Source organism: Gracilinanus agilis, chromosome 3, assembly GCF_016433145.1.
Source record: "Gracilinanus agilis isolate LMUSP501 chromosome 3, AgileGrace, whole genome shotgun sequence".
NCBI lineage: Eukaryota > Metazoa > Chordata > Mammalia > Didelphimorphia > Didelphidae > Gracilinanus > Gracilinanus agilis.
The window spans coordinates 148,800,367-148,872,455 of record NC_058132.1 but is presented as its reverse complement, the minus strand read 5'-3'; positions in this window follow the sequence as shown (position 1 = coordinate 148,872,455).

The following is a 72,089-nucleotide window of genomic DNA, read 5'->3' as shown; positions in this document are numbered from 1 at the left end:
GAAAGAAAACTATTAAATTTTGATTTTGCATTTGTACTCTTTGTCAATGCACATGATTTTCAAATTGTAAAGAATAGAAGGAAAATTGGAATTCAAATTCAAGGAAAGACTAAGTAAGGCATCCCTTAAATTCCATAAATGAGGTCAGATTACTAAATCTAGATAAATAAACCACAGGAACTAAAGAAAAAAAAAGAAAACAAAACCACTTGCAGATTAGATTGATAAATTATGGAGAATGGCTCAGAAGATGAGGGAGTCAAAAGTTGTTTCAGTTTTCTGAAAGGAGGGAAAAGGACTCCAGAATTTCCAAAAAGGTACATTTAATGATGATCCCCAGAAAAATCTGTATCTTATAGAAAGAACTTTGCAAAATGAGTTGATCATTGTCATTCTGGAGAGTGTTTTGTGCTAGAACCCTGGGCTCTAGGGTTCTACTTGTGGTCCTGTCTTAGTTAGCATATTTTAGCCATGGTTTCAACCAAGGCATAAAAGGTATGCTCTACATCCTTACACACATTTTCTTCCTCAATATAAGCTCCTCAGCAATAGGGACTGTTTTCATTTTTGTCTTTGTTTCTTTGCACCCTGGAAGATACAGAGGGAGTAGTAGGCACTTAATAACCACTTGTTGAATTTACCCACCCATACAGGTTTCTGATGTTTGTAACATGAAGACTTATTTTCTAATTCAATTGAAAAAAAAAAGTTGGCTTAATGTATTTAAACCAATGTAAGTACTCTCTTGTGGAATGATTATGTGTGCATCAAGGAGGTTCTGTAATATCTCTGGGCTTGATACAAGCAGAAAATTGTCATCCTTAATTCAGAAAGGTCTTCCTGTTCCCTTAGATTCATTGATAAAAAGATTTTGGTCTAATAATGCACATAAAGAACACAATGGATAAAAAATACTTGCTGTTCACATTATGATATACAATTGGATGGACATATACTGCAGAGACAAGCAGAGCAGGACAACTAACTGAACCCAGAACTGAATAGAAAAACTTCTGATTTGCCCTTGGAAAAATGTATTGCACTTTTAATGAATGTCTCCCTGAACCAAAACCCATCTGAAAGGATAGTATTCAAATGATGGGTTTTATATATGTAGTGGGAAATCTTGGTTCAAGTGCTTCCCTCTGACAAATACCAGCTGAAGGACCCTGGGCAAGACACTTAATATGACATTGCTTTAGGCAACTCCGATTTATATCAGAAGGGGATCTCTTTAAATTATCCCTGATGAGAAGTCATCCAACTTCTCCTAGGAGATCTCCAGGGAAAGGGGAACCCATGACCATTCCAAACAGCACATTCTACTCTTAGACAGCTCAAACTTTTCTTCTTCTTTCCCTCTTCCTTCCTTCTCCCCTTCTTGCTTTTTTTTTTTTTTCTCGCCATATTACAGTGCTGGAGGCCCAGAAAAAAGCCTAGAAAGGAAAATGGAGCCCTTCTCCTGCCAAGGTTTCTCTTTAGCTCTTTCACTCCTTTTTGAGTGGGGAGAGGCCCAAAGCAAGCTGCTCTTAGCTCAAGCTGGGGACCCATCTTTCCCCACCATCTCCAGATGCCTAATGGTGAGCTGGTTCTTGAAAAGATAAATATGTGATCAGCTACCAGGACTTTCTTTAAGCATTTTTCAGCTTGGTAAGACCTCCAAGGAGTTTGCACTCAGTTTGTCAGAGCCAAGAGTCCATTCTTTGACATGATGAATCATAGGAATATGATGTCAGAAAGTTTTGTACATGAAAGTTCCACTGTATCATTATAATTTTAAGGAATTTTACAGAGACATATCAGACATGACTATTTAATTTTTAGATGGACAATTCATAACAATGACATGTCTGTCTTCCCTGCATTTGTCTAAATAATAAGTATGTTCTATGTGCCAGCCAGTCAATAAGTATTTCTAGCTTGTCTCTATAATAATAATAATAGCTATCATTTATATAGTGCCTACTATGTGGCAGGGTCTGTGCTAAGTACTTCATAAATATCTCATTTGAACTTCACAATAACCCTATGTGCTATTATTATCCTCATTTTATCATTGAGTAAACTGAGATAAACACAGGTTAAGTGACTCACCCAAGGTTACATTGGCTGGTAAGTGTCTGACTTTACATTTAAAATCTGGTCTTCCTGACTACAAAGCCCAAGTACTGGCTGTCCCCTGAATTCTTCCTGCCATAAGTAATGGAGAAGTATGTAATGAGGGCTAATAATAAATGTAAACAAGTTTTAATAATAAGGGCGGGAAGATCTTTGGTGCTCTTTTCTCCTACTGAAATATGAAAAGGTTAGAATAATACCTTAATGTCTCTTAAAATGTTAATCTAACAGTGTAGTATGGTAGATAAAGGGCCATCCTAAAAGTAAGAAGACATGAGTTCAAGTCCTACCTCTGACACATATTAGCGGTATGATCACAGGCAGGTCCTTGAATCTCTTGCTGGCCCAGGCAATCTTTAAGACTAGCTAAATTGTAAAACTATGTCTGTGGAGGGAGTTCTCTACCCCAGAGGTGTCAAACACTGCTTTGTGATCCAACCATTTGCCTGAGTATAAGTGGAACCAGATGAAACTGTAAACTTGGAAATATGTAACAAAATAAAAATACAATAGGACAACGAAAATGTTAATATGTGGTTTTCTAAGTCAATATGTAGCCTCCAGAGATTAGGGTCAGCTCTATTTCTGTCTGAGTTTAAAGCCACTGATCTATAGTAAACAAAATCTCAAGTCTGGAAGGGTAGGGATTGGGAAGAAAACATATGAAGTTGACTTTAATTACTTTAATGTACTATAACTCTAAAATGCTCAGAAGGCATTGTGGCATTCTTGTAACTTATAATCAAATTGCAAATCATGAGGAGGAAAGAATAAAGGAAATAATCCAAACATGTAGCTACTCTATTCTTTCTCTTTCAAATTAATATAATTCATTTAGGAAGATTCTTTGTAAATATTGCAGGTATAGAAGATTTAGGATATAGAAGGTCAAACATACTTTATGAATTGCCCTATGCTTTTTCTTTAATAAAGACATTTCCAATTTCAACAAATAAAATGCTTCTTTCTTTTTCTGCCTCAAGAGAGCTGTGGGCCTCATGGGAGGAACTACTGCTGTAAAAAGTAAAATATTAACTTTGTCTATTTAAACAAAACTTCATTTTAACTGAAGACTTTCTGCTTATCTCTTTTTTTTAGGGAAAAAACCATGCTGCTTAGCTTCAGTATAATTCATTTTAAGAAAACTTAAATTTGAGAGATTGGTAGGATTTTTAAAAATGTGAAATGCATAATTAACTTGAGTAATTCAGCATCATATCCATATTGGAAAAGCCATAGCCACAGTACTAAACACATAACTAAAAAAGAAAATCTGTAACTCCAATGGTGATTGTGAATAAGAAGATCGTCCTTTTCTCTCCCTCCCCCTACCCCAAATTAACTTGCTTTGGGATACCGGATATACCATAACTTAACCAAAATAGTATAATATTAATGGGTATATTTATTCACTCGTAACTAGTACATTCATTGAGTGCCTACTATGTGCTAAGCCCTGTGTTAGGTACTAAGAGAAATCTCAATTCCAACTTTTTTTTTCTACAATAGTATAATAGTAACTTGTAGACTCAATAGTATTTTAGTTTCAGTGAAAGGCACACGAGTGTATACACACACTCACAAAGAACTTTGCAAGCCATCTCAAAATATTTCATCAACTCTCAGCAGAACCCTCTGTGTTAGAAAGTATCCTTTTTGTTCTGGCTAATATTATTCCCCTTTAAAAATAGATAAACTAAGTTAAAGACTTGAAGTGACCTCTTTAAGGTCACTTAGTGAATAATTAATATACTAGAGACTGATCTATAAGCTTCTTAATTCCCATTTTGTTTAAAGCTGGGTGCCTATATTAGTAAAAGGAAGAAAAACAAAACATCCCCTATTCCCAACCTTTTTTGTCCAAACTTTATTCCAAAAGTACTCACAATGATTTTGGTGAAGAGAAGATAATCAGATCAAGGTCTCTGTCCTTAAGAAGTGGGAACCTTAATCTTCTGTACCAATGGATTGCCCAGAAGTCCCAAGATGCATCATAATGCAACACTTTACTCTGTTTTCAGGTTTTCGGAGTTATTGCCACCTGTTAAAAAACAAAACAAAACAGTAATTGTTTTAAAATTGCTCTCAGGCTTTAAAAATGAATTTCTATGCTGTTTTCAGAACTAACACTTTATCTACAGAGCTTTAGGAAAAGTAAGGTTAGTAAAAAAATCAGAACCTCTCCCAAGTTAGTAAATTTTGGGTTGCTGAAAACTGTTATTAGTAAAAAATAAACAAAAGTTTTCTCCAAACAAAATTTAGAAATTAAAATCCCTGTCCCTTCTCAAATCACCCAGAAAAAACCTCTGCCCTTTTCTTTGTCTCTTAAGAAATTAAGTTTCATGAATTTTTAAGTTTACATAGACTTTACAACAAAACCTCACTGTGTCCTTATTTATTGTAACTGATATTGATTATGCACATCAATAGACTTACATGTTCTTCCCTGTTTACTAAAACTCAGAATTCTCATGGAGATGTGACATTTAAGATGTGCATTATTATCTAAGTTTTTGTGCCTTTCAATAATCTAAATAGATGAAATTTTTTTATTCTCTTTTAATTTCTTCTTGTTGACTTACATAAAATTAAGTCCTGACTCTAATGCTTGCTAGCAAAGTCTCTGTTCATTCAGGCAAAACTGTTTCCTTTCCAACTATTTTAGTATAATCAGGTTGAAATGACCTTGAGAATAAAGAATAAGAAGTCTTTCAGTGTACCTAATTCTGTCCTCCAGAAGAGGTAATGGGAGTCATTTAAAAAGACTCAGAGCTCATGAACTAGAAAAGCTGACTGAAAACTTCTTTTCTGACCCAATTCTAGCTAGTATTTGCTTTTTTAAATGACTAATTTAGAAGAATCAGTTTGAGCTTGTGAAATATGTAGGTTCAACCAATGAAAGTGAAAAACTTGATGAGGTATCACAATTTAGTGAAAAATTTTGCAGTATAAAGATAAGGCTAGAAGGATGGAAACTTTTCCCCCTTTACATTAACACAATTTAGTAAGTATTTATTAAAGGTCTACTATATAGTCTAGGCACTGTACTAAGTGCTTAACAATATCTCATTGAATGGAGAAAATATTTAGCTAGCCTCCATGTGTCACCTTCTTGACAGCCTCCACCCCCAATTTTGGGTTTACTTAAGTGGAAAAGACATGAAAAACAAATAGAAATGAACTTATTTTCATATATATAGCCCTAGAAGCTGCTAAAAATCAGCAATGTAGTTTAATTTTGAAGTAATTCAGGTTAAAAAAAAACTCACAACCTTTTACAGCTGTAAAATGGGAAGGGAGTCAGTGATTTTAGATGCCACCAAGGTAAATTAGACTAGAAGTGCTGAAATTGCCAGTAACTTATGGACTTGGCTAACTTTCCAGCTCTCAGCGCCTCTTTGGTCTTTCTCTTTCTTGGCAGAATTGAAATAACTCCCCAAAACTGTGCCTGATCCAAACAACAAAGATCTGTACAAGAACAGTTTTGAGCCCCATCCCAAAGATCAGAAAGTCTAAGGGAAGTGCATTCAATGGGAGCAGAACATTTTCTTCTAGAACATAGGCTATATGAAAACTGGGGCAGTGAAACTACTTTTTACTAGAACACAAGTTCAACTAAAGGAAATAAAGCAGTGGTCCTGGGTTCCACAATCAAATCAATTGTGTATTAGGTAGACTATTGGATTCTATCTATTCACGGAAATAAGGCAGGGAGAATAGATTTTTTTGGAGTCCAAAGCTTCATTGGCTGTATGAGGCTGGCCAGCTCTTCTGGCTCAACTTGACCCTCCCAAAGTGAGATTGTGACAAGCATGTACTCACCTCACTCATTCTATGATGTACTCCATCTATGCTCTTCGAGGAAGGGAGGTTACATGACACATTGTGACACTTTGGGATGGGTCTCCTTTTCTGGACAGGGAAATGTCCTTACTCAGTAGCCTCCATTATTCAGGTGTGTCACCAATTACCCTTAATTATTGTTATCCGCAACTCTAGACACCAGGGTTTGACAAGTCTCGGAAGCTGCATGCCATGAAGGCAAGTTGGTTAGAAGTATCTGGGAGTTACTACTGGTCCAACATCTTCTAAAGATTTCGTATCTTTCCCCGTAAATACCACGATCACACAAACACAAAAGAAGGACAATCAGGATGAACAAGAAGGGGTTGGTGGCAGGGAAAAGGTCAGACACTATATCTTTGCCTACATATACACAATATGGTTATAAAACCTGCTGTGCAAGGCAATTAGGAGGCAGCCTGGGTTAAAAGTCAAACCAGGCACATCATCTTGACTAAGAATGGGGGGGGGGGGGTCACTTAAGTAAGAAAACACGCAGGGTTCTTTCCCCTGAGTCCTACTGGTACAGACTCGATCTCACAAGCACCTGGTGAAGGATGCAGATCGCAAGACAAGATACCAGAACCCCTGTTCCAACGCGCATCTTCAGCTATGCGCTTAGCGAACCCCATTTCCCCTTCCCGACTATCCCCCAAAAGCAGGCCCCACGGGGGCAGCTAAATTTCCAAGAGTGCAAAGGGCCTCTCCTCCTCCTCTTTCAGCAGCCGCTAATGGACTCTCTACTAGCACATAACTCCACAGGGAGGAACTGATCACTGCAATTCGGGGGGCTTCCCATCTTAGGGTATAGATGAGGAGGGAAGACCGGAAGGAGAGGAACTGCCCACCCTACAAACACTGAGCTTCCTTAAGGGTTGTGGATACGGGCGGAATACGTAGGTTCCCAGTTCCTGACAGAAACCCGACCCCGAACTCCAGCCCCTAAACCCCTCAACTTTACAGCCGGCTCGGGCAGAGGGAGTGGGCGCAGGGCTTACCTGTGTTAGTGGCGTTTGGCGGTCGTGTGGGCGATCCGTGAGTGATGGAGGGGGAAGACGGGGAGGAGATGATGAGGGAAGGGGAACGAGGGAGGGGGGTCAACTGGGCAGCATGTGAAGGGGCCAGGAGTGCGCGCCCTCCAGCACCCGGCTTGCTCCCGCAGTCGGACGCCTGGGTCGCTGCCTCCGCGGGGGTGGGCGACCACTTGGCGCCTTGCTTTGTAGCGGCTGCGTCCCCGGGTCCGGCCCAGGCCCTTGCCTGAGTGTAGGAAGTTCAGGGGTTTCCTGTGGAGTTTAGGTTAGGGCACTCGCTTTCCACCTGCAGCTCCTTTTTAACCGCACCCCCACCCCGCCTCTTCCCTGACGCGGCTCGGGCGGACTCCAGTCCCGTTGCCCTCCAGCCCTGCGGAGCGCAGCGGGTGCGACGGCTGTGGAGCAGCGAGTGGAGGACAGTGCCCCGGGCAATCGAGAGCCCACCGCGCGGGAAGGGCGGCACCCAGCGCACTCCATCCACGCCTCCGCTCGCTGCCCTGCCAGGGTCAGTTGCCAGGAGGGCCAGTGCGGCAAGCCCAGTAGGACACGGCTTGCTGTACTTTGGGTCCCAATGCTCTCCTCTCCTTTCAAGCTCCCTGGACTAGGGGTCTACGGAAATATCTTTAGGAGAGGACCCTGTCGAGGGATGGTTTGCCCCACCACTGGCCATCAGGGCAAAATAAGCTCACGCCTCCCTCCCATCAAGAGATTTCTACACAGTCCGGGACGTGTGTGCGTTTCACAATGGAGGACCCCTCTGCCTTTTGGTTAAGACCTCTCCTCATCTCTTTTTTCGGATACGCTCAGTATAAATAACCACAGCTAACATGTATATAGCTCTTTAAGTTTTGGAAAGCACTTTGAGTTTCACAACAACCCTTTGAGGTAGGTGCTAATCACATCAATTTTACTAAGGAGGAAACTGAGGCTGGAAGATCAACTAGTAAAGCAACTGAGTCAGGATTCAAACTGAGGTTTTCGGAACTCCAAATCCAGGATCTCATCCATGACTAGGCTATCCTGTCCACCTGTATAATTCACAATCAACCTTCCTAGAGAGCCGCCTACAGACACAAAGATCATTGTTGTTACTATTTATTAATGATAGCTTGTGGTGCTTATATACGTTTTCATTTGTTTAATGATCATTTAAATTAGGTACCTTCATTCTCCTCTGACTCTTTCTAGGAGAAACAGTTGCCTTGAAGGTTTTTATTCCCTTTTACAGAGATCAGACAACAATTAATAACAAAAGAGGGGTGATGTACTCGTGTTAAGTGAGGAAGTTAGACAACAGAATTCTTGAAGGCCCTTTAGGGACCAGGTCCTACAGGTTCTAACCTGATCTAAGTCAGACAGATGTATGACTTGCTTATTTTAAAACAATACTAAGATCAAACAGTATTTAAGTGACCCACTAAGTATTGCCCAAATGTTTGATTGGATTGTCTGATGCAGTCAAGTTTAGTGGCAAGTTTTTAAGCATCTCTTCAGAGATTTAGAAGTTCAAGTGTATGTGTGTGTGGGTATATTCTGTCCTCAGATATTCTTTTGGGAATAAGAACTAAAATGCCTCTTCTCTCTTTTCCATCTGTCCAAATCCATCCCTTCAGACCGCAGTGCAAGTCTCTTCACTTTGAACCTTTCTCTGCACATTTGAACAAAGTGATCTCTTCTTCCTTCAAATAAGATTTGTATATGCCAATCATGTATTGCCTTTTGTAATCATATATCTGTCTTTCTGTGCCTTGGGCAAGTCACTTAATCTCCTTAATTTCTCACTATGCTGGGCAATTCTTAAGATTAAAAATTGAAGAGGAATTGGTATAGTGTCTTCATTCAGTTGTATACTAGTGATATCCTCAAACTATTGAGTTAACATGATCAATAAAAGTTACATGGAACCCAGAGGACAGTGGAAAGATTCATGATAGGAAGATGTTAGCCAGGGCTAATCAGTTACCAGTAATGTTACTAGTAATGACGTGTTAGGAGATGTCATTAAGGACAACATTTAACTGGAAAAGGGGATGGTCTAATCATGTTGGAAATGAGATTCAGTAGATGTACAGATATACTGGTACTATAGCAACCCTGAGATAAAACAAAGGAATGAAGATTTCTCCAGTACTTTTGTAGACTTATGGGAAAAAGTGTATAGCTATGCAGGCTAAGAAGGCATGGAGAGCCTATGATCTCATGTCCTCTTTCTCTTCATCTTTGCTTCCTGGTTTCCCTGACTTCTTTTAGTCCCAACTAAAATCCCATCTTCCACAGAAAGCTTTTCCCAATCCCTCTTAATTCTAGTTCCTTCTCTTTCAAAATTATTTCCTCTTTATTCTGTATATAGTTTGCACATATTTGTTGGCTTTTTTGTCTCCCTCATTAGATTGTAAACTCTTTGTGGACAGGGACTATCTTTTGCTTCTTTTTGTATCCCCAATGCTTAGCAAATGCCTGGTATATAGCAATTAATTAATTAATGTTTATTGACTGATTTAACATTAGGAATAAACCAGAACCATAAAACCACAGACCTTTTACAACATTCAGTTAGTTAACCAATCAGTTAATCAACTGGCATTTATTAAGTATTCCTTTTGTGCCAGCATCTTGTCCACATACTAGGAACACAAAGTCAAGAATGAAGTAGCCCCAACCACACATATACTGTTGGTGGAACTGTGAATTGATGCAACCATTCTGGAGAGCAATCTGGAAGGATGCCCAAAGGGCCATAAAACTGTGAATATCCTTTGATCCAGCAATACCACTACCATGTCTGTATCCCAAAGAGATAAAAGGAAGAGGAAAATGACCTATATATACAAAAATATTTATAGTAGCACTTTTTGTAGTGGCAAAGAATTAGAAATTGAGGGGATGCCCATCAATTGGGGAATATTTGAACAAGTTGTAGTGTATGGAATACTGTACCACAAGGAATGACAAAACAGGATGAGTTCAGAAAAACCTGGAAAGACTTATAAGAACTGATGCAAAGTGAAATGAGCATAACCGGTAGAACACTGTATATGTTAACAGAAATATTGTACAATATCCAACTGTGAAGGAACAGTAACACAAGTTTCCAAGATAATAGCAATGACTGATGATGAAAAATACTATCCACAGCCATAAAAGGAAATGTCAGCATCTGAATGCAGATCAAAACACACAATTTTTCACTTTATTTCCTCCATGAGTTTTTTTTTAATTGTATATGTGATATGTGTCTTTTTTCACAGCACGAGGAATATGGAAATATAACGAATCAGACACTGTTTAAAGGAGTGAGGACGGAAGGGAGAGAGGGAGAGTATCTGAATTACAGAATATCAGATAACAATTGTTTAAAATTGTTTTTACATGTAATTGAAAAAAGAAAAGAAAAGAAGAGAAATAGCCCATGCTCTCAAGGAGCTTACAATCTATTGTTGGGAGGTAGGTAAGGGAAGAACACTATAGATTCATAGTGGGATTTACAAAATATACAGTAGTACAAGGTAGTTTGGGATGATGGAGGGGCGGGGAGGCAATAGCTGTTAGATAAAAATGGGCCTTTTGTAGGAACTTTGGTTGAACTGAGCTTTGAAGGAAGCTAGGGATTCTAATGCTCAGAAGTGTGGAGAACATCTTATGCAAGGATATGGAGACAGGAAATGAATTGTTATTTATGAGTAAGATCAAGAAAGCCAGTTCAGTTGGCGTTATAGAGTTTAGGAAGTGAAGTAATGTATCTGAAACCTAGATTAGCTGACTGAAGCCAGATTGTCAAGGACTCAGTGAATGTTTTCAGAATAAATGGAATAATAAATACAAGAAAAAGAGCTCAGAAATTCCTATATTTTAGTGAAGGAAGAGTTGAGTAAAAAACTGCTAGGTGTTTAGTCCTGTGGAAGTAGAGAACAATAACAAACATTTATTAAGCACCTACTGAGTGTAAAGTATAGTACCAAGGAATGGGGGAGCCATGGACTGACAAAATTCTTGTCCTCATCAAGATTACAAACAGTGGGATCAGACACCAAAATAGATAGCTATAATGCATATTATTACATAGTGAGTGCCTTAGAAATATATAAAACAATTTTCTATGTGAGGGCAGAGACAGAAGAACATTTTCAACTGGAAGGAATCAGGAAAGACTTCCTGGAGCAAATTTTATTTGAAATGGACTTTAGAGATTGGTCATTCAGTTGTTTCAGTCATATTTGATTCTTTGTGACCCCCTGTTGAGGCTTTCTTTTTGACAGAAGATACTGGAGTGGTTAGCCATTTCCTTCCCCAAGTTATTTGGCTGATGAGGAAATAGAGGCCAACAGGTTTAAGTGACTTGCCCAGGGTCACACAATTAGTAAGTTTCTGAGACCAGATTTGAAATCAGGAAGAGAATGTTTCATGACTCCAGATCCAGAATTCTATTCATTTTGCCACTTTGCCTTTAGAGAATGGGATCATCCTTTAAAATTCAACAGGTGAAGATAAGGAAGCATGCAAGGGGGTAACAAAGGCACAAATAAAAATCTGTGTTTGGGAACAGAAATAATATTTGTAAAGCACCTGTCACACAGAAGGCACTGGACACATGATAGCTATTATTATTGTTGTTGTTGGGGCATGATGGATTTAGAAAAGTTTTGAACTTAATTTGATTGGAAATAGGGAGCCATTGAAATTTTTGAGAAGAAAAATAACATGATCATATCTAATTATCAATAAAATAATGTGCTTTGCAACTCTTAAAACAATATAAAATATGGTTATTATCATACTCAGCAGCAGCAGCAGCTAAATCTATACATGAGAAAGGTTATTTTGGCTACAGTAAATCAAATGAATTGGAAAGGGAGAGTGTACAGAGAGGAAGTCTTCTAAGGAAACAAATACAACTGGTCCCAGCGAATGATGGTGTACAATGTACACCTGTACAATGATGGTGGTGATAGAAGGCGGATAGAATCAGTATGATTTGGAATCTGAATCAATATATGAGATAAAGGAGATGGAAGAGTCAAAGATAATCCCAAAATTTCAAGTATAGAAATAGTAAATTCAGGAGGAGGAGCAGATCTATAAGGAAAGATAAAGAGATCCAGTTCCAGACTTGCTTATGAACAGAGACATCTAGATGTAGATTCTGTCAGCAGCTGGAGCTTTAAAGAAAGATCAGGACTAAGGCATGTAGATTTGTTTAGTGTTCAGCATAGAGGTTGAAGCAGTGTGTGTGTGTGTGTGTGTGTGTGTGTGTGTGTGTGTGTGTGTGTGTGTGTGTGTGNGTGTGTGTGTGTGTGTGTGTGTGTGTGTGTGTGTGTGTGTGTGTGTGTTTATGTGTGTGTGTGTGTGTGTGATAGAAGGCTTGGAGGAGAACCAGAGGAGTTTAGTGAATATAAATTAAGAATGATAAATCTTTTTTGACCATTTTAGCTGGGTATAATTATTTCAATCTCTTTTGAATAGGAAAAAAGTAATTATTTCCTCTTATAAGGTCATTGTAAGTCTTACTTTATTATTTTTATATTAGAGTCAAATACTGTGTATAATAAACTTTAATTTGATGATATCTATTTCTATTTCCATTTCTATTTCTATTTATTTATTTTTAAACCCTTACTTGCTATCTTGGAATCAATACTCTATATTGGTTCCAGGGCAGAAGAGAGGTAAGGGCTAGGCAATGGTGTTCAAGTGACTTGCCCAGGGTCACACAGCTAGGAAGTATCTGAGGCCAAATTTGAACCTAGGACCTCCCATCTCTAGTCCTGGGTCTCAGTTCACTAAGCCTCCCAGCTGCCCTCCCCCCCACAAAGGTTATTTCTTATCAAAACCATGGTAATGTTAAAATGTTTGTGCATCTATTTTTCTAAACATTAATTTATAAACTCAAAATATCTCTGAAGGTGGGGAAATTGATATGTTCAGGAGTAAGGAAAGATGAATAATATAAAAAGCTTCAGTGGGGATAGAAAATAAAGGTTATTGGATTTGATTATTAGGCATATAAGACATGGTTCCTGCTTTCTGAGAGCTTGCAATTGAGATAAGAGAGTTATAAAGCAACTATTGCATAACATAAGGTAGGATATAATTATATACTAAATTGTGAGGCACAATGGATAAGTGCAATAAGATTTCAGAGAAAGGGAAGATCAGTGAGAGGGTAGCTAGGGAAAATGTTAAGGAGCTGATCCTTGAAAATAGAGAATATCTGTGGAAGTAGAAGACAAAGGATAATAAATTCCAGGTCACTACATCAAGCATATGTGATTTCATCTGAATGCAGATTACAACCATTGATAATTCAAAAGATAAATCCAAGAGTTGCCTGAGGCCCAAAGGCCTTTAAAAATTGGCCCAAATTGAGTAAGTAAGCATTCAATAGTTGCCTGAGGCTCAGAGAAGCTATTGAAATACTGCTAGCCAGTGTGGGAAACAGAACTGGCTCTGGACTCAGAAGACCTGGGTTCAAATCCCACCTTGGTAAGAACTTAAGTAAATGATTTCAACCTCCTTGAGTTCTATTCTTTCCAGCTTTCTGTCTAGTCTATATTTCTAAAAACCAATGTGGGGTTTTGAATCTAGACCTTCCTGAATTCCCAGAACTCTATCCATAATACCAAGTCAAGTGTTATAATCAATTAAAATTTTTTTTATTAAGCACCTATTGTGTGCCAGGCACTACTCTAACAAGCAAAAGACTGTCCCCACCCCTCAAGGAGCTCACAATTGGATGGGTGATAATCTAAAAGCATTTATTAAGTACCTACTGTATGCTAGTAGGCACTGTTAAAATGTTGCTACAAAACCCTCAAGGAACTCACAATCTATTATTAAGGAGACAACATATAAACAAGCTATATGTGGGATAAATAGAAAAATAATCTTGAAAGGAAGATATTAGCATTAAGGCGGCTTAAGAAAGGTCTACAGAATGTAGGATTTTAGCTGGAATACCTTGATGCTTCATTTATTGTAAGTAAGTAGATCAAAATGGTTGAAGAAACAGCATGAGAATGAATGATATATTCTATTCAATTCGAACCTTAAATTTAAATATTAATCAACCAGTTTAATAAGTAAAATAAACTATGATTGCAATTAAAATCATCTTGAGAGACTGATTTTTGGGTAAGAATGTCAGTTTATTGATTATATGCTTAAGGGTTAGGCCAGCATTATAATAAAATAAAATAACATATAGGTCAATGGCCCTCTCAAATGATCAGAGACTCTGAACCTTGGTCTGGCAGCTTAATAAATAGAATTTTAGGAGCTCATTCAGCCCCTCCCTTGAACATCCCAAGACATTTCTAATTCCTAATACTTAATTAGGAGGTGGTCCATCAAATTATCAGCCCTTCTCCACACCCACAGTTGAACTGGTGAAGGTTTGCACGTACAGAAAAGAATCCTTGCCCCCTTCATTTATTAACCAAATTTTGTTGAAAAGAAAGGCATTCTTTGGAATTTCTAAGGGCAAAGAAAATTCAAAAAGCAGGAGTCTGGATGGAATCTCTGAGACAGATCCCAGACACAATAATACTCAGTAATTCTCCCTAATATGGAAGAACAGAGGCCTTTCTGTTCCAGGGCCCTGATATAAGAATTAATACAGCATATGAAAAATAAATTCTACTATTATTAAACACTTAGAACCTAAGGCAAGGTACCTAGGAGATTGGTCTAGCTAGAGTGAACCATGTATGTTAAACCAACTATGAAAAATGAAGTGGAATAGGTAGAAGGGGCCTAGGTTATAAAGTAATTTCAAAGCAATGCAGAGAAATGCAAATATGGCATGCTGGGGAAGAGGAAGTCACTGAAGATTTTTTGGCAAAGTAGAGATATTTAAGGATAGTTAGTCTTCAACAATGTAAATAAAAACAAAAAGTGAAACTGCCACCAAATAATTGTAATGTCTGCACTTGGGTCTAGAAAGGAGTTGGGAAAATACAATTCCTTCTTTTGGGAGGTGAGGAGGGACTATGGTTATGGAGTGTCACATGTTCTATGTGAGGGTGAGACTGGCTTGGTTTGTCTAGACCAAGATATCTTGGTCTGTCTGCTGAATGGTTTTTTTTTTCTCTTTTATTCTTTGTTACAAGGGTTGAATTGTTAGATGAGAAAGAAGGGAAGATACATTTAGATGAAGTTAAGTAAAAATAAAAGATCAATAATTGTAAAAGGGAAATTAGGGTAGAATACATACTATATAAAAAGATAGTTTGAGGGGAGGAGAGACCAATAAACTGTCCAGGTGTGAACTGATTGGAAATTAGATGAGCATACTTACAATCATGGGAGATAAAAGTAGGGAATATGAGAGACATTGCAAGGAAGATTCACAGGATTTATTTGGTATATTGAATATGAAGGATGTACCAACTCTGAAACGCACACTTCCTCATTACTTCCCATATCCTCTGCTATTTAAAGAGGGTACCTGCTATGTTGCCTCATCATTTAGCACATCATTGCACTGCTGGACTTCAGATTTAAAAAAAACTCATCATCCTGCAAGATGAGATCAACTGAAATTCATACGTCTGGACTTCTTGCCCCTGGGGGCCTCCCTCCCTCTGACTTTAGAGTTTGAAGAGTGGACATTGGAAAATGTCATCTATTTCCTATACCATTTAAGGAGAGTGTCTAGGACAGTCATCTCATCATTTCTTATTCCATCTGCAGGACTTCATCATGTCTCCTTGCTGAGTACTCCCCCACCCCACCTCTTAGCTTCTTTTTATGTGTTTCTCTCCTAATCCCTACCAATAGATTGTAAATTCCTTGAGAGCAGAGACTTTCATACCTTTTTTTTTTTTGTATCTCTGGCATTTAACACAATGGCTGGCACATAGTAGTTGTTTAATAAATGCTCACTGACTCTCTCTGTTGATGAATGAAAATTTAGAACTCTTAACTGAGAAATGGCTGCATAAGCTGTGGTATATGATTGTAATGGAATACTATTGTGCTATAAGAAATGACAACAGGATGGTTTCAGAAAAACCTAGAAAAACTTACATGAACTGATGCAAAGTGAAGCGAACAGAACCAGAAAAAAATTATACACAGTAATAATAATAACCATTAATGACCTAGTTATTCTTGGTAATACAGTGATACAAGAGAATCCCAGAAACTTATGATGAAAAATGCTATTCACTTCTAGAGAAAGAGCTATTGGAGTCTGAATGCAGGCTGAAACATAATATAGTTCATTTTCTCTCTTCTTTTTTTTTGTTTGAGACCTTTTCCACAAAATGATTAATATGAAAAAATGTTTTACATGATTATACATGTAAAATCTCTTCAATTGCTTAACACTTCAGGGAGAGGTGAGAGAGAGAGTGAGGAAGTGAGGGAGAGAATTTGGAACTCAAAATATAAAAGAGTTTAATTGTTTTGAAATGTGATTTGGGGAAAAAAGAAAATTATTATTGAAAAAAGAAAATTTAGAATTCAAGTTGACTAGGAGAATGATTATACTATTAATTTCTATTAATGTTTGAAGAGCTCCAGTCTCATACCTCCAATTACCAATGGATGCCTTCTCCTGCATGTACTACTTTCACCTCAAATTTAAAGTTTATCTGATCATATTCTCCCTACCCCCAAACCTACCCCTATCCTAATTTTTTGTGGTTTTGTGAGCCACTGGTCAATCAGGTTCAAAACCTTGGAGTCACTGCCAAGTGTTGTCCATTCTGCCTCTGAGATATCTCTTTCAACCATTGCCCCTCTTCATCTCCCTTGGCCATCACTCTCACACCCTTATCTCTTCTTGTCCTACATTATGGTAATAGCTTCCTTACTGATTTTTTTGACTCCAGTGTCTACCCTTTCCGATCCATTTTTCACATAACTGCCAAAGTAATGTTGCTTATGCCTGTCTGATCACCTCAACCTTCTACTGAAAAATTTTTGTTATCAAGTTTCCCTATTTCCTACCAAGTAAAATTCATTTATGGTGTCTTTCTGGTATGACTTCTTTCTACTTTCCTTTAAACACCATACATCAGAACTGCCAAACATGTGGTTCATGGGGTTGCATTGCTGCCTTTTAACACTACTGAGTTTGGCCCAAACCAGATTAAATGTAATATTTAACAAAATAAATTAAAACACAGTAGAACACAGATAATATTAACATGTGGTTTTCTAAGTCATTATGTAGGTTCCAGGGATCCATATATACAAAATAATCATGGTTTTTATTTGAGTTTGACCTCATTGTGGTACATTTCATTAAGACTGAACTACTCATTGACCTCTTTTCCTCCTACCCTCCCTCTGGTATTACCATCTCTTTGCTCAAGGCACCATTCTTGCTCCTCTTCCTCATCAAATCTCTATCTATTAAAATTCATGTCCTTCCTTTTAGAACCAATGCCGGCTACCAATATTTCATGAAGCTTTCCTGTTTCTCTCCCCCTACCACTCCATGCACATGCAGGAACAATTGAAAGTGAGCTCTCCTCTTCCTAATGGCTTCTAGGATCCTGGAGGTGAAGTTAGAGGGAGACATAAAAGAAATAAACATTAGAAGGAAGAAGACTAGTAAAAGGTTGTTGGCTTTGATATTAAAAGGTCACTGGTAGGGGGCAGCTGGGTAGCTCAGTGGATTGAGAGCCAGACCTAGAGACGGAGGTCCTAGGTTCAAATCTGGCCTTAGACACTTCCCAGCTGTGTGACCCTGGGCAAGTCACTTAACCCCCATTGCCTACCCTTACCACTCTTCTGCCTTGGAGCCAATACATAGTATTGGCTCCAAGACAGAAGGTAAGGGTTTAAAAAAAAAAAAAAGGTCACTGGTAGCTTTGGGGGCAGCTAGATGGTATAGTGGATAGACTACTAGGTCTGGGGTCCTTGAATTCAAATCTAGCCTCAGGCACTTACTAGCTGTGTGACCCTGGGTAAGTCACTTAACCCAGTTTGCCTCAGTTTTCTCATCTGTAAAATGAGTTGGAGAAGGAAATGGCAAACTACTCCAGTGTCTTTGCTAAAAAAATCCCCAAATAGGGTGAAGAAGAGTCAGAAACGAGTTACCAACTTTTGAGTTACCAACTTCTCCATAAAGCCTTCTTTGGATGCTGACAGTTGTCACTGCTCTCTCTCATGAAATTAATGTGTTCTTACTTATCTGTATACTTGCTACATTGCTTCCCCCATCCCCAACACCCTTTAGCTATGAGTAGGATAAAAGTTTAGAGACAATTCATTTTTGCTATTATATCTAAAGTACTTAACAGTGCCTTGAACACAGTGGGCAGTAATAAATGTTTGAATCCAGTTTGAGATTACACATTTTCATTATCTTTTCCAATTTGCCTTCTGAATACCAGTGCAATCCAGAGGAGTTAAATTGGAGATGCATAGAATAGTCCTTTGAAAAGACCAGATTAGCTAACCTACTTCCTATTGGATACAAGCAACCTCCTCATTCTGCAGACACTGTTTAATTTGTTTACTTTTTCCTTAATTATTGCACAAAATGCCTAAATGATAGGACAGGTTTGCTATGGAATCATTTAAACCTTATAAGCATGCTAATAATCTACAGTCTTTGAGATTACACCTAGGATGAATGCAGTTTACTCCAGTTTAGATTGACAGGTCAACAGTGAGTAGGGATGATGGGTGGAGAGATAAGCATTAAGGCAGTGAACACAAGGACTACTGGGACATACTAGGAATCAGAGAAAGTCAGCAGAAACACTAAAAATAGAAAAAAGATCACCTTTTTATGTCTTCTCAGGTTAGGCCTCTCTCTGTTGGTTTCCATGTAAACTTTGCTAATATCTTCTGCCCATTCTTTCTAAAATATAGGTCATATGCAGGCATATTTTATTTTAAGAAAATTTCATTTTTTTAAAATTCTCATGACTTTCCTTCCTTTTGTCTTGGCATCGGGATGTGAGAGAGAACGAGAGCATGAAAGCGAGAGCCAGAGGGAGGGGGAGAGAAAGCAAGAGAGAAGAGAGAAGAGAGAGAGAGAGAGAGAGAGAAAGGGTGGTATTTCTATTTGTTTTCTCTGACTATTTTCTGTACACTTTGAGTCCTGAAGACTCTGTGCTTTGGGAATTAGAATTTACTTCAAGCAAATCAGGTCCCCGATAATAGGTAACAGGTTATGAATAATTAGAAGGCAGGGTAGCATAGTGGAATGAATTGCTTTTGGGAGTCAGAGGATATGGGAAAAGCCACAGTTTTCATGGACTTCAGTTTTCTTATCTGTAAAATGAAGAGGTTGGACCAGTTGGCCTCTAAGGCCCCTTCCAGATTCAGATCCATGAACCATAGGATTTTAGAGCCAGAAGAGAATTTGAATATATTTAGTTTAACCTCCTTATCTTACAGATAAAGAAATAGGCCTAGAGAGACCAAGTGACCTTCCTATGATCTCACAGGAAGTAACAGAATTGGTATTTGAATGTAGGCCTTCTGAGCTTAAAGTCCATCACTCTGAAGCTTCAATTGTTGTTTCATTCTTTTTCAATTGAGCCTGACTCTTTGTGACCCCATTTAGGATTTTCTCAGCAAAGATAATTGAGTGATTTGCCATTTCCTTCTTCAGCTCTTTTTACAAATGAGGAAACTGGGACAAACAGGGTTGAATGACTTGCTTAAGGTCATACAGCTAGTTAGTGTCTGAGGCAAGATTTGAAATCAGGAAAATGACCCTTCCTGACTCCAAAACCAGCACTCTATCCACTGAGCCATCTAGCCACCCGAAGCAGCTCTCCTCAAAGTTACCAAGGATCTCTTAATTGCCAAATGTAATGGTCTTTTCTCAATCCTCATCCTTCTTGGACACTCTACAGTCTTTCATCCTCTCAAATTACTCTCCTCTCATCTGTAACCCAGTGGAATTGCTTGTCAGTTCTCGGAGCAAGGAGGGAAGATGGGAGAGAATGTGAATCATAGGAAAAATATTTTAAAATAAATGTAATTTAAAAAATTTCTCTCTTAAAACTCTGGGTTTGGGGGATACCATTCTCTCTTTGTTTTTCCTACCTTTAAAATCCCTCAATTTTCCTTTGCCAGGTCATACCCACTAATCCTAGGCATCCCATGGATACCCAGTCTTAGGCTCTCTTCTTTTCCTCCTCTTGGTGATCATCAGCTCTCATGGATTCAAAAATCATCTGTATGCTCAAATCTACTTATCCAGCCCTAATCTCTGCTGACCTTTAATCTCACATCTCCAACTATCAAATATCTCATATCTCCAATTACCTATTAGACAGCTTGAACTTTAAAATGGGGAGATGGGGCTAAAAGATGTTGAAGATACCTCTCTAAATCTATGGCCTTATAGATCCTATCTGTTCAGCATACTTTGAACAGGGTCTCTATTTTCATGATGCAGCATATCTCCACTCCTGGCTGTCTGCCCAGCCACTTCCTGAAAATAATTCTCTCTCTTGGATTTGTACATACCAGTTCTAGGATCAGAGTGATCCCAGATATAGCTTATATCTGTTCCTGATGAGATTTGTACCCTAAGGCAGATTGTGCTCAAATGTAATATCTATGCTGCCTTGAGTGTGATTCTGTAGCCTGGAGGGATATTTAACAGTCTGCTCTTTGAGAGGAGAGGGAACAATGCAAGATGTAGTTTAAATTTAAACTTCATTATTAATATTTTTCTTCATCATTTTATTAAGTCTAGATTATCAATAAAACAATAAATCAAACCAATTTGTAGTACTGGTATAACTGATTTCTGAAGTTTAAATGTCCACCATGAAAATTTAAGAATTAGCTCATAGAGCTGGTCCCAGCATACCCTGCAACTTTATTCTATTGTATACGGAAGTGTAACCCTATAAGAACAAAGTGGCATTTGAGAGATCCCACTAGAGAATTCCATAATGCTTTCCTGTGACTAGGATGCCACTCAATGCTTTGCTTTATTCTGTAATACTAAAGACTAGTTGATTCAGGATTGCAGTTTTTCTTGACCCATGATACCAAGAACTGTATAAAAACCCACATTGACTCTACTACTCAATAAATACTTGTAGCCACCCAGTTCGTCTTGGGTCAAATAGAAACCTCTTGGCCTGAGCTTTAAAGCCCTTCACAACCTACCTTCCAACTTTATCTTTATTACTTCCCTTCACATTCTCTACGATATAGCCAAACTGCCTTATTTGCTCTTTCCTACACCTAACACTTCATCTCTAGGCTTTTTACTTTTGCACAATCAGTTAAGAATCATTTAACTGCTTAGTATGTGCCAGACTGTGCACTGGGGATTCAGAGAAAAGCAAAAGACAGTGCCTACCCTCAAGGAGCTTACAATCTAATAGGAGAAGGCAAAGCATAAACAGAAGCTGAAAAGGTGATGGGGAAGAATGTTAAAGATTTGCAGCCAGAATGGGAAATAATCACAGAGATCACTTTTTTTTTTTAAATCCCTTGTGTTAGAGCAGCTAGATGACTCAGTGGATGAGAGGTCCTGAATTCAAATCTGGCCTCAGACACTTCCTAGCTGTATCACCCTGGGCAAGTCACTTTACCCCAGTTACCAAGGTTTTACCACTCTTTTGCCTTGGAACCAATACTCAATATTGATTCCAAGACAGAAAGTAAGTAGTAAATTTTATAAATCCCTTGCTTACTACAGAGCTCATCTCAAATGCCATTTTTTTGATCCCCAACTGTTAGTGCCCTCTCCCTCAATTACTTTGTATTAATTTAATTATTTTAAATATTATATATGTATACACAAATACATTCACATATATACATACTATCTTCCTTGAAGGAATGTAAATTCCCTGAGGTCAAGGACTAGTTTCTTTTTGTCTTTGTATCTCTGGTGCCTAGCATGGTAGTGTTTGACTTATAGTAGGTGCTAAAGAAATTTCTATCAATGGACAGAAGGATAAACTCAGCCTGTTGCTCTAGTTTGCTTTGGACAGCAGGTTCCCATGATAGACGAAAGGTGGAGAAAAGTCCTCTGTGGTGGAAGACTCCAGATTGAGCTGAGACATTGAACACAATTTGTCTACCACACAACTGACCATTGACATTTCCTGGAAGACTCCTAACCCCTGGCAGAAACAGATGCTGTGTTGTGATATATCCCAAGGTGTTTATAGATCTGGGAGCTAGAGATGACTATGAGGAAAGTACAGGTCTTTTTGGAAGGCATTCCTCTTAATAAATATCCTCAATCAAGTCCTTCCATGACTCAAACTTTAACCTTGAGTAAAACTGTAGAAGACTGACATATGACATTATTATCCCTAACTTTGTTCAGATGGGAATGTCTCTATTTAAGGACTTATTTGATGAAGTCCAGTCTTTTTGTTCATATTAATTTCTCCCTTTTCCTAGTTTCCATTGATGTGGTAATCTAGGTGATATGGATGAATATTTACAAAAATACAAGTTGCCTAGCTTAATGGCAGAAGAAATAGAATGCTTAAATAATCCAATATCAGAAAAAGAAATTGAACAAGCCTTCAAAGAGCTCCCTAAGAAAAAATCCCTAGGACCAGATGGATTCACAAGTGAATTCTATCAAACATTCAAAGAACTAATCCCCAAACTGTACAAACTATTTGACAAAATAAGCAAAGAAGGAGTCCTACCAAATTCCTTTTATGAAACAAATATGGTGGTGATTCCAAAGCCAGGCAGACCAAAAACTGAGAAAGAAAACTACAGACCAATCTCCCTAATGAACATAGATACAAAAATCTTAAATAGAATACTAGCAAAAAGACTCCAGCAAGTGATCATGAGGGGTATTCATCATGATCAGGTAGGATTTATACCAGGAATGCAAGGATGGTTCAATATTAGGAAAACCATTTACATAATTGATCACATCAACAAGCTAACCAACAAAAATCACGATTATCTCAATAGATGCAGAAAAAGCCTTTGATAAAATACAGCACCCATTCCTACTGAACACACTAGAAAGTATAGGAATAGAAGGGTCTTTCCTTAAAAAATAGTTTCCATTGAGTTGGTCACACCATACACTTGAGCACAGAATTTTTTCTTGCATGTTGATTTTATCTCCTCAATAATTTTTAAGATCTTTGGGGTTTATATTTATTTCTATCTGTTGCTATTTGTAACAGTCCTGTTCTAGGATCCCTAACTAGGAAACACTTGCTGAGTAGCCATTGTAAGTAGTAAGTAAGCCATAAGTAGTTCACTGATTGATTTGTTTATTTGCTTTTGTTGTTGTTTGCTTTCTCCTTTCTAAATGGATGGATTGTTTTCCTACCACACATTCCTCACACTTAAACTTTTTATCAACTGCCCATGTAAATTTTACCTCCCTTTTCCCCCTTTCTGTCTTTCACAGGATGTTGTTGATGATGCTTCTACAATGCTTAGTTTTCTGGGTTCTGGTGGCACAGTTTCTAATCTAAACGCAGATGCTTTTGTTGTTGTTGTTGGTTTTTTTGAGATACATCAGTCTCTTTGTTTCTTACTTTTCACCTACGTCAATCAGCCTTTTGGTATTTTGAAGCTGGCTTTCTGTAGTGTTTACTTTGGCCTCATGGTATCAGATGCTTTTAGGTTGTCTGTTTCAGCCTGTAGACATTCCAGGGAGACTTTTTTTTTTAAGTCCTGTGGTTCATTTGAGTGGTTTAGCTGAGGAGGGGCTGGATGGGTGTGTAAGGGAAAGGGTTTGGGGAATGTCCTGTGCTTCTGGGTCTTGTGGCTCAAAAAGAGTCTCTAGTAGGTACTTTTGTTTTTTGTCATTTACTTATTTTGTGTATTCTTCAGAGAATATTCTTTTTCTTCTTTATCTTTTTTTAATGTGGCTGGCTTGAAATTGCAAAATCACCTACCTGAAGTTTTAAATTGCTGGATTTTTTTTTCTAGAGGCCTCTCCTACCCCATTAAATCTTGCCTTTCAGTCAAAGTTCAAATACCAATCATCCCTGGGATAAAACTCATTTATCTGGATTTGCAGACTTCATCAGGACTTCAGATGGAAGTTGCTGAATTGGAGGCATGATGGAAAGTTGGTCAATTTTCTGGTACCCTATTATTGCCTTCCTAGTGTGAATTTCCCTCTTTGGTTTGAGGACCTGAAAATATCTAGCACACTCATTTTCTAGCAATGTGGTATAGTTCTGGGATAATGTAGTATGGCTGATAGGTTGCTGGATATCAGGTTGGAAAACTTGTATTTTACTAGATATGTGCTCCTGGGCAAGCCACTAAATGTTTCCAAATCTCAGTTTCCTCCTTTGTAATATGAGGATAATAATAGCACTTATCTCACAAAGTTGTTATGAAAAAGAAACGAGACATTATATACATAATATATATATGAGATAGGTGTATATATATATGTGTGTGTGTGTGTGTGTGTGTGTGTGTACCTATGTATTGGAGATACTGGAGGACACTACAATTAATTATTGGTACCGTACAATCTTAATGTAATTTATGGAACAGCTATTATTATTAAGAGGGTAATAATTTGCTTTGATTGGGAAGATTACCCAAGTTAGTAAAAATTGAATTATAAAGAATTTTAAAGTAATTTTGGCCTTGTTACTTTTGAATATAGGTAGTAACTAGAAATAGGCTAAAATGGATTGTTTAGTAGAGCTTCTTAGATTTATTTTAATAAACTTTATTTTAAAAATTGTATATTTTATTTTTCCCCAATTGTATGTAAAAACTATTTTCAATATTTGTTTTTACGGTTTGAAAATTACTTTTTCAGTTTGAAAATAATAGAAAATAATGTTTGAAAATAAACTTTAGATAATGACTACTTTAGAACTATTGTGCCTTTTAAAAACATAAATGGGTATTTCTATAGATCTTACCAAACTTATTATCTTTAGAAGTTTAATACTCTCAGTCTTTTTTGTGGTAATACTTTGTTTAATACTCTTAAAAATAAATAATGCGAAGGGTAAATTTTATTCCATCTCCATTTTTATCATAATTATGCATTCATTAACTCGGAATTGTATTACTATTATTCTAAATTCTATATACTTTTGACCTTGATATATATTTTTCTTTTTTCCTCACCTATCAGTACAAATATTTGAGATCTGACAACATCCTTAAAGAATTGAATGTGAGTAGAAATCTTTGGAGTAATTAATTTTTACTTACTCTGCTTTTGTCCAAAATATCTAGTGCCTTTCTGTGCCTCAGTTTACACCATTCCTTAATCATGGAGTGTCCTTTGTCTCCTACCGATCTTCCCCATATCTGTGTTTATTTTAATTCTGCTCATTTTTTAATGCCTACCTAAAATGCCACATTTCCCAAGAAGCTTTCTATAATTTCCCTTTCAGGAAGTCATTGTTCCCTTTTCTGAGCTTTCAGAGCACCTATTTTATGTCACTGTTATACACTAGTCATATCCTACTCTGTATCACAGCTATTTTTATGTATGTGTTCTTTTCTTTTCTTTCTTTTTTTTTTAAATTTAGAATATTTTTCCATGGTTACATGATTCATGTTTCCTCCTTTCCCTTCCACCCTCCCAGAGCTGACAAGCAGTTCCACTGTATCATTGTTCAAAAACTACTTCCATATTATTCATAATTGCAGTAGAGTGATCTTTTAACATCAAAAACTATAATCATATCCCCATCAAAACATGAGATCAATCATATGTTTTTCTTCTGTGTTTCTTCTTCCACAGTTCTTTCTCTGGATGTGGATAGCATTCTTTCTCATAAGTTCCTCAGAATTGTCCTGGATCATTGCATTGCTGCTAGTAGAGAAGTCCATTATATTCAATTGTGCCATAATGTATCTGTCTCTGTGTACAATGTTCTCCTGGTTCTGTTCCTTTCACTGTGCATCAGTTCCTGGAGGTCTTTCACAATAGTATTCCATCACTATCAGATACCACAATTTGTTCAGCCATTCCCCAGTCGATGGACACCTCCATCTCATCTTCCAATTTTTTTGCCACCACAAAGAGCACGGCTATAAATATTTTTGTACAAGTCTTTTTCCTTATGATCTCTTTGGGGTACAAACCCAGCAGTGTTATGGCTGGATCAAAGGGCAGTCTTTTAAAGCCCTTTGGGCATAGTTCCAAATTGCCCTCCAGAATGGTTGGACCATTTCACAGCTCCACCTGTAGAGTATGTATTAGTGTCCCATTTGTGCCACATCCCCTCCAACATTTATCACTTTCCTTTTTTGCCATATTGGTTAGTCTGCTAGGTGTAAGGTGGTACCTCAGAGTTGTTTTAATTTGCATTTCTCTAATCAGGAGAGATTTAGAATCATGTGTTATTTTCCATACAAGATGGTGAGCTTCTTGAACGTGGCGGATGTCTTATTTATCTTTCTGTGTCCTGCAGTGTCTTCTACTAGTGAGCGCTTAACTATTATTTGCATGGGAAGGGCTCCAATTCTTCACTGCCCTTCTCCAAAGGAGGACTCTGGTCTTCTCAAGAAACAGATTCACTGTTCTTTGAGTTTTTCAGTAATTCACCTGCTTTAAGATGAAAATTACCAGAGGAGAAAACTGCCAATTCTCAAAATTATTTTGATGTCAAAAATGCTACAAATACACAAAGCCTAGACATGCTATCTCTTCCTTTCATCCTTTTCTGTCTTTGAGATATGAAGTGTGGGGAAATTGAGATTAATGAGTTTTTCTTGATGAACTCAAAAATGTTTCTGGGTAGTAACTAACTTTCCTCAAAACACGAAGTTGGTGCTGTTTCATTTTGTATCTTTTTTTATCCTTTGTTATAAGGGAGAAAAAAAGAGATGCAAAATGATTGTAGGAAGTTTTTACTTCATAAAATGAAATACCTTTTTCCCCATACCCTTGAAATCACAGTTTTCCTCTTTAACCATTATTTGATAGATTGTTCTTTATTTTCCATATGAGGATGGGGGAGGAAACAAGCATTTATTAAGTACCTATTATGTGCCTGGCACTGTGCTAAGCACTTGCAAATATTTCATTTGGTCCTCACAACAAGGAAGAAGGTACTATTGTTATTCCCATTTTATACTCAAGGAAGTGGACAGCGGTTAAATGACTTGTCCAGGGTCACACAGGTAGCTGTCTAACATCAGAATTGAACACTGATCTTCCTGACTCCAGGCCCAGTACGCTATCCATTGCACAATACAGAACGTTAGAACTTTGGCTAATGTTCTTACTTAATTCTAATTGTTATATTATAGTCTGAAAATACAGCATGTATGAGTTCAATCTTTCTAAATTTATATAGAGCTTCTCTCTAAATTATCATAAGTTTTTGCAAGCTGTATGTTATAAGAGAACATATAATTCATGTTTCTTTCCTTCGATTCTTTCCAAATGTCTATTAGTTGCAGCAATGTGATTTCTTTTATTATTAATATTTTTATTTGATTGGACTTTCTGATAATAGTGTTGAGGCCCTCTATTTTACTATTTTTCTCTTTCTTCATACAGTGTAAATAAGCTCTTATTAACTTTCAAACTGTCACATATAAACTGAGAATTGTTACACATTGCTTATTTATTTTCCTTTTCTTGTTATATAATGTCTTTGTTTATCTCATTTAATTTTTTTATTTGAATTCTACTTTATCAAATTATTGCTACTGTGAAAGGGAGTTCTGTGAGTTCTCCTTACTTGACACTAGGTGAGAACAAGGCAAAAACTTAAGAGTTCACACACTCAGAAAGGTATGGTTCCAAAGGTGAGAACTCAGACAATTTAGAAACTGTGATTGGCCCTTGTGAAAAGGGGCAGGGACAGGAAATCACCATAAAAGCCATGAAGGCAGTCTAGTGGAGGAATCTGGTGAAGGAGGCTAGTAGAGAGTGAACTCCAAGAAGAAGGTCACTCCAAGAAGGAATTCAGCTTCAAGAAGAAGGTCGGGCTCAAAGAAGAAAGTAAGCCTCAGGAGTCACCTTCAACTCGAGTCATTGTCTTGGGTGAATGGATAACTGATTTTCCCTTCCTGTCTTCTGGAGATAGTTTAATTCTGATAGAAGATTAACAAGTCCTGGCTTAACCAAGCACTGGAACAATAGTTAGATAAGTTAATGTCTTTTCTACCCTTTTGTATTTCTCTACTTTGTAAATAAAAGATTTATAATTTTCATATATTTAGCCAAACCATTAATTTTAACACTTACACTACCCTGATAATTCTTTTAAACTTATAATTGACTGATATAAAATTCAAATCAATATCTTAATTTTAATCTAACTATATCTTTTTTCCATTAAACATGTTTTCTGTAAGGATTACATCAATAAGATTTCAGCACAATCTTTAAAGCACCAAGATTATTTTTTAGTATGTCTTAGACAGAGAGTGAGACTCAAAAAAATTGGGAAAAAAATCATAGACCATATTATTACCCTAAAAGGTGATAGAGAGCACACCAATATCAACTACCCCATATGCCTGCTTTCTCATCTTTATAAAAATCTTTATGGGAATTATCCACATATTTACAAAGGGTATCTTGAAAAAAATATGAAGAGAAAGTGACTTTCTGTTGTAGATCACATCTCTGTAATCAGATGAGAGATTGAAGTTTACGAGAATTCAAATTCTCTCTTTTTCTGATGATTATTTCAAAAAACATTTGGCTCTGTTGAGCAAAACAGCCTCAGTGGATCTCCTCCAACATGGAAAGTTTCTTGGATAAGTTGAGATCATTAAAGATTCCTTTAGGATTTATGAGAAAGAAAACTAGCCACATTTGGAGGAAGATCTGTTGGAGTAGAAACACAGAGGAAAAACAATTGTTTGAACACATGGGCTGATGGGGATATTATTGGAGACACAGACCCTAAAAGATAAATCTAATCCAACTATAATAATATGGAATTAGGTCTTAATCAATGATACATGTAAAACCCAGTGGAATTGTGCCTTGGCTAGAGGGGGCGAGGTGGGGTTGGGGGAAAGGGAAAGAACATGAAACATGTAACTATGGGAAAATATTTAAAACAAAAAATTTAAATTAAAATAAAGAAAGAATAAAGATTCTTTCATAAATGCAGCCACAGGGATAATAACTCTGTTCAATGAACCTCTGATTATTATTTATGCCACCAAGTTGTGTCATATGCAGATTTGATAAGCATGTCTTTGGTGTTTATCCCAGTCATTGATAGAAATATTGAGATCAAAACTTTTGCCCTACCCTTCAAACCTCTCCTAATTTCTGCAGAGATTTCTCCTTCCACTTGCTGCTGACTCATTAATCAACATCCTTTAGGTCCATTCAGAATATCCTAAATCTGTGTCATACAGTTTGATCCATACACAGTCTCCTTATTTTAATCAAAGGCTGATGAGAGGCAAAATAGTGCTAATAGACTTGTGCTGCCCTTCTCAATGCTTAAGAGTGAATAATAGTCGAATATTTATGTTTGAATTCATCTTTCTTTGCAACTGTATTTCAAGAAATCCAGTCCTCTAGTAACCTAAAAAGAAAGAATGAGGGGAATGTCATAGATTTATGCCGTACAACTTATAGAAAGATATTTTGGTCTCTACCAGCAAGGCTTACTTTATGCATAGAGAAAAGAGAAGGTCAGTTGCACTGTGATTTCAAGGGTATGGGGAAAAAGATATTTCATTTTTTGAAGTAAAAACATCCTACAATCATTTTGTATCTCTCTTTTTTTTTTTATCCCTTATAAGAGATATCCTGAATCAGGCCAGTGCTTCATCTACTATACCACCAAGCTTTGGATATCAATGCTTCTCTGAAGTCTGTACCAAAACACCACCACTGAAATCCCAATTGGCTGATGCAATTATCACTTTAAATAATGTCAAACAGGGTTGTGTCCCTATTATCCTTCCCCTTTAATCTTTATTTAACCAACTTTTATACAATTATTAAAATAATTAGATGTTTGTCTTCCTGCTCTATCGAGTAGGACATGTATCCTTCTTAATGAAGATGACATGGTTTAAGGTTTTTAAACAGGAGTGCTCTCAAGAAGCAGCTGAATTTGTTGGTTAGCTACAACAGCAAGAAGGAGCAACTTGCTATTAATGACTCCAAAATGAGCCTCCTCCTATATATAGGTGTTCACCATTCACCCAGATTTAAGAGGGCGCCATTTAATAGCCCTATCTGACAGGTAAGCAATCATTTGTTTTTTGCCCAGGGCAAGAAACAATTTATGATGCAAGTAAAGGATGTTTATTTTTCTTTTGTTCTATTATTTCATTGGGGCAGGGGAAAGGAGAGCTAAAGGGTAAGTGTGAATTGGTAAAAAATATTTGGGAACTAGTACAGTTTTTGTTTTTCTTTGCAAGGCTAAATACATTACACCATGTTGGGACGAAGGGTAAATGAAGAGAATGAAGAGAAAAGAATGGAAGAAAGGAAAAAGAAGAAAGTGATTGAGATGCTTTCTAAAAGTATTTGGTATTATGAGGTTATAGAATCATAAATCTAGAACTGGAAGGAACCAAAATCCATCTGGTCTAACCCCAATGCTTTTATAGATGAAGAAAATGAGGGATTGAGTTAGTCATTCAGGCTCACAAGGTTGTTGTCTTTGCTTTTGAAAAGTACCAAAGACATCACTGGGTGATGTCTTGATTTTTCATCAATGTGATTTAAGTGAGGCAAAACTGTACAAATTTTGTCAGTCTCACTCTTTCTTTCAAAGTCATTGAAGTCCAGTGTCAAGACAAAAGAAAGAATGACTGGTGAAGACCTGAGATGCAATGGATGACCTTGGCTTCTTCATTATCTAACATCAGCTGCCCTCATGGTGGTTGGAACAAATTGTTTTCATCTGTCCATTCCTCCTGGGGGAAGTCTTCACATAGACATCCCCTTAACTCATTGATGGGTTTAAGGTCTATCAATTTCCCTCAACCTGGTTTAGCCCATTTGTCAAGATGATTTTACTAGGATGTGGCCAACATCCATAATGGTCACTCAGGTAAAAAGTGTCAGGGGGAATTTGAACCTAGGCCCTATGCCTCTGAGGCCAGTTCATAATATCCAACTGTTGCCCTTATATATCCAACTGTAATATCCAACTGAGCCTATATAACAATTATAATTTTTTTCTTTACAAGAACCTGCTGCTTTTTTTTAATTTTAAAGAAGCATTTTTTTTTAATCTGGGCAATTCCTATTAAATTAGTGTGGTTTGATTATATATGAAAGGGTGACGGATCTGCAAGTGTCTTAACACACAATTAAAATGGTCCTTCCTTCATTATAATAACATAGCTAGGACCAAACATAAAATTAGCAGGCATGAAGTAATGTCCAAATGCTCTTGTGATGAGTGAGCAGGGTTAGAAATGGAATCTGTTTCTCCATTGCCTGTGTAATTGGGAAGGTGGAGTCTAAAAACAAATTCATACAAGAGTAATGTACTTACTCTGCTTCTTCCGCAGGCAATTGTCATAGCAAGGATTTCACTTTTGCTGACACTACAATTTAAATGGAATTTATGATGGTTGCTTAAAAAGGTGGTTATATGGAATTACTAAAGGTTATATACTTTCAGAATTGGAATTTTCCTTAAAGGTCATGTGGTAGTCAATCAACCCCTTCCGTTTTATACAAGAGTAAACTGAGGTTGATAAAAATTCATGTGACTTATCCACAATCACAAAGCTAATAAATGATTGAACTGGGATTTTAACCCTGATTTCCTGACTCATAATTGGGTGTTTTTTCTATTTCCTTGAGGAGGTATAATGGCAGAGAGGAGAGACTGCTGAACTTGAAGCCAGTAAAGGTCTAGATTCAAATTCCACTCCTGACACTATCTATAAGGCTGGGAGCAAATCCCATAGTCTTTCTAGCCCTCCATTTCCTCACCTGTAAAATGAGGATAATAATACCCATAGTACCTACTTTATAGAAGTGTTGTAAGGATCAGATGAGTTGATGCATGTAAAATTCTTTGTAAACCTTAAAAATTTGTTGTTGTTTAGTCTTTTTGGTCATTTCAGTCTTATGACACCATTTTGGGGTTTTCTTGTAAAAGACACTGGAGTGGTTCAGCATTTCCTTCTCCAGATCATTTTATAGATGAGGAAACTGAGGCAAATAGGGTTAAGTGACTTGCCCGGGTAAATGTCTGAAGTCAGATTTGAACTTAGGAAGCTGAGTCTTCTTGACTCCAGGCCCAGGACTCTATCCATTTTATCACCTAGCTACCCCCAAATCTTTTTTAAGACTATATAAATGTCAAATGAGTGTTATATATGGGATGTTCTCTCCAATTGTACACTCATTATCAATTCAGAAAAAGAAGAGACAGTTGAAATCTTTGTAATGAAATCTGATGGAAACTAAAAATTGGGAAGATAGAAAGATAAAGGTTGATGAAGATGATGTTAATTCTTAGAACTATTAGAATGGTTATTAGGGGAGTTGTTTGTGAGTACTTAGAAAGGGAAGTGGCTATCACTAAAGCTTGAGATATATTCATTAAGAACAAGTCTAGCCAAAATGACCTCGGCTCTTTTATGTGACAGGGTTATTAGACTGGCATATCTAGGGTGTGCCATAGACAGAGTTTACCTTGATTTTGGCACAGTATTGGAAAAGTGCCTCACAATATCTTTTTAAACAAGATGGAGAGATATGGACTATCTAACAGTACAGTTTAGTGGGTTCAAAATTTGTTAACTAATCAGAACCAAATAATTTCAATTAATGAATCAGTCTCAATTTAAAAGATATTTTCAGCAGAGTGTCCAAGGATTCTGTTCTTGACTCAATTTTATTCAGTATTTTTAATAATGTCTTATTTGGATTAAAAAATGAATTTTTTAAAAACTAAGTTGGCGGGGCAGCTGGGTAGTTCAGTGGATTGAGAGTCAGGCCTAGAGATGGGAGGTCCTAGGTTCAAATCCGACCTCAGACACTTTCCAGCTGTGTGACCCTGGGCAAGTCACTTGACCCCCATTGCCTAGCCCTTACCACTCTTCCACCTAGGAGCCAATAAACAGAAGTTAGGGGTTAAAATAAACAAACAAACAAACAAACAAATAAATAAATAAAAACCAAGTTGGCAAAATGATGTAAAGCTAAGTGGGGTAGCTAATACTTTAGTTAACTAATACTTTTGATACCTAATATTTTGAATCAGTATCCCCAAAGATCTAACCTTGGACAAGTTATTTAACCTTCATGGTCCTTAGTTTCTTCATCTTTAAAATCAAATGGGTTGGACTAGGTGTCTTCTTTTTATTATAAAATTTCATTTTTAATCATTATATCTGAAAACCATTTTTTAACATTTATTTAAAAAATTTTTTGAGATCCAAATTCTCCCCCTCCTTACCTCTTTCCTATACCTCTCTCCTCCCTGAGATGGTAAGTAATCTGATATAGATTTTACATGTGCAATCATGTAAAACAATGTTTTCTTATTAGTCATTTTGTGGAAGAGATCCCAAACAAATAAAAAAGGAAGAAGAAAGAAAATAAAATATAATATGTGTAAGGATGGGGGATGGGACAAAAAGAGCCAGAAGAAGGCTTTTGGTGACAGTTACTGACAGTTGGGACCAGAGAGGATTCTGGGAAGCTCCAGAGGAGGAAAGAGGAGAGAAGGGACTTCCGGTGGAGGACTGAGAGAAGGAGGAGGACATACCAGCTCGAATCCAGTCCTGAGGGCTTCCTGGGGATCTTTCTTTGGACATTGAAACCCTGATTCCCTGGTCAAAGGCATCCCATTGCTTTTCACCCAACAAGACTTCAACCAATGAGTCAGCTAAGTTTTGGGACTCCATTTTGGGAGCGATCTCTTAGGCTCCTTCTCCCATTACCCAATCTTGCTGAGAGACCCTTTCTGGTTTATCTTGCAATTATAGAAAAGGATAGAAATAGGAAATAGAAATAGAAACTGAAGGAGAAGAGGCAAGGGGAGATGCTTAGGAGTGGGAACCCCAAAGGTTCCCACCCGAGTGATGGACCCCATAGAAATAGAGAAGAGGGCACCCCAAAATCCCTCTGCCCTTTGCCCCTTTCCCCAATCCCTATATTGATATTAATAAAAGACATTCATTAGTCAGATAGTGTTCCAGAGTGCCTGAGAGACGAGTGGGACGGGAATCACAGCTTGGTCTAGCTGCTTCCATCTTGGAGCCAGACCACCCGCTATGAAGTTGGCTGATCTGGGGGAGGCTTGCGTGAACCCTGCCCTTGTTCAGAATCAGATTGAGGTGCCCAATACTTCATCTTATAGAGAAGCCTCGCCCCCAACTCCTGTGGGGCAGCACAACCATCCAGGTTACCCAGTTTTGGGGTGACACCCCCTCAAAGTCTCTCAGTGCATATTCGGCCTGAGGGGAGAGCTAGAAGAGAGTCTCACCTCATAAACTCTCTCTCTCCCCCTTCTATCATAACAATCATTACTGGCTCTGTTTATTCTTATAATTTTGGCAGAGTCAGCTTAGGTAAAGAACCTAAATAATTAAAAAACAAAAAACCTCTGCTTGAACCAGATGGCAGCCATTTTTCTCCTAGCTACAGCATAGCAAAGGGGACAAACTTAGCAAGTACAGAAAATTTAAAGACACAGTACCATAAAAATTTTACATTCAAACTGGTACTATGGATGCACCATTGGGGAAAATAATTTGTATCATGATGGGAATCCTTATGTTACTATACAACTTTTCAACTATGATTTATAATTTCTGGATCCTACTATAATTGTAGTGATCCCAGGCTATACAATGGGAATCATAGAAATATATGATTCCTGCCAATGGTTGAAGCTAGAAATAGGTTGGATCTTTGCTTTCATACCAACCGCAAATGCAGTGATCATCTCATTTCTCCACTTCTATTGGTCCTTAAAGAATTTAGTGCACAAATTGCTAGGACACAAGGATGATAGCACTGTATTGATAATGACATTAAGAAAGGAAATAGCAAAGTTACTTGAAGAGAATACTCAATTGAAAGAGGGAAAAGGTATCACAGCAGAGAACAAAATAGAAATAGCAATGAAAACAAATGAGTCACATATAGACACAGCAAAGAAAATAGAGGAAAGGGTAACAGCACCAGCAGTACCAATATTACCAATTATTGATCATACAATTTTGCATCCAGATTCTGGATTTCTCCATATAAAAAGACATAAGCCATTCACTGCTGCAGATCTAGACACCTTAAAACAGCAAATGCCTGCCTTTTATTTAAATCCCTTCAAGGCCATAAAAGAATTTAAGAGAGCATTAAGACTTTTTGATCCTTAATTTTCAGACATTGAAATTCTTCTTTCTGAATTATTTACACCAGCAGAGAAAGCACAATTTATTGAGGAAACCCGTAGGAACACAAACTTAACATCTTGGCCACAGTATTATGAAGATCTAGAATTAAATAGTCATCAAAACCTAGTATACCTAAGAAGAGCTAGGGAAGATCTTGTAGAAGTTATGAAATCCTTTGCTAAGCACCCTGATTCCTGGGGAAAATTCAAAAAGTTAAGGCAAGAGATATAAATGAGTACCCCTCAGCATATTTAGATAGGCTTGTTGAAGCTGGGGAAACAATTTTGGGGTTCCAAGACTTAAATGAACCCAACTTGCGGCACATAAGGAGACAGTTTATTAAAGGTTGTTCCCTACCAATAAAGACATACTTCAATTTGCATTGTCCGGGATGGGAATCATTAAGTTTGGAAGACCTATGTAAAACTGCTGCATATGTTCACTCAGGAAATCAGGAAGCCAAAGAATCCAAAGAATCCATTAGAGAAAAAGATGATATCATAAAAGATTTAAAGGAGCCATTAAAAGAGGCTAAATCTACCATCAAACAAAAAGAATTAGAGGAAATAAAAAAACCTGGCAACCTTGCACACATATAAAGCCAGACCTCAGTACCAACAACCCAGATAAACTAGCAATAACTTTAATAATAACATAAGGTGTTTTCTTTGTGGGAAATTTGGGCACATAGTGAAAAATTGTCACCTCAAAGCCCAACTTGACAGCAACAACAACAAAAGAAGCAATTACAATAATACGCGCACAAAATCTAGATACAACACTCACAAGAGAGAAAACAAATTTTGTGATCACAATTGTGCATCATCTAGTCAGCAGGCTCCTGACCTGCAGACTATGCAAAAATACATATCACAGGGCACAAAACCACATTATTCCCAAGTGCTGATGGAAAAACATGATAAACAATGTTTTCTTATTAGTCTTTTTGTGGAAGAGATCCCAAACAAATAAAAAAGGAAGAAGAAAGAAAATAAAATATAATATGTTTTTGGTATGCATTCAGACTCTATTAGTTCCTTCTCAGAGGGTAAATGGCATTTTTCATCATGAGTCTCTGGGATTATTTTGGATCTCTGTATTGCTGAGAATAAGTAGGCTATTCACAGTTGTTCATCAAAAAATATTGTTGGTACTGTGTACATTGTTCTAGATGTCTTCTAGGTCTCTTCCAGTTCTATATAAATGAATAGTTTAGAGTAATAAATTAAATCTAATAATGCAAAACTTCATAAGGATGCATATGACATCTTGTACTTGGGTTAAAAAAATCAACTATGTAATAATAGTAATATTGATAGTTGAGTGTGATGAAGTTTTTTAGAGTGTTTTATAGACTTTCAAAACATTATGAGGGAGTTCCGGGTTAAGATGGCAGCAGAGTAAAAAGTAGCGCTTAACCTCTCCTAACCGAAACATACAGGACTCCTCAAGGGGACATAAAAACAAATTCAGACGAATGGAGGGACTCCACAACAGGGCGCAGCGTGGAAGGTACGTGGAATTGGGGCATTTCCGTGCTATAAAGGGGTGAAACAGCTCTCACTAAATCGTGGGCTGATCAACCCCCCCCCCCCACACACACACACCACCTACAACGCCAAAGCCAGCTCAAAAGAAATAGAGCAAGTTTGGGGCACCCATTGAGTCATTGGCAGCTCCAGGGCCTGTTCCTGAGAGCAGCAAGACTTAGGACCCCCAAAAGGCTAAAGAACGCACACGGACTTGGAAAGCCATTGATTGCTCATGGGTAGGATGAGCTAATATAATAAAAATGACCATTCTACCCAAATTAATTTTCCTATTTAGCGCCATACCTATCAAACTACCAAAAAACTTCTTTACTGAATTAGAAAAAACTATAACAAATTTCATTTGGAATAACAAAAGAGCAAGAATATCAAGGGAAATAATGAAAAAAAATGTGAAGGAAGGGGGCCTAGCAGTACCAGATATTAAACTATACTATAAAGCAGCAGTAATCAAAACAATATGGTACTGGCTAAGAGACAGAAGGGAGGATCAGTGGAATAGACTTGGGGTAAATGACATCAGCAAGACAGTGTATGATAAACTCAACTTTTGGGACATGAATCCACTATTTGACAAAAACTGCTGGGAAATTTGGAAAACAATATGGGAGAGATTAGGTTTAGATCAACATCTCACACCCTACACCAAGATAAATTCAGAATGGGTGAATGACTTGAATATAAAGAGGGAAACTATAAATAAGTTAAGTGAACACAGATTAGTATACTTGTCAGATCTCTGGGAAAGGAAAGATTTTAAAACCAAGCAAGAGCTAGAGAAAATTACAAAATATAAATTAAATGGTTTTGATTATATTAAGCTAAAAAGCTTTTGTACAAACAAAAACAATGTAGTCAAAATCAGAAGGGAAACAACAAATTGGGAAAAAATCTTTATAACGAAAAACTCTGACAGGGGTCTAATCACTCAAATATACAAGGAGTTAAAGCAATTGTATAAAAAATCAAGCCATTCCCCAATTGATAAATGGGCAAGAGACATGAATAGGCAATTTTCAGGTAAAGAAATCAAAAGTATCAATAAGCACATGAGAAAGTGTTCCAAATCTCTAATAATCAGAGAAATGCAAATCAAAACAACTCTGAGGTATCACCTCACACCTAGCAGATTGGCTAAAATGAAAGAAGGGGAGAGTAATGAATGCTGGAGGGGATGTGGTAAAATTGGGACATTAATGCATTGCTGGTGGAGTTGTGAACTGATCCAGCCATTCTGGCTGGCAATTTGGAATCATGCTCAAAGGGCTATAAAAGAATGCCTTCCCTTTGATCCAGCCATACCATTGTTGGGTTTGTACCCCAAAGAGATCATAAATAAACAGACCTGTATGAAAATATTTATAGCTGTGCTTTTTGTGGTGGCAAAAAACTGGAAAAGGAGGGTATGCCCTTCAATTGGGGAATGGCTGAACAAATTGTGGTATATGCTGGTGATGGAATACTATTTCACTCAAAGGAATAATAAACTGGAGGAATTCCAGGTGAACTGGAAAGAACTCCAGGAATTGATGCAGAGTGAAAGGAGCAGAGCCAGAAGAACATTGTACATAGAGACTGATATACTATGGTAAAATCGAATGTAATGGACTTCTGTACCAGCAGCAATGCAATGACACAGGACAGCTCTGAGGGATTTATGGTAAAGAACGCTACCCACATCCAGAGGAAGGACTGCAGGAGAGGAAACATAGAAGATAAACAACTGCTTGAACACATGGGTTGGGGTGGACATGATTGGGGATGTAGACTCGAAACTACCACACCAATGCAACTATCAACAATTTGGAAATAAGTTTTGATGAATGACACATGATAAAACCAGTGGAAATGTGCATCGCCCATGGGTGGGGGGAAAGTGGGGGGTGAAGGGGAAAGTAGGAGCATGAATCATGTAACCATGTTAAAAACGAATATTAATAAATGTTTAAAAAAATTAAAAAAAAACAAAAAAAAAACATTATGAGGATTATTTGATCCTCACAAGTCTGGGAGGGAGGTCTGGTAGGCATTGTCACCCTCATGTTATAGATTAGGAAACTGAAGTTTAAAGTAGTTAAGTGACTTGCCCATGGTCATAAAAGTAGCTAAGTTTGAAAGTAGGATTTGAACCCAGATCTTGCTGATTCAAGGTCTAGATGGTGAAAAACACCTGGGGATACTTGGTAAATTATAAGACAAATGTGAATCACCAGTGTGAGATGGCAGTAAGATAACTCAATGATTGTCTTTAACATTAAGATCTCCTTTGGTTTCAGGAATAGAAATATAGTAATTAAAACATGGAACTGGTGCCATACCACTCAGTCCTGTTCTGATCACCTGTAAGAGTACAGTGTTTAGTTCGTTATGCCACCTTTTTAGAAAGATATTGACAAATTGTGTTAGATTCCTAGGAGACCAAAGGGATACATTAGGGATCTGGAAACAACATTAAAAAGTTGGTTGAAAGAACTGAGGATGTCCAGCCTGGAGAAGATGTGGTGGGGCTAGAGGGAAGGGAACATAGCAGTTGTTTTCAAATATTTGAAGGATTCTTATGTAGAAGAATTAAGCTGGACCTGTCTGTCCCTAGAGAGCAGAAATAAGATGAATGGGTAAAAATTATAGGGAGACAAAATATAAGCAAGAATGTTTTAATAACTGAGGGTGTTAAAATTGGAATGGACTGTTTCGGTGTAGGTGGTATAAACTTGTCAGGAGAAAGGCTCAAGAAGAAACTGATTACTTCATTTATTAGCCAGAGCTAGATAAAGCAGTGGGTCATCTCAAGTCAAGAAAATCTGAGTCCAAATCTGACTTCAGATAATGTGTTATCTGTGTGACCCTTGGCAAATCACTTAGCTTCTCTGAGACCATCAGTTCTTCCCCATATGAGAACTCCTCAACTGTGGCATCTGTTTAAATGGAGGTGCTTTCCCAAGTCAGACACCCTTGATTGAGGGTATAGCTATTACCAAGCACATCTCTCCTAAAGCTGGGAAGATGAAGTCATGTCTTTCTCTTGCCCTGAATGCAGGTATATCTCCCAAATCAGAAACTTCCCTGCAATCAATGTGTATCTTGAAAAGCTAACTGACATTGGCAAGCAGCTCAGGTGCCATTCTTGGCAGAGGCCTTATGGATAAAGCCAATGTCTCATTCACATGGAGGCCCTCAAGTTTTCTGGGAAGAGGACAAAATCTCATTCTGTGTGGCTTATTCCTGAGTCCAATGGCACTGGGCTCACCCAATATCTCCTATAGAACAGACTGCCCAAAATTACTATGGCTTACTTTGGGAGAGGATAAAGGTTACCTACTGAATGATGATAGAGGGAGCTCATAAGTTTAAGACTGTTGCCAAAATTGTAGCCTAAAGGGAATAATTTCCAAGTGTCTTGTATTCTCTTATACTACATGGACACCATGTATTTTCACAAGAAATCAAACTAGATACTGTAATAAAACTAAAACAAAACAAAACAAAAAAACCTTGAGGCTGCTCCCAAGGTGATCTTCTGAGAGTCCTACACAGTTTCCCCAAAGTTGGTTTATACTACTGGTGGTTTAAATACACCTTAAAGCATGATAAAAAAGTAGACCTCTCTCTCTGAGCCCATACTATCCAAGTAACTCATTGATTTTGCTCTCAAAATAGAAGGCTGTACAAGAACCACATAGGCAGTCTTTTCCTTCTTTAATGGGGAGGCTGTATCAAGAAGGCTGTATCTCTCTAGAAGGCCCAATGTCCAAACTCCTGAACTCAAGTACACTTAAATTGAAGCTACCCACAAGGCAATTCTCCAAACTAGTATTGTTTAGGAAATCTCTCTTCCATGCTAGATTCTAGAACTAGATTCTGCGATTATGCTACATAAGGAGTTTTAAAAGCAGATTAGGGATTAGGAGTGGTTTTTGGACTTCTCTCCCAGGTTACGTGTCTCCCACTGCCATATTGTGTCTGTTCTAAGTTGCCACTGCTGCTCCTAGTGGTGGGTAAGGAGAAAAGCAAATGATATTCTAAAAAGGTACAAGAGAAAAGAAGACCAAGTTCTCAAGAGAGCTGGGAATCCCAGGAGTTGGGTCAATTTTCTTTTATAGGCCATGAGGAGGAGTGACCACTTCTTCAGGCAACCTATCATTGTGTCTCATCAGCTTGACTGATGGATTCTTCAATTTGTTCAGAAACTAACACTCTCCCATGAATGAGCTTTCTTCAGGTTGAGAAGAAACTCTTCATTCAATTAGAGAGTCTCTGTCAATCCCTCTTGTACTCACACTGCTGCAAGTAAATATTTATTGAATTGAAATGAATATATCAGTCTTTTTGTATTTATTGCTAACCCACCTTCTTTAGTCTTCTAAGAATGCAACTGCTGTCTTTGCCTTAGGCTCTTGAATAACTGCTCTCTTTATGGATGATTTAATGCAGAAAGCAATCTGGATTGAAAGTCAGAGGTTTTGGGTCTATTTCCCAATTTGCTGTGTATAATATTGATTATGTAGCTAAACTTCTGTGTTTCCAGCCATGAAAACATGATTGGTGAATGTCTTCCCACTACTTAGGACATGAGAATATAGTAAAACTAGAGGAGGTGTCATAGACTTTAGAGCTAGACCTTAGAAATCAGTCAGGTCAACTTCCTCCTCTTAGAGATGAACAAATTAATGCCCATGGAACTTGAGTGTTACTCGCTAGTAGTAAATAACAGAACCAAGATTCAAATACAGGTCTCTTCTGACTTTATTACACCATGCTATGCTTGACTTTCTTCAAAGAAAGGTTGTGTGTATTCAGGACATTATTTTGATTTCATCCCCTAATTGTTAACTATTTTTGACTGCTGCCTACTTCCCTAAAAGTGTGAGGAGGGTCCAGTGTTATTCTGGTTTTTTCTAGCAACTGCATTTGATGATTCAGGAAGAAAATTGAGTGTAGGTTTTAGGACACTATATAGATTTTACATTTTAAATCAGCTATCAACCTATACATTAAAAATTACCAAAGGAGTTGTTAATGGGAATTATTCATTAATTTGACTCTATTCTTATATACTCAAGAAGCAAAGATAGATTTGGGGTTTAGAGGGTCAAAATGTAAGAACTTACTAACTCATTGGAAGATAACTGAGGTCATGTATGGAGCTGTAGAGTTAAGCCTCATGTATAATCAGTGAGAAACCTGATTTAAACTGCAGTAATAGATGATCTAAGTCAGTTAAAGTGGCACAGCAGATAGAGCACCAGTCCTGGAATCAAGGAAGTCCTGAGTTTAAATCTTGCTGTTTGACTGTGGGCAAGTCACTTAACCCCATTTGCCTTAATTCCTCATCTGTAAATGAGCTGAAGAAGGAAACGGCAAACTACTCTAGTACCTTTGCCAAGAAAACCCCAAAAGGGTTTGCGAAGAATTGTACTGGACTGAAATGATTCAACAGCAACAAATAGATAATCTAAGGAATAGCAAACAAAGGATGATAAATTCACAAGGACATTTTGCGAAGAATGATTTTGAAAGTTTTGAATCAAAACAAGAATCCTGGGGCTGATCTTATAATGAAAGAATGATTCCCTGAAAATGAATTGCTAATCTTTTAAAAGTGCTAGGTTAACTTTCTGGTGACTCTTTATGTTCTCAGTAAATGAGAATTCAGCTTTCAGAACCTAAAAAGAAATATATGGATTTCACATTTATAAAAAAAATCCACATATTCATGACAATCACAGCTGATCCAAAATGGAACAGGTTTCCTAATGTAATAATGTGTTTCCTATCATTGGAAGCTTTTGATGAGAAGCTGAATGACCTTGCTTCCAATTAGGGTTTGATCACTCTCTAGTGTCCCCTATAGTGCCAAGATTCATTTATATATATGCATATATATGTATATTCATTATATTATATATTATANTCTTTAACCATCTTTTCTTTCATTTTTACAAAATTCAGGAACTGTTTTTTTTATCCTGTCTTTGTATCCCTGATGACTAGCACAGGACTTGGCTTATAGCAGACTCTTCATAAATACTTATCTATTTCCTTCCAGTGGAAGAGATGGCTTCCCTTTTTGTCAAAGCTAACACCTCTTAATTGATCTCTTGATCTCTTCCTTTCCCATCACCACCTGGAGTTATCTTTTCTCTCTCATGCATCTTCAGTCTTTCCATCTCCTCTCACTTTTTTTTCCTATCTCTAATTGTCTTCTGTATATATATATATATATACACATATGTATGTGTATGTATATGTATATATAATAACCTACTGATACCTCAAACTCAACTTATGCTAAAGTGAATTCACTACTTTCCCCCATGAAACCTACCCTTTTCTTAACTTCTGCCTCTTCCCAACTTCTAATGCCTTCATCTCCTAAGTTACCTAGGCTCCTTACCTCACTCTTTTCTTTACCTTTCCCTAGCACTTTTAATCATTAGTTGACCCTAGCTAATCCTGCCTTGACAATATCTCTCATATCCATCCCAAATTTTCCACTCCTATTGCAAACTTTCCAGGCTCCCATTTCTTCCCCCCACCCCACCCCAGAGAATAGTAATAAATTCTTTTTTAAAAAAAAAAACAACCTTATCTATGTCTTAGAATGCTGTGTATTGGTTACAAGGCAAAAGAGTGGTTAAGAGTTAGGCAATGGAAGTTAAATGACTTGGCTAGGGTCACATAGCTAGAAAGTGTCTGAGGCCAGATTTGAATCCAGGACTTCCTGTCTCTAGACTTGTTTCTCAATCCTCTAAGCCACCTAACTACTCCATGGGGATAACTTTTTAACTTGTCTTACTCTCTATACTCTCTTTTCACTTCAAACTATTCTCCACAAAGTTACCAAATTAATCTTCTTAATACATAGGTTTGACTCTACCTCTTCTCTATTCAGAAGCTGTCAGTGACTCCTGAGCCTAGCACCATAAGCCCTTCATAATCTTATTCCCACTTATCTTTCCATCCTTGTCTTATACTATATTGCTTCATATACTCTATCTTCCAGGCAGATCAGACTACTTTACATTCTTCATTCTTATTTATCTTTTTCCATCTCTCTGTCATTGGTCTTTTTAAATCTACCATTGAATCTCCAGGACTTTCCAAAAGAATGTAAACTCCTTGGGGGCAAGAACAATTTCACTTTTGTCTTTGCATACCTAGTATTTAGCATAATACCTGGTAATCAATCAATTAATTAAGGAGGAATTTAACATACTCTTTTCAGACTTAGACAAATCTAATCAAAAGATAAACAAGAAAGGACTTGAAAACAACATTAGAAAAATTAGAGATAACAGATCTTTGGTGATTACTGAATAAGTTTAGGAATTTATGAAATCTTAGCTGTACATGGAAACAAAAATTGACCATGTATTGGGGCTTAAAGATTTCACTAAAATATATATAAAAGCAGAAACACTATAAAAATTATTTATTTTTTATCACAATGCAATGAGATTATATTTAATAAAGGGCCTTTAAAGAATTAAAAAATAATTGAAGACTTAACAATTATTTGTTAATTTTTAAAACTGCTAGGTCAAAGAATTACAGAAACAACAAGAAATTTGATCAAATAAAATTACGAGGCAATTTATGGGTTATAGTCAATGTGATTCTAAGGGAAAAATTTATATCTTTAAATGCTTTCATCAACAAAAAGAAAGAAAGAAAGCAGGAAGGAGAACCTAATGGAAGAGTTCTGGGGATAAAAGGATCAAGTTTTGGGGAGAAGATTTTCTGCATGGTGGCTGAGAGGAAGATAATTGGAGAGTAAAGTATATGATAACTAATGCTAATTAAACCTGTGGAAGCTGATGAGATCACCAAATGAGAGGAGAGAGAGAGAGAGAGAGAGAGAGAGAGAGAGAGAGAGAGAGAGAGAGAGAGAGAAGAAAGAAGAAGGAACATTATGGAGCCTGGTGAGATACACACAAGTAGACGACATGATTATGGAAGAAAATCTAGTTAAAGAGCCTGAGAAGTGGTCAGATAGGTAGGAGAACCAAGAAAGCAAGCCTACAAGTATGATTATATCTAGGAAGGGAAATGGTCATAGAGTCAAATACTGTAGATAGGTCAAGAAGGATAAGGACTGAGGAAAAGACCATTAGGTTTGGCAATTAAGAGAGCATTAGTAATTTTGGAGAGAGTAGTTTCAAATGAATGATGAGGTCAGAAGCCAGATTGCAGATGGTTTAGAAGAAAGGGAAGATGTAGGATGCCAAATGTAGGTGGCTTTTTCAAGGAATTTAGTTGAAACTGGGATGGGAGATATAGGATATCCATCAGATATATTAGAATTTTGTGTGGGTTTCTTAAGGATATGTTTACTTTAGAGGAGAGTTAGATAAGAATCTTCCTAGAAGTGAATGCTGTCTATTCTGTGGTCCATGTTAAATGCAGGATTTCTTCCAACCATAGTGTTTGTAATTATTCCAATTCAATACAACTGGCATTGTCTGACAACCCCATTGTTAATCATATTTATTTATGTGAACAATTTAGGGAAACTGGGTTGTGATAATAATGAACTATGGTGGATGACTTCATTTATGAATCAACTGGGCTTACTTTTTAATGTTCAATGTTTCGCTTTTGAAATTGGTTTGAAAATCAGTTGTGATATCCATAGGATGGGTAGGTTTTGCTTTTTTAGAGGCAAAGCATTTTTGGAGATGCATCTTAAAGTAGATTCTTATAGGGAAAAATATTCACTGCTTATATATTGTTACCTTTACTTGGGCACTGGTGGAAATTGTCAAATAAATGAGAAAAGGTGAGAAGAAATGAAATGAGGGATTTATTAGGCAGCAGCAAATGCTGTATTTAGACAGAATACCAATTTGGAGAGTTAGAATCCTAATTCTGTCATGATTTATATGACCCTGGGCAAGTCACCTAACCTCTTAGCCTTTGTTTCCTCATCTGTAAATGAAATAATTGGATTAGATGACTTCTAAGCTCCCTGCAAGGAATACCTGGGAACTTTAATGTAACAAACAAAATAATTAATTAGTTTTTTAGAATGGAATGCTACACACACACACACACACACACACACACACACACACACACATACGCGCGCGCGCACACACAGCCCCCCAAAACAAATCTTGTGTTCCAAAGGCACAATTTGATGCAAGTAAAAAGTCTCTAAAAATTAAAGAGTTCAAATTGGAATATATAGTTTTCACAGGTAGTCTTTCTTCATTATTGGAAATCTTCAAGTAGAGGCTAAATACCCTCTGGTCAGGGCTATTGTAGAAGGGATTGTCATTCAGGTAACAGGTTAGGTTAAGGGGGTCTTTCTGATCTGAAATTTTACTAAATAACTCTATTATCTGGCCTTTTCCTACTATATTTCTCACTATATTGTTCTCCAAACTGGACTATTCACTAGTCATATACTTTCTTACTACCATACTTTTAGTCACCATGTTAATAAGGCAATTCCCTCTTGAAATGCTGTCTGCTGTTACTTCTTCATCCACAGAGGGATGTGGTGTATCTGGTTCTGCTACTGGAAGCTGGAAAGAGTGGATTAGCCAGTGAGGAACTGAATGAAAGCTGAGAAACTCAGTTGATCCCTCCTTTTCATCCTGCTCTATATATCTCCCTAAGAAATTAATAAGAGCAGAGGAGGAGAATTGTCAAACACTCGAGAGTCCAGTTGAGGTGGCAGACCAACAATGGTGAACCTATGGCACATGTGCTAAAAAAGGGCATGCAGAGCCCTCTCTGTGGGCTGTCCTGCAGTTGCCCACTGGAGCTCATTACTAGAAAGCCAGAGGGACTTGGAACAGAACTGTTCCCCTCCCCCTCTCCATGTGCCTGAGTGCATTCCTCACTTCACCTGCAAGAAGGGAATGAATGGAACACATGTTGTGGAGGTGGAAATGAAAAAAAACTTGGCAACTGATCGGAAATGGGGAATGAGGGAAACTGAAAGATGATTCCACAGTTATGAACCTGTGTGATTGGAAGGATGGTGGTATCCTTAATAGACAGTCGGAGATGAATAGACATAGGGAGGTTAGAAAAAAGATGGTTTTGGGAAGAGGCCATGATGAATTCTGTTTTAGACACATTGAGTTTAAGACACTAATTTTGTTATTTAGTTGTTTCGGTTTTATCTGACTCTTTGTGACCCCAGTTTAGGTTTTTCTTAGCAAAGATACTGGAGTGGTTTGCCATTTCCATCTCAAGCTCATTTTGCAGATGAGGAACTAAAGCAAACAGGGTTAAATGACTTGCCCAGGATCACACAGCTAGTAAATATCTAAAGCTGGATATGAACTCATGAAGATGAGCCTTCCTAATTCCAAGTCCAGTGCTCTATCTACCATACTACTGTGCTGGCCTAAGGTACTAATAGGATATCCATTTGGAAACATCTAGTAGGTAGTTGGTAATGCAGTGATGATTTTAGAGGAAGATTAGGGATGGAGAAATAGATCTGTCATCTACATAAAATCAATCAATTGATCAATAAACATATATTAAACATCTACTATGTGCTAGGCACGGTGTTAAGTACTTGGGATACAAAAAAGAGACAAAAGATAGCCTCTGCTCTTAAGGATCTCACAATCTAATAATGGGGGAGACAACACACAAGCATATTCCAGCAAACAATATACAGTATAAATAGGAAATAATTAACAGAAGAAAGGCACTAGAATTAAGAAGGTTTGGGAAAGGCTTTCTGTAGAAGGGAACTGGGGTTTGAGGGAAGCCAGGAGGCAGAGATAAGGAGGGAGAGCATTCCAGAAATGGGAAAAAGAGACAAGAGGTAATTTAACCCTGGGAGACTGATGACATCTGTTATGTAGAGAAGATGCAGACAGAGAAAAGAAGATAGTTCAATAGGGAGCTTTAAAGGAAATCCATACTTAGGAGGCAAGACATGAATGATGATCCAGCAAAAGAGCCTAAGAAAGGCCAGCTAGATTGCTTGGAAGAGAACCAGGATTAGAGTAAAACCCTGGAAAAACAGAGGCCAGAGAACAACCCACATTGGTCAATAGTATCTCATGGTGCAGAGACCTGAGAAAAGGCTATTGTCTTAGAAATTTAGAGATCAAGAAAGAAGATAGAGCTATGACTGTCTAGACTCTAGACTCTAGACTCTACAGTATGAACAATTTCTAAGTTACTTCTCTCTAGGTGCCATCACACAACTCCTATAATTTGCTCTAGGTCTGGGAACTTGGCCCCTAAGCTTTTGTTGTTGCAAGAAGGAGATTAATTTTGGCATCATTTCTGTTGGACTAGCCCTAACTGATGACTCTGATTTGTTACACCTACACAGCTGAGATGTGCCTGAAGAGATGGAAAGAGCCACCCACTCATTTGTTATGTTGAACCAGCAATCAGGCCAATGTGGTACAAGTCTCTGGTGGTGTGGTTCTCTAAGAACTTTTCATTTGGGTATGGGATTGGTTTGTGTGCAGACTCATGATAACCTTTTGGTTACAGTGATTGGGATTATTCATTGGAACACCCTCCAGTGTCTACTCATCCACAGCAGCAGCCATGTTCACTTCTTTAGATCTTGTTGTCCAAGTTTGTTGCAGTCAGTCAGATCCCAACATATTAGTCTAAGTCATATGGCTTTGATTTTGTTTGGAAATGGCGTAACGTTGTTGATCACCAATTGATTCATGGTCTATACCTTAGGGAGCTGGGGCTTCCCCATATTCCTTTAAAATATTTTTGTCAGGTTCCATTTCTACTACAAATGTTATTATTGTTGTTTAGCCATTTCAGTTGTGTACAACACTTCATGACTCCATTGGAGTTTTGTGAGTAAAGATATTGCAGTCATCAAACCATTTCCTTTTCCATCTCATTTTACAGATGAGGAAAATGAGATAAATAAAGTTAAATGACTTGCCCAGGATCATACAGCTAGTAAGTGTCTGAAGTTAAATTTGAATTTAGGAAGATCAGTCTTCCTTACTCCAAGCCCAGCACCCTATCCACTGCACCACCCTCATGAGTACTATAATCCCCTCCCAACATATGACTTATGTGATTCTGTAACACAGTGAAACTATTTAGGACATTGCCGCCCCCTTCCCCCTCTGCCTCTTCCCAATTCCTCCATCTATTTATGTCATAATTGGTGTCTTAAGCACTGATTGGATAGTGCTAGAGATTCAAGGTCATAATAATTAGATGACTATTCCTTTTGGAAGGCTTTGAAGCAATTATTCCTTTAATTGGAAAGGCAACCCCTGATTGGTGCAATTCTTAAATTAGATGACTCGCCAAAATAAAGGAACCTACCTCTGACCTCAGGCTCTTTGACTTGGCCTTCAACAGCAATCATATTTTCTCCCAGAGAATAAATTCTCTCTTTGCTACTTAGATGTAACTAGCATCAGAAACCTTTAAGCCCTATATAAATATCAGCTATTATTGTTATTATTACTACAGTGATTATCATCTTGCCTCTGTCTGACATCTCATAATATATTATTCATGTTCTTTGAGTTTCAGCCACAATACCATGTAAGTCTGACTGTTAAGAACCAGATTACATGAGACTTGTTGGAGCATATGGTGTGGGTGTTCCATTGTGGAGAAAGGAAGTGTACCAGGTATGAAAGAAAGTTTGGGAGGATCTAAAGGAGAAGCAATAGCATAGTCAAAGAGCTTACCATTTATAACTAGACTGTAATTTTTGGTGTAGTGGCTGAGTGTTTCACATTGCAACATTCAGCACGTATTGAGCACCTACTTGTGTGTATAGTAGCTTGTTAGATTTTGGAGAAGACACAAATCTTAGATAAAACATGTTCTTACTCTCACAGAGAGGGATAAGACAACAAAAATAGGGCTCCTAGGTGGCACAGTGGATAGAGCTCCAGATCTGGAGTTAGGAGGTTTGGGGTTCAAATCTGATCTCAGATACTTCCTAGCTGGGTGACCCTGGGCAAGTTACTTAACTTTTTGCTTAGCCCTTGCCCTTTTACATTAGAATTATTACTAGGACAGAAGGTTGAGGTTGAAAAAAAGATCATGAAAATATAAAATTATAATGTACAATTGCTTTAGGAGTTCATTAGATTGGAAACTGAAGAGATGTCCATCAAATGGAGAATGGCTAAACAGATTGTGGTACATTTTGGGGATGGAATACTATTGCAGTATAAGAAATAATAAGCAAGGTGATTTCAGAAAAAGCTGGAAAGATTTGTGGGAACTGATGCAGAATGAAATAAGCAGAACCAGGAGAATATTGTACACAGTAACAACAATATTAGATGATGATTATCTGTGAAAACTTGGCTACTCTCAGCAATGCAATAATCTGGCACAATCCTGAAAGACTAATGATAGGGAATACTATCCACCCCCAGGAAAAAAAAAACGTTCGAGTCATCTTTCACATCAGTATATTTAATGGTTTTATTTTGGGAGTTTGGTTATGTATGAGTGTGCTCTTACAACAATGACCAATGTGGAAGTATGTTTTGAATGACAATAAAAATTAAATTAAAAAAATTTTCATGAGAGAGGGGCAACTAGGTGGCTCAGGGGATTGAGTGCAAGGCCTGGATATGGGAGATCCTGGGTTCAAATCTTGACTCAGATGCTTCCTCGCTCTGTGACCCTGGGCAAGTCACTTAACCCCAATTGCCTAACCCTTACCATTCTTCTGCCTTGGAACCAATATTTGGTATTAATTCTAAGACAGAAGGTAGGAGTTTAGAGTTCATTTAGAAATCATTAGAGAGAGAAAAAAATATAATTCTGTTTAAGATCTGAAGGGTATTATCAACAATAGGCATCAAGAATGTCTTCACAGAGGAGGTTGTAGATGAATTGAACTGTAAAGGCTTGGGTGGCAATTTGTCAGGTAAAGGAGAGGAAGAACATTTCACACATAGCAAAGGTCTGGAGATGGGAAAGCAAAGAGTTTGCTTATAGTATAGAGAGTAGGGGGAGGGAATAAGCATTTATTAAGTACCTACTTTGAGGCAGCTAGATGGCTCAGGGGATAGAGCATTGGACCTGGAATCAGGAAGACCTGAGTTCAAATTGGCTCAGACACAGTCTTTGTGACCCTGAGCAAATCATTTAACCTCTGTTTGCAACTCCTCTGGAGTAGGAAATAGCAAACCACTCCAGTATCTTTGCTAAGAAAATTCCATGTATTTTTATGGGGTCATAAAGAGTCAGACACAACTGAATAACTGAACAAGTATTCCACCATGTGCCAGACACTGTTCTAAGCATCTTTATAAATCTTATCTTATTTTATCCTTACAACAACCCTTGAGTGCTATTATAAGTACAATATGGAGATTAATATGTCCTAACTCAAGAATTACCAAGAAATTTGCAAAACAGTCCACAGTTTTTTGCCAAGATATACACACTTCCACATGCACCCTTATATATGTTTAAATATATACATGAATGTATGTCAGGAGAAGAGCTAACTAGGTGGATCAAGTGCACTAAAACAGATAGAATGTTAGCTCCTTGGAGGTGGAGAATGAATTCATTTTTATCTTTGTATCTCTAGAAGTTGGCACAAAGCTGGGCACATAGTTTGTTGTTCAGTTGTTTCAATCATGTTTGACTCTTCACGACTTCATCTGGGGTTTTCTTGGCAAAGATATTGGAATAGTTTGTCATTTCCTTCACCAGCTCATTTTCAGATGAGGAAACTGAGGAAAACAGGGTTAAGTAACTTACCTATGGTCAGATAGCTAGTAAATATTTGATGGCCAGATTCGAACTCAGGAAGGTCAGTATCCACAACTGGACACTTTATCCTTTATGCTACCTACCTGCCCTGGGCTTATGGAAGACATTTAATAAATGTTTCTTGGTTGATTCATTGAAAAAGAGAAGAGAAATAAGAAAGAATCTAAAGTTGAGGTAGCATTTATTTAATATGTTGTTCCTGAGGAAGTTTATGGAAAGGATATTCTTCAGAGTCTATAAGTAATTTATTTTCTTATTTAGTCTTTCTCCAATTTAAATATCCCCTCATAAATCTATACCTCCAAGTCAGTTTGGGCAAACATTCTCCATATACAGTTATCCCTTCCACATCATGATTTTACCCATCAATATTTTGATACATCACAAGTTGGTATAAGAAATTAAATGGGAATGTTGGGGGAATTCACAGACAACATGAAAAAGACAGCAGACAACACAGAAAAAACTCAGACACTCAGAAATGCATAAAATATATGCAGAGGATTATATAATATCAATATGCTTTGTCTTTCAGTACCATAAATTTCTTTTACTGTAAACATCCCATAAAAATATTCAGACTTCTTTTCTTGTTATGAAGGGAGGGCCAAAAAATTTTACATATATTTTCCAGATCTCCAGGATACCGTGCCCCTAAGCCCCACAATGTGAAAGGGATATCTGTACTTATTTTTTGCCTTTGCTTTCTGCCTTAGAATCACTATTGAGTGTTGATTCCAAGGCAGAAGAGCAGTAAGGGCTAGGCAAATGGACTTACTTGCCCAAGGTTACACAGCTAAGAATTTGAGGTCAAATTTGAACCCAGGACCTCTTGCCTCTAACTGCCCCCCATATACTTCTGGCATCCTCTATACTACTACATGCAGTATAAAATGGCAGCATTTATTTATTTATTTTAATTTTGAATATTTCCCCATAGTTACATGTTTCATGTTCTTTCCCTCTCCTCCAAGCCCCCCTAATCTCCCTTAGCCAATGCACAGTTCCACTGGGTTTTACATGTATCATTGATTAAGACCTAATTCCATATTATTGATAGTTGGACTAGAGTTATCGTTTAGTGTCTAGATCCCCAATAATATCCCCATCAGCCCATGTGTTCAAGTAGTTGTTTTTCTTCTGTGTTTCTCCTCCTACAGTTCTTCCTCTGAATGTGGCTAGTTTTCTTTCTCATAAGTCCCTCAGCCTTGCTCTGGATTCTTGCATTGCTGCTAGTAGAGAAGTCCGTTATGTTTGATTGTACCACAGTGTATCAGTCTCTGTGTATAATGTTCCTGGTTCTGCTCCTTTCACTCTGCATCAATTCCTGGAGGTCATTCCAGTTCACATGGAATTCTTCCAGTTCTTTATTCCTTTGAGCACAATAGTATTCCATCACCAACAGATACCACAATTTGTTCAGCCATTTCCCAATCATAGGGCATCCCCTCATTTTCCAATTTTTTGCCACCACAAAGAGCGAGGCTATAAATATTTTTGTACAAATCTTTTCCCTTATTATCTCTTTGGAGTATAATCCAAGCAGTGCTATGACTGGATCAACAGGCAGATAGTTTTTTAAAGCCCTTTGGGCATAGTTCCAAATTGTGAGGCAGTATTTATGAGAAGCTTATGTGTGATGAATTTCATAGGATCATAAATTTAGAGTTTGAGGAGATCTTAGAGAATATTTAGTCCAATCCTTTTTGTTTGCTGATGAGTAAAGAGGTCCAGAGAGAGGGGAGGTAAGTTGCCTATCCAGTCAGAAATTCAGCATTTGTTAAGCACCTACTATATGCCGGGCACTATGCTAACTGCTGTGGATATAAAGAAAGAAGGCAAGAGATATATCATTGCTCTCCAGGAACTAAAAATTTAATGAGGGAGATAGCATCCAAACAACTAAATACAAACAAACTATATACAGGCATATCTCAGAGATACTGCAAGTTTGGTTTCAGAGTTATAAAGCAAATATCATAAAGCGAGTCACATTTCTGGTTTCTTAGGGCATCTAAAAGTTATATTTACTCTATACTGGAGTCTATTGAGTGTGCAATAATATTATGTCTTTTTAAAAAACCCAATGTACCTACCTTAATTTTATTAATTAAAAATAATGGTTAATTAGTTTAAATTTTTATCAATTATTGATAGTTAATTTAAAATTAATTATTAATATAATTAATTAAAAATGCTAACCATCATCTGACCCTTCTCCCATTCACACTCTTTTTGTCAGTGGAGTATCTTGCCTCTATTTGACTGATGAGAGTGATGATTGCTGAAGTACAGACTGCATAGTCAAAGATCTAGAGTTGGAGGCCTCCATTTTACCAATAAAGAAACAAGGGCTTGGAGCTGCAGCCACTTACTCTGTTATATAGACAGTCCCTGTCAGAAGTGGAATTCATCAACTCTGAGTCTATAGCAAGGGCTCATTCCATTGTACCATACTGGCTCCCACTTTAGACACTTACCAGCTATTTAATTGTGGGCAAGTCACTTAACTTTTTAGAATTTCAGTATTCTCATCGGCCATATGGAGGGGCAATGGTCAATTAACAAACACTAATTAAATTGCCTACTATGTATTATGCACGATACAGAGACCTGAGACTGCAAAGACAATAATTATGTTTTCCCTCTCAGAAGTTACATTTTTAAAAAATCCTTACCTTCTGTCTTAAAATTAATACTAAATATCAGTTCCAAAGCAGAAGAGCAGCAAGGGCTAGGCAATTGGGGTTAAGTGCCTTGCCCAGGCCAGATGCAAACCCCAGATTTCTTGTTTCCAGGTCTGGAACTCTATCCACTGAACCAACTAGCTGTTCTAGAAGTTTCATTTTTAAAAGAACTCAGAATAAGACAATGCCATAAGTCAGAGGAATGAATCTCTTACAGTGGAAGTTCAGCTATTGTGTAGATTGATAAGGGAGATATTTTTAAGCTTTCTTTGTATCCCTCATATCACTACCTTTATATATATGTATATAAACATATACACATATATATCACCAATAGTTAAGACAAAATATTCTGAATGATGGCATATGATCATTTGCTATCAAAAATGTGGTTTGTTCTGACAAGAGCTTAAAAAGATTTCAAATGACTAAGTCCCCATGAAATCTATTATGTCTTAGTAAGTAAAGAAGTGAAGTTTCAGAACTTTAAAAAGAGTTTCCTGTAGCATAAACCTCCCCTTTCCCCATTGTGAAAAAAAGAAAACAAAATATTTGGAGCAGATAAGTATAATCAAGCAAAAGAAAAAAAATCACACATTTTCTGTTGTCCAAAAATGTATGTTTCATTCCACTCCCTGAATCCATTATCTTTCTTAGGAGACAGAGCAGTGTGCTTTATCTTCAGGCCTTGAGAACTGACAGGTTATTATTGTAGAGTTCTTAAGACTAACAAAAACATTTTATTTATAATGTTAATGTATAAATAATTATCCTGGTTCTGCTTATTTTACTTTGTGTCAGTTCATAAAAGTCTTTCCAAGTTTCTCAGAAACTATCCTTTTCATGATTTTTTATAGAGCACAATAATATTTCATTAAATTCACATACTATAACTTTGTTCAGTCATTTCCCAATTGATTGCCATTCCCTAAGCTTTCCAATTCTTTGCTATAACAAAAAGAGGTGTTATAAATATTCTTTGTATATATGAGTCCTTTTCCTCTTTCTTAAATCTCTTTGAGACATAGAACTCATAGTGTTATCTCTGGGTCAAGGGATGTGCAAATAGAGGACATTCTGGAAAATCTAGTTCCAAATTTTAAGAAAAGCTAGATGAATGATGGCAAACCTGTGGCACGGGTGTCAAAGATGGCACGCAGAGCACTCTCTATGGGCACATATGCCGCCCTTCCCCTCCTCCCCAGTTCATTACTAGAAAGGCAGAGGGACTTGGGTGGAGCTGCTCCCTTCCCCCTCTCCACCATTCCTGATGACATTTTTTCACATCACCCATCCCTCTACCCAGCAACCCAGTGAGAGTGCTTCCACCTTCCCCTGTATGGAGTAAGTGGGGACTTGGGGGACAAGGCTGGGAGTGGGAGCAGCACTCAGTCTCAGGGGTGTTTGGGGCATGGTACTTTGGCTTTGGGGGGGAGCTGGCATGGCACTCAGCCGAGGGGGTAGGTTGGGGGCAGGGCCTGGCCCTCCATCTCTAAAAGGTTTGCCATTATTTTGCTAGACCAATTTACAACTTTATCAACAATGCATCAGCATGCCTGCTTTCCCTGCAGCCCTTCTAATAATTATCTTCATTTTAAAAAATAACTTTTCCTAATGAGTGTGAAAATTTTGGATCATTTTAATTTGCTTTTCTCTTATTATTTAGCAATGGAGCATTGTTTCATGTGGCTATTAACAACTTGAATGGGTTTTTTTTTTTTGAAAAATGCCTTTTACCATTTAACTACAGGTGAATGACTCTTTTTCTTATAAATTTAAATCAGTTCTTTATAGTTATCCCAAGAAGTCTTACTTTTAAACTTTATCTTGGAAATTTGACTTCTTTAGAGACATTTTCTACAATTATTTTCCTAATATGCCAGTTTCCCTTCTAATTTTAGCTCCATTAGTTCTATATATGCAAAAGCTTTAAATTTCATATAATTGTTATTGTCCATTTTAGCTTATAAGACCTTCTGTATCTTTTGCTTGGCAATGAACTCTTCACCTATTCCAAAGCTGTGAAAGACATGTTTTTCCTTGCTCCCTTAATTTACCCATGATGTCACATTTTACATCTAAGTCATATATCCATTTGGAGGTTATGTTGGTATATGATGTGAGATGTTGATCCAATCATAAGTCTTTCTAGACAACTTTACATTTAATCCCAACCATTTTTGTCAAATAGTGAATTCACCAAACAGCTTTATTTTTAATTAGGAATTGTCTTTAGTCTGTTTTTTAGGATATTGAACTAAAACTTTTATTCTATGAGAAGGGATTTTAACTTTTGGAAATGATAAAGTCTATTGATGACAATTTTAGACAAGATAAAAGAATTTGGTATTAGGAAACGTAATTGATTTTGTTTGCATTTCTGTGCATGTTTGTATGTGCGTGTGTGCATGTGTGAATGTATGTGTGTGTATGTGTTTGGGAAAAGGGAGCTTATAAATGAGATCAAAAGAATTTTTCCAAAGAGGAATTCTAAAAGTATTTTGGAAAATTGTATATAGCCTTTCATAGTGACTGCTTTGGAAGACAACTTTCCTTTAGATTTATAAGTTCTGATATATTGGTTTAAAAAGTAGTCTGGTTCCTTTATAGTCATAATTCATATGCATAAAACAATAATTATATATCTTTCAAATCACTTTCACTGGCCTTATCTCATTTGGTTCCCATGATAATATTGGCAAAATAGATAGTGCAGGTATTATCCCTGTTTTATAGAAGAAACTGAAGTTAAGTGACTTGTCCAAAGTCACTCAGTAAATAGGGAGTGGGATTGGACTAAAATCCACATCTTTAACGTGTCAAATATTCTTAACTATAGTTCTAAAAAAAAAAAAAAAGATGTGTAGGTTAGTCTGGAACTAGGAAACGGATCAGACAACTTCAGAAAGCATTTCTAACTGACTCTGGATGCTCATTCAGTTGTCACTGGATTGATTTGCATCCTCTTTGCTTTCTCTCAAGTCCCTATCTCAGGGAAACACTGGGAAAGCAACAAAGCTTTGAAATGAAAACCTTTTATCTTTTCATTTTTCTCCTCTAAAGCCTCACCAGATTAATTTTCCACCCCTGCAGTGTGGTGTCCAACACACCTAAACTGTCATCTGCCATCTCTTTCAGGGAGCCAAAGTGTTTCTCTTAGACATGATACTCTTATGAATATCTTCCATTTTCCATTACTTCCAACAATGCAGCAATGTTTTCTTTTATCCTTCAGTATATTCAATTACTTCCTCTTTCATTTCAGTGCAGACATTTTTCTCTTTTCTTTTTTGTTCCCACGGTTATATTTTTAAAATTTGACTTATTGCCTAATATTTTCCTTTAAATACTGTTATATTTCATTTTTGAGGCCCCCAAATATGCGTAGACTAAAGCAGGCTTGTTGCCACATCAGTACTGTTTTTTATTTTGTAAGTAGCTGGGGTCATGAGTAATTATATCTGTATTTTCCATTATACTGGTACCTTTTCTGGTAACCTTTATGCTGGACACTGAGAACACTATTCTTTCCTTCCTTCCTCCTCCCTCCCTCCCTTCCTTCCTCCCTTCCTTTCTTTCCCTTTACCTTTTGTCTTAGAATAAATAGTAAATATAGGCTCCAAGGCAGGAGAGAAGCAAAAGGTAGGCAATTTGGGGTTAAATGATTTGCCCAGGGTCACAGAGCTAGGAAGCATTTGAGGTCAGATTTGAACCCAGGTCCTCTTGACTTCAAGCCTGTCACTTTATCCATTGTGCTACCAGTGGCCCTGGAAGGTACTATTTTCATAAGCTTTATTTTTATGATACTGATGAAGAGATCTAAGTGACACCAAGTTTACTGACTTGTCCAAATTCAAAGTTTCTTGACAGACAAGTGTAGTAAGTGGGCCAGGTCTGAATCAGGTAAGTCTAGAATTTCAGATTCAAGACTGGAACAAAATAAGGTACTCATACAACATCTGATAGTTAATAAAAAGAGGTTTACTTAATCATGCTAGCAGAAGGCTATTCCAAAAGGACTCAACAGTGACTTAGCTGAGCACAGCTCTCGGGGCTAGTCAGAAGGCTGAGACCAATGACTACCCAGGCTCTAGCTTTTGTATTTACAGTTTAGTTATATCCAACTCAATGTGATTCCATGGACTTTTGTCCATGGAATTATCTTGGCAAACATAGCAGAGTGGTTTGCCTTTTCTTCTCCAATGTGTTTCCATTTTACAGATGAGTAACTGAGGCAAAAAGGGATTAAGGGGCTTGCCCAGAGACACACTTTTGGCCCAGTCAAGTTTTTTTTAATCTTCAAGAATGGTTCCAAAACCTTTTAAGGAAAAATTATCCTAACCTTTGTGGGTCAGGGCCTTGCAATATTGCTTTCACTATAGCAAGTAAAGGGAAAAAGGAAGTAATTACTCAATGGATTTGAGAGTGAAGAGAATCATTCTGTATACTTCAGACCAAGCAATCTGTCTTTCTTACTCAATAACAGGGTTGCTTTTGCTCATCTACTTTCCCAACTTCTTCAAATGTTTGCCTCGGCTTTCTACTTTTGTATTGTAGATAGCATTAGTGAGTTAGGATAGTCTTCAAAGACTGCATTTTAGTCTCATTGTTGTCGCTGAGCTGGACAAGCTCTCCTTTCACCAGAAAACAGAAATAGCATGGCAAAGGAACATTATTCGTCTTCCTACCCTGGTCTAGCCAATTTGTAAGTTTTCTTTCAATTCTAAAAGTCTGTCCATTTGTCTACATTTAATTCAAAATTGGTAATAAACATTCATTAAATAATGGAATGAATGAAGAAGACAAAGCGTGTGGCCTCTAGTTTTTTTACAGGATGCTAAAACTTTTGGCCAATTTAGTTAATTTTTAAGCATCGGTCAATTCCTTGTAAAAAGAGGATAGCTTGACCTTATGTAGATAAAAAACAATTTATCAGTACATATTTCTTTTTTTGTAGATATGTTAATACTTGTGTTGATAAGGCCTCCAATAATGTAACAATGTTAATTTTTTAAAGGTAATGGTATTATTCTTTTGTTATAGTTTGTTCTATGAAGAAGTAAACATAATGGAAAATTTTAAACTATAATTGGTAATTGAGTGTGAAGATTTGTTCAGCATAAAGACATTCCTTAAAAAAAGAAATTTCCAAGCTTCAAAATTCTAGTGATGGCTTGACCCTAATCCACTGCCCTTTCTTGCCAACTCTGGGGTTTTCTTGGATCTTATCATTGCAAGTGTTTGAACAATACCCACTTCTGTTTTTATTTTTTAACCTGAATTACAAATCGCCAATAACTAGAATCAGGTCACTCAAAGAATCTTGCTATTATAGCTTCTAAGCTTTTGAAAAATGCTAAGACATCAGCCAGAGGTGATGTTTTCTATGAGGATGTAAAGTATGTTTTTTTCCATTCTCCAAATGAAAGCTTCGTCAGGCTTTGGGGACTTGGGGGAGATTATTTTAGATTTTTACTGATGTGTTGTGACAAATGATAATCATTTAAAAATATAATTCATTATTTTTAAAAACATCTATCTTTTTTGTGATTATACTTGGGAAGTAATGTTTTTTTTTGTTTGTTTTTTTCCTACAGGAGGTGGGTGAATTATTAAATTCTACTCAGACTTTTATAGGTATTCTAATTTCAACCACATATTTTGCAGTGAATGTAAATTCATGAGGAAAATCTGGTATTATTTTTTTCTTGTTTTCTTTTTCTTTTGAGACAAGATTTTAGATTAAATTATCTGCTTCATCATTTATCTTAATATGATCCAAATTCAATCCCAGTTCCCAATAGCTTTGTAGCAGTGTTAGACCAGCTGTTTTCTAGAATTAAAGTTGAGAAACTAATGAACAACTCTGAGCAAAACTGGTGATGAAACAACAGTGCCAGGTGGTCATATCCCTATGTGGCTGAGCAACCACTAGCTTTGACTCTTTGTGGTTAGGGATGTCCTTTGAGTTAAGCCAGAAGGTCCTTTCCTTTTGGGGACAAAGGTTGTTGTTGTTGTTGTTCAATTGTGTCTTACTCCCATTGTGACCTGGATTATGGGATTTTCTTGGCAAAGATACTGGAGTGGTTTGCCATTTCTTTTGCCAGTGGATTAAGGCAAAGAGAGATTAAGTGGATTACCCCATGTCTGAGGCTGGATTTGAATTTAGGTTGGTTTTTTTTGTTTGTTTTTGTTTTTTAACTTTAGGCCCAGCACTCTGTCCACTGAGTTTCTTAGCTGCTAATCAGAAGGTTCATGCTTTAGGGGACAAGAGAGCTACAAAGCACAGGAACTCGGGGGCATGGATTTAAAGCAGAATGAGAACTGGATTTAAAACTAATCCATCCCAACTTCTTCCTACTCCTCCATTCTAAAGATAAGAAAACCGAGTTTTAGAGATCTGCAGTGATTTGCCCAAAGTCACACAGCCAGTAAGTACCAAAGTCAAGATTAGAATCAAGTTTTCTGACTTTGACTCTCAGATTCAGAACTATATCCACTCAACTTCCCTTGGGGATGTAGTGAAGAGAGTATTGTAATGAATGGGAGCTACAGGGGCAAAGAATTTCTAAACTCTTTTAGAGATTTCCTAGAGGAATCTGCTGTTTCCTCTTTGTCTTTCTAATGGAGCTGATGTCCATTTATCTCCATGGTCCCAAGAGAAGAGAGGACCGAACCTTCCTGCTTTTTTAGGAAGTCAACTATGGAGATTTTACAGTGTCTTGTCTTTCCTCTAATTAGGGAAAACTTAAAACTCTTCAGTCAGGGAAAGGACCTGAGAGTTGTGCCAAAATAAAATCCACATCTGTGCCACTCAGAAGGCCAAAGTCATCCGTTAGTCTCCATCCAGTGCATAGAGCTCTGGAGCTATCTGACCCTGGGTAAGTCACAACTTCTGCCTGCCTCAGCTTCCTCATCTATGAAATGGAGATAATAATAGCAGTGACCTGCTAGGGTTGTTAAGAGGATAAGTGAGATAATACTTATAAGAAATTTTGAGAAACTTAAAGAGCTGTACTATTGTTATTATTTTTGTTATTATTATTCCCACCAATCCTCACTACCACAAGTTCTGGGCACTGTCTAGGCCCTGAGGGGTAGAGGTAGATAAAAAAAATGTAATTAGAAACAGTCCCTACTCTTAAGGAACTTACATCCTACTGGTAGAAAACAACACTTTACACAGATGAGTAAATATAAAATATATATAAAGCAAACAAAAAAATTTGGGGCTCAGGAGAGTTCTAATAGCTGATATCAGGAAAATTCTCTTAGAGGAGATGGTATTTCTCTTAAGTGCCTTGAAGGGAAAAGCTTATCTTTTGAATCTCTCTGCTCTATCAGTCCTTTAGAGAATTTTCTGGGGTTTCTGGCTTGGGACACAATGGGAGATTTCCATTGGCCTCCAGAGATTACTCTCATGGTCCACCTACCATAGTTCAAGGATAACCAGACAATAAATAGCTGCACAGGGAATTTTGGCTATTATGGTCATCTCTACTCATGGCAAAACCAGTTTGGAATGGGAGGAAAGAAGCTAAGTTAAGAGGCTACAAAATATTTTTGTTTTATTCATTCAAAATGTGGACAATCATTTCCTCCTCCTTCTTCTATATCCCCAGGCTAAAGAAGGGTTTAACAAAACTATTTTTTTTTTTAAATCAGTTCAATGTTTACTATTGTACACTGAATAAGTTAGTTGCTCCTAGGGTCAGGAAGAGTGTAGGAAAACAGAGGAAGCAAGCTCATGGGATTCACTCGTGAAAAGTTTTGTAAGAATCTTTGGAAATGAGTTTTATTCAAAGTAAGCAAAAAAGATGAAACTCTTCAAACATCTCTTATGTAAGATTCAGTAGGTCCTGTGTTTTGTATCCAAGTTCAGAGTTGAATAGAATTTTATTTAAAATTATTTTATTTTCATAATCCAGGAATGATGGAGAGGGAGAAAATGCAATTACATTTTTGTTGCTGTTGCTCTATCATATTTGCTTTTAGGATAAGAATTTTTCCTTTGATATATTTAGCCAGATACATTTGACTCTTACATTTCCTCCAATATGTGTGCATGTCCAATTTGGCCAACAAACATTCCTTCACGTATTTACTTGTTATATGATAGGATTCTTTTAAGGGAATTTTTTTTCTTTTTTGCAAAAGACAAAGGGGCAAAAGCCTTTTCATTGATAGGGTATCAGTAATAGGTAGGTAACATTCAATGTTTGGTTTTATCCTGAAAGCAGATAGTCTACAGTGGTCACTAAACCTTGGCTTTGATTCCTGGAGGAATATATAATTAAGGAGAAAGTCAGAGTGTCATAGTGAATAGAGAGATGACTTCAGTGAGAAAGAGTTGAGTTTAAGTTTCTTCTTTGCCACATGACTGCAAATCATTATTTTATTATTGATTGCAAAAATTATTTTATTAGTGCTCCCAATAATACTTAAAAATATATATTTATTCATTTTTAAAATGCTTACCTTCTGTCTTAGAATTGATATTAAGTATTGGTTCCAAGGCAGAAGAGTGGTAAGGGCTAGGTAAGGGTGTAAGTGACTTGCCTAAGGTCACACAGATAAGAAGTATCTCAGGCCAGATTTGAATACAGGACCAGGCTCCCTTTCCACTGAGCCACCTAGCTCCCCCCCTTCCCTTCCTAGAAAACACTCTTAAGACAATGAACTATGCAGAATAGTTTTCTTGGGAGGAGTTTCCTCAGGGGCTATTCCCCACACTGATGAAACAAATCCAGACTAAAATAAATGATCAAAATGATGCTTTGTGAGCATTTGGAAAAAGTAATGATGATCACAAAGCAGAATGGGATCATTAAGGACAGGCCATGCTAGAATCATTTTATTTCCATTTTTTCAACAAGGTTGTTGCAGGGGTGGGAGATAAGGATGATTTTTATATTTTTTAAGTCAAACTTTGTTGTATTTTAAAATGTAAAACTCATTCTTAGCTCACGGCCATACAAAAAAAGGAGATCTGGCAAATTGGGCCAGATTTGAACATCTGGTATATGTTGTTGACTCCTGGATAAAAGGAAAACCATAGACATATATATTTAAAACAGATATTTTCCTAAATGTCTTGTGCTATCCTTGTGGGCAATATGTGGTCTATATAAACATACATATATATCCATTTTTGAATCCATATATGTGTATATATTTGAATTTAGACAAATGGTTCTATGACTAGACCCAGAGACTAAGTGAGTAGTATTAATGAATAGATGTCAGCTTAGAGGGAGCTTTCTAATATGTGCCTCAGGAATCTATCTGGCCTTAGCCATGGGCTATTCAGCAGTTTTCTAAAAGACTTAGATAATAGGCACAGATAGCATGTTTACCAAATGTGTCAATTGACACAAGGCTGGAAGGGATAGCTATGACACACTGGATGACAGAATCAGGATCCAAAAGGATCTTGAAAGAGTAGAAGCGTCTCTCTAAGTAGAAGCTTAGGGAGAAATAGGAGCCTCACACTCAGGTTCCATAAATCAAATTCAGAAGGGTAGGATGGGGGAGCTTATGGTCACTCAAACAGTTTGTATAAAAAATAGTGTGGGGGGCAGCTGGGTACCTCAGTGGATTGAGAGCCAAGCCCAGAGACGGGAGGTCCTAGGTTCAAATCTGGCCTCAGACACTTCCTAGCTGTGTGACCCTGGGCAAGTCACTTAACCGCCATTGCCTCCCTTATCACTCTTCTGCCTTGTAGCCAATACACAGTATTGGCTCCAAGATGGAAGGTAAGGGTTAAAAAATAATAAAATTTTAAAAATAGTGTAATTTATTGGACTACAAACTAAATAGATATTTACAATGTATCATGGCATCCAAAAAAGCTTGTATTCAGGCTGTATTCATAGAAGTAGGGTCCAGAAGGAGGCAAGTAAGGACCCTACTGAATTCTGACCTGCTCAGACTACGACATGTTAATTTCTGGGCGCCACATTTTAGGAAGAATATTGGCAAACCAGAGCATATGATGGGCCAAATAGAAAAAGAACTGGAAGCTATGGCTTCAGAAACTGGGAGAAAAAAAGTGAGAGACAGCTAGGTGGCTCAATTGATAGAGAGTCAAGCTTAGAGACAGGAGGTCCTGGGTTCAGATCTGCCTTCAGACACTTCCTAGCTGTGTGACAATGGGAAAATCATTTAATCCCAATTGTCTAGTCTTTACCCACTTTTCTGCCTTGGGACCAATACTTTTTATTGATTCTAAGATGGAAAATGGTTAAAAAAAAAAAAAGACTAAGTGAGTATTCAAGTATTGTGAGGACTTCTTTGTGGAAGAGATTAGATTTGTTCTGTTTGACCCTAGGGAGAGAGGAGCTATGGGTAGAATTTGCAGAAAGGCATAGTTAGGACAAATATTTCCATAATTAGGGCTTTTAAAAGGTAAAATTGATTGCCTCAGAAGGTAGATTAGAGATCCACAAATGGAAGGTGTTTGAACACTTGGAAGGGAAAATGTAGAGAAGACTAGGCAATCATGGGCTTAACTAAGTAACCTGAGACATCCTCCAATATGAATGTCTTTGATTCTGTTATACTGTAGCCAGGCAGAGACACTAAATTTTGAAACAAATCCCAAAGGCCTTGACATTTGAGTTAATATTTTTACCTAGTAAGCTGTTCTTTGAGCTTTACAAATCTAGCCTTTAATTAAATAGTCAATAAATCATTAACTATCATTAAGTGCCTATTATGTGCCTGTGCCTGGTACAGTGCTAAGTTCTAGGAATACAAAAAAGAGGCAGAAGACAATCCCTGCCTTCAAGGAGCTCACAATCTAATAGGGAAGACAACAAGCAAATATACATACCAACAAACTATATATATATATATATATATATATATATATACACACACAAGATAAATACACCATCTAATCTAACGGAGAAACAACAAGCAAATATGTGCAAACAAGCTCTATATGAGATAAAATTGTCCTTTGTTCTTCAAAGAGGATCAATGACATTGTTCTCATCTACCCATTCTGCTGGGGGAATCTTCCCATACTTGGATAAATATGTCACAAGATATATTTATCTCAAGATAAATAAGAAATAATTAACAGAAGGAAGGCACTAGAATTAAGAGGGATTGTGAAAGGCTTGTTGGAGAAGATAGGAAATGCTCTATGTATTCGAGAAGCAGCACAGAGGAGTAGAGAAGTTGTTGGACTTTGAGTCAGAAAGACCTAGGTTTGAATCTTGCCTCTCTCTGCCACATACTAGACTATGGGAAAGTCCCTTTACCTTTCTAAGCCTCAGTTTCCTCATCTATAAAAATGGGGATAGCATTATTATTTACGAGATTCAAGTGAGAAAGCCCTTTGAAATCTTAGAAGTACTATATAAATATCAAGTTTTAAAAAACATTGTGTTGAAGATTGAGCCACCTGCTAAATAAGAGGAAAATTTTTCAACAACTCAAGCTCATGTTTGTATCAACTTTTACAAAACACTTTCCTTATAATAATCTTATAAGGTAGGTTGTGTGAAGATTGTTATAAACTCATTTTACAGATGGAAGAACTGAGTCTCAGAAAGTTAAAGTGATTTTTCTGTGGTCATAAACTTAGTAAGATTCAGAGGTGGGATTCAAACTCCAGAACCTTTAATCTGTATTACACCACCTTTGGCATAGTATAGGGAACAAGTAAAGTATTTCTGTTGTTGTTCAATTGTTCAGTCACTTCTAACTCTTTGTGACCCCATAGACCATAGCTATCCATGCCGTTTTCTTGGTAAGGATAATGGAGTGGTTTGACATTTCCTTCTCAGTGGATCCAGTGGATCCTTTTATCAGGCAATCAGAGGTTAATTGATTTGCTTAGGGTCACACAACTAGAAAGTGTCTGAGGCTAGATTTGAACCCAGGTCTTCCTGACCAGGTCCAGTACCCTATTCACTGAGCCACCTAGATGCCTCAAGTAAAGAGCAGCTACTTTTATTGCCTTTATAGGCATAATTAGTTGATATCTCTCATGGACAAATTGGCTATTTTTTACTATTACTAAATATTTACCTAAGAATACAGGTATATGGTTAATGGATGGAAAACATATAAAATTCCATTTTCTTATGATAGTTCCAACTTTTTATGTGCCTTCTTAACACATCTCTTTATGATGCACACATATATTTCAAGTGCATACACATATATATACACACACATATGTATATATATCACATTGAACTGGCAAAATGTTTTATTCACAGTTTGGTGAAATTCTAGAATGTCCTCCACTGTTTGTATAAGGAGAACCTAAACTTTTAAAAATAAGGGTTTTTTTTTTAATTTTAATGAGTATAATTATTTAATCTATGATAAATATAACTTGTTACAGCACTCATCCTGGATTTGTCCCCATGATTATGCTTTCCCCAACTTTCTGGGTGGTTATTTCATATATAATCATTTGGGTCAGCAATATTTCCATTGTGTTTAATGAGAAAATCTACCACTGAGTCAGGATCTAGACACAGTGAATTTTAGTGCCGTCTTTTTGCAAAAAGCATGGTTGACACTGTGTCATTGTTGACAAATGAGAAAAGAACCTTTTCTCTTCTACACACACACACACACACACACACACACACACACATCTATGTAAAAGAATCATGTATTTAAATGGTTTCAGAGTGCATAGGGATTCCTTAACTTTTGTGCAATAAACTATTTTTTGGTAAAGGGTTTCATATTTATTGTTTGGGGATTTATTATGATATGTAAGTATGATTTGTCTCTTTAATTGAAGTGTCTTCACCCACTCATAAAAATGTTAAATGCTCTATGGAAATTCATTTATTTTAATAAGTTTTGCTGTCATTCTATCAGTTTTCAAAATGTTTTTAAGTCTAATTTTTTGTTGAATTTAAATGACTGAAACAAGATAATCTTCTTTATAAAAAAAGGCAATTTTAACAGGAGAGCTTCTACAAGAAATGCTCATATGTTTTTATACCTCAGGAAAGGTTCTTTTTTCTTTTCTAAACTTTGAGATAATAACAAAAAAGACCAAGTTCTTGGCACTGTGTATTAGTGTGTGTATGGTAGTGGTGGTGGGGCAGGTTATTATTTCCAAAGGTGGATATGGATATAAAAGCTGCCAGAGAATTTCCCCAGCAGACACATCTTTCACTCAGGTTATTAGGTTATTGTGAGCTAGACCACCTGAGCTTTTCCACCAAACAAATGATGCCACAGAAATCAGGGATGAAAACCCTCCAGCCAACCTAATTCCATTTAGTAACAAAAAATAAGGAACATCTCACTTATTACCTAATTCCAGGTTCTGCAGGACATAGGGCAAGAAGGAGCTAACTCTGCTTGACATCAGTTTGGGTGAGGTATTGCAACATTTTAGGAAGGCCTGGGTGGCCCAAATTTAGTCATGTCTTCCACTTAGCTGTTTGCCAGGATGTTGCTAAGAAAGTTTTTGAAGTGAAATAGTTACAATTTCTTATTAAAAAAAAAGTAAGTCTTCACATGAAACAATAAGTCAGTTTAGATTTGATGTCAGATACTCTTCTATTACTACCACTATTGTATAATTATATATACATATATGCATGTATTTATATATATGTAAAAGTAATTGATATTCTTATATTTGTTCAGATTGTAATTTGTTATAATTATTTTGATGAGACTCACGCAGTGGTTACATATACATAGTATTGATCCCAAAACTGAAGGGAAGAAAGGGAGAGGGGAAGGAAAGAAAGAAAGAAGGAAGGAAGAAAAGAAGGAAGGAAGAAAAAAAGAAAGAAAGAAAGAAAGAAAGAAAGAAAGAAAGAAAGAAAGAAAGAAAGAAAGAAAGAAAGAAAGAAAGAAAGAAAGAAGGAAGGAAGGAAGAACAAGAAAGTAAAGAAGGAAGGAAGGAAGGAAAGAAAGAAAGCAAGCAAAAAAAGAATAAAAAAAGAAGAGTATATTTGGGCATATCTATGGTAATTTCTTTCCTTACAATGGGGAAAGGTATCAAATATTTAGATAAAATGTGAAATATTTAATAAGACATTTACATTTCATTTTACTGAAAATATATAGATTATCACCATCTTCTTCACTACTATGTATAATTGACAATTATGAAGCCTTTTGCAAAAGTTCTAATTATGATGTGTTCCTGACATCAAGCCTAAAATTTCTTCTTGGCAGCCTCTACCCAAAGCTCTTGGGTCTGCTCTTCAGAGCCAAACAGAACAAGTCTTCCCTGTGGAAGCCTCTTAAGTACTGAAGGTAACTATTACATCCCTTTTTCCATCCTTAAATGGCATGGAGTTGAGTCCCTTTACCAACCTGGTTACTCTCCTTTAGTCACTGTAGTTTATCAATATCCTTTCTAAAATATGTTGTCCAAGAGGCAGTGAGTTGGCTTAGTGGATAGACAGCCAGGTCTAGGATCAGAAGGACTTGTGTTCAAATCTGACCTTAGATACTTCCTAGTGTGTGACCCTGGACAGGTCCCTTAACCCAAATTGCCTAATCTTTACTGCTTTTCTGCCTTGGAACTGATACTTATATCAATTCTAAGACAGAAGGAAAAAGTTAAAAAATAAAATAAAATGTGCTGTCCAGAACTAAAGAGGTATTCTAGATGTGGTTTTACCAGAGATTACATTCTGCTCTAATTCCTCTATAATGTCAGCTCTCAGTTTAGAGTTGGGGTTTACAAAGCCAACATTCAAAATGCTTTATTTCTCCTGCAATTAGAAGACAATAATTGGTTCTTTGACTTTGATCCTGTAGTAAGAAGAGCTAAAGTTTCTGAGACTAAGAAAGTGTTTTCCATCCATTTTCATTCTTAAAAGTGGCAGCAGATGGGGGAAGCTGGGTAGCTCAGTGAATTGAGAGCCAGGCCTAGAGACGGGTGGTCCTAGGTTCAAATCCGGCCTCAGACACTTCCCAGCTGTGTGACCCTGGGCAAGTCACTTGACCCCCATTGCCTACCCTTACCACTCTCCCACCTATAAGTCAATACAGAGACTTTAAAATTAAAAAAAAAAAAAAGTGGCAGCAGAATGTAGTAGAATGTTGGGACTAAAGTTAGGTTCAAGTCTGGCCTCCTACATGAGGTAAAGAGAAATTAATTTGCCTAAGGTCACATAGCTCATAAGTACTGGGGACAAGATTACAACTTAGATGTCTCCTGACTTAAGGTTCTGCCCTCTTTCCCAAGTATCACATTGCTACTACCAGGAATAACAAGGAAGGAAAGAATTTAAACTCTAATACAATGTTGTGAGGGGTGGGAAGGGGAAGGGAATAGGCTGGACAATGAGAGCACATAGAGCATAAGCCATATTCTATGCCTTTTGTAAGGAGACATGGAGATTTGATGAACTTGCTTCCTGGTTTATATAAGGGAGGAACCAACCATCCACTTTAGAGTACCTGCAGGTATCTAGTTATCTATCTGATGATTGCTTCTCTCTCTCTCTCTCTCTCTCTCTCTCTCTCTCTCTCTCTCTCTCTCTCTCTCTCTCTCTCTCTCTCTCACCCCTCTCTTCCTGTTGGCTTACTAGTAACTGAGGAAGAAATGTTATAGTCTCTATGTAGGAAGAGGGTAGAAGGAACTGCTGCCCTGTACCCCATTTCCACTTCTACCTTCATGTATGACCATTCTGTGGCTCTGAATGCATGGTACTGGTGTTTCATTCTGTCTCCGTTGTATGTATTATTTCTTGATCTTGAATGAATAAAGAATAATGTTAAAGACAGAACAGATCAGGAGAGTTTCCAAAGATCAGAAGATGCCATAGTGACTATATGATGGGACTATCAGTTCTTCCTAATTCAAAAGCCAACAAGGAGAGAAGTGATTTTGTTAGTCTTGTATGCATGCTTAGTTCTGACACATTAGCCAGTTAAAAGACTTCATCATCATTTAGTAAGCTGACTGGAAAGAATCACAGGACATCTACTCATGCTATAAATCAGAGACAAGGTCCCTCAATTATATGTGACTATGAACTTCCAGAAGAAGATTCACTCAATCTATACATTGGTGATATCAGGTAAAGCATACCACAAATACTCCAAAGACTTGGTTCTTATTGTCTAGTCATTGTGCTATACTAAGTAATTGAATCGTGGTGATGGAAAGTAACTTATTTCTAGTCTTTTCTTCACCTTTCATTAATTTGGTGCTCAAATCATCCCAGATATGTCAAAGAAAAGACTCTTTTTTTCCAGGAATTGTCGGGGTTTTGAGGGAAAATGGAGAAATCCTAAGGACCAGAAGCTGAATGCTAATGAAATTCTTATTGAAATTGTGTAAATAGAATTAGCTCTAGCCCATTCATAGTCAAAACCCTACTCATCCTAGGCATAAAAATGATGTAATCCTCACCTCCCTTAGTGGGGAGGGGGATAAGTTACCCACACATGACAATAAGTAACAAATCAAGAACAAGGGACTGCCCTTAGGGCAGTCCGAATCAATGTAGAGGCTGCCATTTGTCCACTTGAATTGGAGGTGGACCCACAGGAAGTGACGAAAGGCACCATCTCTTTAAGTATGAAGGAGCTCCTGAGACCTCAGGCAGCTTCTACTCAGCATGGTCACGTGGGTAAGTTAGGCTGACTTCCTTGGCCTACCTGGGCCGCTTCCAAAACTCTGCCTTAAGTAGGCACTAGCCTATCTGGTTGCTAGGCCTTGTGGCTTGCAGCCTAATTTATTTAGCCTTTTAACCTTCTCTCTCATCCAGGCCTGGACTAGCCTCTCCCTTCTTCTTTATTCCCATACCTCTACCTTCCTAATTGTAAATAAACTGCCTAACCTGATGCTAACTTGGGTCTGATTTAATTACGGAATCAACCTGAATTGTTGATTCCTGGCGGCCACACTAAATACATATCTATAAAATACCTAAATTCTCCCTCTTACAAAATCCATGGAAATGTATTATTGTGTGAATTTGTGTATGACTTGACCCTTTAAGAAATAATGTAGTGACAGCATCTTTAACTCTGTTCATCCTGGGTTCAATCTTCCATTTGTATTTCTCCTCATTGATTTAGACATAAATGTGACTTCAATGGGAGTGCTGAGCACAGAGGAGCAAAAGGAGAACAGGAGAATATGACCCATTGTACGATACATATGATATGAATGATGGAACAGGAACAGCCAAACAATGGAGTGTTCACAACGGAGACACAGAGCCCATATTGTAGTTCTCTGGTCCTATCCCAGGATCTTGTGAGATCCTTAGTTAAATATTCACCCTTAGTCTGACGAATTTTCTTAAAGTTAGGAAATTGCAGCTATAATTATCAAGGATAATTACAGATGTCTTATGGCAATAACAGGAATATTTTGCACCAGAAAGATCATGCCTGAGTTTGGAGCCAATTGATGTCTTATGAAGCAAACTTCCTTTGAAAAGCTCCTGATACTTTTAAAAGTATAAATGATTTAATTCCTTGAAAAGTAATTTTGTTTTCCCCAGAACTGTGATTTCATTAGTGTATGGAATTCCTGGCAAGGAACTACATCTACTCAGGATGATAGCATATAAGATTTTAGGATCATAGAGCTAGAGCTGGAAGGGAACCAGGAGGTGGTTTCCAAATCCTTCATTTTATAGATGAGGAAACTGAAGAGTAGAGAAGTTAAGTCACTTGTTCTAGGTCACAAGTACAATTCTTTTTTCAATGCACCATACTACCTTCCATCTATAATTTATAGTCTTATTAAGGAGCATATGTTTGTTGTAAACATTTTAAAATGTAGGACTTCTAACCAAACCTGGGGCAGTTTTGCAGAGAAACAACTACATACTAAAGGCAGCAATATACAGAAAAAGAGATGTGACTCCTGATTGGCTAGGAGAATGATGAATGCGATACTACATACCTAAATAAGGGGCTTACTTTGA